The sequence below is a fragment of the Lonchura striata genome, chromosome 6 (assembly GCF_046129695.1).
Source record: "Lonchura striata isolate bLonStr1 chromosome 6, bLonStr1.mat, whole genome shotgun sequence".
Taxonomy (NCBI): domain Eukaryota; kingdom Metazoa; phylum Chordata; class Aves; order Passeriformes; family Estrildidae; genus Lonchura; species Lonchura striata.
Window position 1 is genome coordinate 17,704,611 of NC_134608.1, and position 60,948 is coordinate 17,765,558.

At 37.9% G+C, this 60,948-nt stretch overlaps 1 protein-coding gene across 1 annotated transcript; it reads right to left on the minus strand.

Annotated features, from left to right (window-relative positions):
• Positions 1 to 16,863: 16,863 nt before the first annotated feature.
• TTC8 (tetratricopeptide repeat domain 8) lies at positions 16,864 to 55,141 on the minus strand. The gene is made up of 15 exons (XM_021540971.2): positions 54,957 to 55,141; positions 47,677 to 47,706; positions 45,832 to 45,952; positions 43,246 to 43,309; positions 42,938 to 43,097; positions 42,102 to 42,191; positions 38,325 to 38,369; positions 31,828 to 31,913; positions 29,753 to 29,840; positions 26,164 to 26,274; positions 23,443 to 23,582; positions 22,038 to 22,212; positions 20,904 to 21,026; positions 19,014 to 19,097; positions 16,864 to 17,427 (listed from the first exon to the last, which is right to left on the minus strand). The coding sequence occupies exons 1-15, from the start codon at positions 55,062 to 55,064 to the stop codon at positions 17,311 to 17,313; spliced, it is 1,542 nt and encodes a 513-aa protein (XP_021396646.2). The 5' UTR covers positions 55,065 to 55,141; the 3' UTR covers positions 16,864 to 17,310.
• Positions 55,142 to 60,948: the final 5,807 nt, after the last annotated feature.

Genomic DNA, 60,948 nt, shown 5'->3' on the forward strand with positions numbered 1-60,948 from the left:
TAATTTCAGTTAAAAGGCATGAAATTTCCAAATGGACAGAACTATATTCAGCTCTGTATCACAGGCAGAGAAATTGAGGCATGCAGGATATCACTGAGACTTCAATGTCATGGGATTTGTGAACTACAGGCTGCACCCCGGTCATTACAAGGTACATAAAGTAATATTTAATTGTTTTAATCATGCAAAAATCTCAAAATGGTCTCACAAAAAGAAAGGGATCTACCTGGTGTAAAAATGTCAGAAAGCAGATATTCTTCAGGTTTAGATATTTAATAATGGCCAAGAAGACTTACCATGACTTCATCATGGTGTATCTTATATTTTACCCTAGGTATCACCATGAATGCTGCAAGCATGGGAGATCCCAGGGGGCTTTTTTGGCTGTGTGGGTGGGACACAGGTCCCTGCTCAGGAGGGTTCACCTTTAATCCCACCCAGCTGTGTTTTGCCTTGGAGACACTGTGCAGCATTGCTGGCAGGTGCTAAAGCTTGTGCTTGCACTCCAGCCCCAGCACTGCAGGTCTGCTTAGTGCTGCTCTACTTACGCCAAATACATTTCTTTCTCTCTTCTTTCATTGAGATCCCTGGTCTGATCACAAGCATTTGTACAGTGGTCCTCACTCTGGTGCCTGAGAATCATTTAAATACCCAATATCATCCTAAAACTGAAATATCTAGCACCTAAAAGTGATAACTACTGATAACACATTTACAAGCATTAGACTGTGGTACATAAGAGATTGATGTTTGCTACTAAATGCTGGAGGGTCTAGTACTGGGTACTTATAACAAATTATGGTTTTTTGTATTTGTAAATATTATTATATATTTATAAAAATGTTTGAAGTTTTCATGGAAGTGGTTCTTAAACTGGGTGCAGCCTACATCATTTCAGCAAAGGAAGCCCATAGAAATGACTGAGTGAAATTAGTTATCACCAACTTCCAGTGCTTTTTATCTGAGTCTGTATTGTATTTACTGCACTTTCAGCAACCCCAGAATTATTTTTCTAGACTTGGACAAAGTAAAGATTAAAAGATCAGTTTTCAAAGCTTGTTTCCTTCAGAGCTGATGAGGACTTGGAGTTTGTGTTTTGTCTTTTTTCCCTTCATTTTTCCATCAAATTGAGTGATCTGTAATTGAAAGAGTTTAGCACTCTACCTTCTGTTCTGTCCTGATCTGCAAAGACACCTTTTGGTGGCCATGCAGTAAGCTGTCTGCCTTTTCAAAGGGTTGGTTTTTATTTCTTTGTAATAGTACAGTGTGAATGCACTTTTGTCTACAAGGTCACCTTGTAGAAGGTGACAAAAAACCAGTCACATTAGAAAAAAATATCCTTGGGAAATAAGGTCTGTCTAGTACTGGTGCTCAGGGATCTGCTTGTTCCCTGTTTCTCTGAATTGTTTTATCCACTTAGATGACTCATGAGGACAAGGACAGTCTCATACCCAGCACAGGGAGTACCAGTCTCAGCTGAGTCAAGGGCTCTTCCATACTGAAGGCAATTGTGTGCTGATGGAGCCTGCTAGCTGTGAAACAATAATGATGAGATCAATTGAGTCGATAGCTAATCTTCCTTTTCTTCTCTTAGATACAGATAATGCAGATTCTGCCTTCCATTGCTCCTCTGGTATTAGTAGGAAGATTTATTTAATACCACAGGAAATGAAGCCAAAAATGAGACTGAAATTCTTTTCAACATAGTAAAGACTTTGATACTTCTGCAAGTCTCTTAGACTGAAGGCACAAACGGTGATATCAGTGTCGTGGGCTGGCACCTCCAGCTTGCACTGCATTTGCTTGGATGTAAGGAAGTATAAAACCAAGGGTGGGACAAAACTGGGCATTTCTGTATTGTCTCTTTACAGGAGAGGGGGATACCTTCCCAAATGCATCTTGTCTTCATCTCACCATTGCAGTCAGTGGCATCAAGCATGAAGAGAGTGTCTGGCACAGCTGGAGATGCCTCCTGGAGGTCACAGCCTGTGGGTTGCTGCAGACAGCCGAGGCCCAGCTGCCCAGTTTTGTCTTAGCATTTAAACAGGTACTGTCTTCAGTGTGGGGTGTTTCTCTCTGGACCCAAAAGCAGCTGAGAACAGTGATCCCCTTCTCATGGTACAGCAGCTACTGTGCAGCTCGCTTCCTTGCGTCATACTCTATTCCTTTCCAAAAGGATTGCAGACAGGAAGCAATTACTTAAGAAATACTGTTAGTAGGATAATCTCTGTGCTACTGACCTTCTCCCCATCTTGGGAGACTTATCAAGTCTCCTGCTCGGCCCTGCCAAACATAACATCTGCCTGCGTGACACCAATCTTGTCTAGCCAGCCTGTGATGCTCCTCAGCCATTATCACCCCTCTCCATTCCCCACCTCCACGGCCTCCCGGCTCCCGTTTCCCGCAGCAGCCCCATCTGTCTCCGCTGGCCGCTTTGCGCTCTCCTTGCCGGTGCCGCTCCCCGCTCAGGCTCAGCGGGCGCTCGGTGACCTTAGCGCCGGGTCCCCTCCACCTGCCAGCGCTGCAGCCGCAGCCTCTCGTAAACTTTTCACCCTTGCTTAGTCCTCTGCCATCCCCGGCACAACCAAGGGCAGGGTTATTCGCCTGGGTCTAGTTACCAGCATCTAGAGACTACCAGGGAGCACAGTGTAGCAGCTCTGATTACACTTAACATGGAAGAAAAATACTCTTAAGGCAACAGCTATTTTCTTTTTTCTTCTATTTACTTTTTTTTTTTTTTAATTATCATTATTTTTATTTATCATTAGGTTGCTACTCAGGAGCCAGGTATACCCCTTGACTAATACAGCATGGTGCTTCCTGAGCTGTGGAAGAAGTGCCTGTTATGGATAAAGGCAAGGAAGAGCACAGAAACAGCAAAGGTGGTTGCAGTCCTTTTGGGGGAGATGGCAGAGGCAGAAGCAGCAAGTCCATATGTCCAGCCTGGAGATTTAATGACAGAAATGATGCCTTCCCTGAGTCTAGCTGAAGAAATATCCCTCCCCAGTCAAAAACTACACAGAACACTGTCCATTGCTTTGTTCTACTAGTAAACAGATAAAAAAATACTTTTCCAGCCACTTCCAGTGCAACCTACAGTGCTTCAGTCATTGGTTTGCTTTTCCTATTTCCAGCACTGCAGTTGTGCTCTAAACAATTTATAAGCTTCAAAGCCTTGCTTAGAGCATATTTTCAAAAGCATTATCCTTTCACACAATATATTTGTAACACAATCATTTTCTTAACAACTCCTGTCACATTATTACATCAATCTCACTAAGTGATTCCTTTGAACAGCTTCTTACACCAATTTGAGTAATCTCATGAAGTTTGACTGTGCTCCTTTATCCTCCTCTCCTTGTTCCTTTTTCCTGTTTAACCAGAGCACTAATAGGGAGGCTGAAGCCCAGGTAAGGTGTCTTTCTTCTTCAAAGTCTTTGAAAGAGGATAGTGAGATACCCTTTCTGCAAACAGCAGTTTGAATATGTGTCTCCCAGTAACAGAAACCTCTTTTAGTTTCTTCTTTCTTGGACTCTGGCAGTGCTCCCCTTAAAAGCTGCAGCTTCTTAGCTATTGTGAGTGCTGCCAAACAAAAGTCATGGAGATACAAACACCCCTAGTGAGGGCATCTTCTTGAGGAAGGTTAAACCAAGAAATGGCACCCATACTTCTCCTCACCTGGATTCAAAGCCTAGGTGGCCACCAGTCCCTCCTGTGCTTGTGTCAGGAACAGCAAGCCATAGTTCCCTCAAACCCAGTGGGATCTTGGTGTTTCCCAGGGTCTGCCATTTGCCACCAATGAGAGAACAAGCTCAGATTTCACTTGAAACCAAATCTACAGGAGGTTTCTTGCTGTTACAGAAGACAGAAATCTCCAGATTACCCAGAATATCACAGATCCAAACAGCTTTCTATTTACAGTTGCTTGATTTTGGAGGCGAGGCTGACTCAGGACTTTGTGTACTTGAATTGGCAAAGCCCACCAGCTTGCACCAGCCTCAGCCTCCGAATATTTGCCTGCTTCACTTCAGACATGTATCCCTGCAATGCAGATTATAGAGAGGACACATTGTTATTTCTTTTCTCCTGGAAAAATATTTTCCTTTTGTGTAATTGAATGGTATCTAAATAAACATTTGTTGTATTTTTGTGTAATTTTGAAGGTTGATTCTGCAGAAAGAGCAGCACACAGCATTCAGTGTTTAAATTGTCTATTTTACTCCGGACTCCATAGCCTTGAAACAAATGTGCTACATGACAGCATAAACTCTCTGTGGAGAAATAAGACTAATTCTAGTTACTGGGTTGAACAAATGGTGTTTACAAATAGTTGTTTGATTCTTTTAATTTCTTGTCATATCCTGTTCCATCTAAACTTGATAATCTATTTTTTAACAGAACAGGTGCCACAACTTTAATGAGTGTGATGCAGTATCTCATTACCCTAAAAAAAAAATCAACAAAAAAGTTTGAAGCTTATTGTCAGCTTTCACGAGAGAAGTTGCAGACAGATCAGGAAAGTGCAGTCAGGTTCAGGAACCTAATGAGGAATACACAGAAATGTTAAATAAATTATTACTTATGCATTATTAAAAATAAGTCACACTTCTATAGTTCCTCTCAGATAATTAACTCAAATCCATTTATTATTCATTTCCCAACTCCATGTAGGTGAAGGAACTATGCCATGTTGGTTTTATGAGCAAAGAGCTGAGACTTTGAAATACCATGAGTTTAAAAATTATGTAATACCAGGGAATTTTCCCCAGCAGACATTCCAGCAGGTGAGGCAGGCAGGCTGGGTTGGTTTTCCAAGTTTTGCCTTCTGGAGCTGGGACTATGTGTCTGTGTGTCCTGGAGTTGGTTGGAGTCTGGTCCAGTGGGGTTTTCAGATTTGCTCAGTGGGGTACTGACCCAGCACCTCTAACTCCATGGGACTGGGCTGTTGAAATCATCATCCTGAAACTTGGAGCTGCCAAAAAGACATTTTACAGTGCAATGCTGTGACAGGATGCTGAGGATTCCTGTCACTGTTGTTGAAACCTGAAGAATCACAGTACTGCACACAAGGGCAAAAAAATGCCGTAACACAAATGCTGATTCAACTCATGGATGGGGGAGCTGAGGCTGGAAGCTGTTATGCCATGTGCTGATGGGAAGCAGAAGGATGGACTTGTCTGATCTGCTAACACGTGTTGAGGAAAGTGTTCAACTGCTGCTGCTGAATCCAATGGAAAATTAAAATCCTACCCCAAATGATTTTCTGACATGGTATATTCCCAGAAAAAGCAATGACATTTACGGTGTACTGACAATAACATGAGCCTTATGACATAACAAGTGTTCTAGCAGAGCTGAAGTCAACTGTGCAGCCCAGATTACTTCCACTTTTGTAGACTGCATTGCAGAGTGCTGTGGGAAGCAGTATTTTGGGAAGCCTAATGAGAAGATAATCTGAGCCCCGTGAATGTAGGAGAACGTGACTTGCCCTCCTTTCCCCTGAGCTGCTTGGGTTTGCAAATGGCAGATATTTCCTTTTCCCAGCTTTCAGCCTTATTTTATTACTCATGGGCAATTGAATGAAGTTGCACTGTACCTGTGGTATCCTATGACCATGTTCCTTATTGGGTAGTGGCAATCCTTCTGGGAAAAAACACATCTCAGCCTTTCCTTACATCACTGCCCTAGCCCAGAGGAAGGTACTCGGTGGTTGGTGCATTCTGCATCTGCTCACTGCATCACACCGGGAGCAGCATTGAGATCCTGAAGACAGAGAATGCTATTTTTGGTTCTGCACTTCAGCTGGGAGCCTTTTTTCCTTCTCCCAAAATTGTGTTTATTATCAGATCATGTTTCAAAGAAGCAATGAATTTCTTCATTTAAAACACTTCCCCAGAAAGTAGTGGGCTTTCTTGATAAAGAGGCAGGTAGGAAGAACCTGTTCTATTTTAAATCTCCCTGTCAAATTATGTTGCTTCCCTCTCATGTTGCTGCTATTTAAGCTGTTCCAGAGGTTTGTTCTGACTGTCTTCAGCAGGGGATGCATGGAAATTGTCTCCAGCATCGGTCTGTGAGTGTCAGGGAGAGGATGGTCATGATGAATGCCCACCTTCTCCTGGGGCCAGCAGGCTTCCTCCAGGAACTGAGATCCAGATGGTGACAACAGGTGATTTGCTATTCATGTAGCAGTAGAAAGTCTGTCAGGGCTCCAGCTGCTGATGGATTAAACTCCAGTTCTCACAAGGGGTTTTCTGACCATAAGTTATAGCTGTACTAAATAAACAGTTCCCTTCCTCAAACCACCATCCTTTTCACAGAAAATTGTTGTCAGCTCTTGTACTGCAGTTTTCTATTGACTTGAGGGTTATGTGTGCTGCAAAACCTGCCCATAAAATGGATTAGATGAGTCACAGAATCATCAAGATTGGAAGATATGTTAAAGATCATTGAGTCCAACCATCAAACCAGCACCACCATAATCACTCCTAGACCACAAACCTAAATGCCACACCCAGAGGTCTCTTGAACACTTCCAGAGATGATGACCTCACCACCTTCCTGGGCAACAATATTCCAATGCTTAACCACTTTCTGTGACAATTTTTTAAAATATCTAATCTGAACCTCCCCTGGTGTAACTTAAGGCCATTTCCTCTTGTTATTCCACTTGAAACATGACAGAAGAGACTATCCCACAACTCACTACAACCTTCTTTGAGATAGTTATAGAGAGCAATAAGGTCTCCCCTGAGCCTCCTTTTCTCCAGGCTAAATACCCCCATAAGGAATTGAGCCACTCCTCATTAAATATTTTCTAGATCCTTCACCAGCTCCAGTGCCCTTCTCTGGGCACACTCTCCAGCACCTCATTGTCTTGTTGTGCAGGGCCCAGAACTGAGCACAGCTGTCCTCACTCAGACCCCCTAATGCCAAATACAGAGGGACAATCACTGCCCTGCTGGCCACATGATTGCTGATACAGGTCAGGATGTCACTGGTCTTCTTGGCCACCTGGGCACACACACTGGCTTATGTTCAGCTGCTCTTCACCAGAAACCCCAAGGCCCCTCCTGCTGAGCAGCTTTCAAGCCACTCTTCCCCCAGTCTGTAGTGCTGCATGGGGTTGTTGTGACCCAAGTGCAGAGCCTGGCACTTTGCCTTATTGAATCCCACCAGTTATCCTCAGCCCATCAATCCAGCCTCTATAAATCCCTCTGCTGAACCTTCCTACCCTCCAGCAGATGAACACTCCTGCCCACATTGGTATCATCTGCAATTGACTGAGGGTGCACTAGATCTTCTGAGGAAAGAGTGTCAAAGGACACTCTTTACTGAAATGTCCACAGCCTTTCCCTCATCAACTGAGTGGGTCACCTTATCACAGGAGATCAGTTTGGCCAAGCAGGTCATGTCTTTTATAAATCCATACTGGCTGGACCCGATCCATTGCTTTGTGATGGCACTCAAGATGATCTGCTCCATAACCTTCCCTGGCACTGAGGTCAGGCTGACAGGCCTGTAGTTCCCCAGATCCTCCTCCCACCCTTCTTATAGATGGGCATCACATTTGCCAACTTCCAGTCAACTGGGGCTTCTCACAGTTGTTTTCTTTTTTCTGCCAGCATTGCTGGTAAATGATTGAAAGTGGCTTGGCAAGCTCTTTTGCCAGCTCCCTCATTCCTCTAGGTTGCATCCTGTCTGGGCCCATAGACCTGTGAGTCTCTAATTAGCATAGCAGGTCACCAGCCATTTCCTCCTGGATTATGGGAGCTTCCCCCAGCTCCCCATTGCTAACTTGGGGACAACTGCGTTTGTATTGAGGACTGAGGCAAGAAGGCGTTAAGTACCTCAGTATTTTCCTCATCTCCTGACACTATGCTTCCCCTGCATCCAGCAAAGAATAGAGAAGCCCCTCAGCCATTTTTTTGCTGCTGATGTATTTGGAGGAACTTTCTTTTCTTGTCTTTAACAGAAGTAGCCAAATGAAGTTCCATTTTGGCTTTGGCCCTTCTAATTTTCTCCCCAATAACCTCACAATAACCTTGTAGTCCCCCTCTTAGTAGTAGTACCTGCCTCTTCTTCCAGAGGTGATACACTCTCTGGAGCCCTCTGAGCTCCAGCCCAAATTCTCTGAAGATTTAATGAATATTCTGATATTCTCCATAATCTGATAAACAGCCAGCTCTTTTCTCTGTGTGTATGTGGAAGAGAATGAAGAGAAGTCTATGCCAAGTAATGGCCATATGAATAATTTCTTTGACACAAAACTATTTTGTTGCTTTACAAAGTCTTGTATCCCTATGAAAGCGGAAGTTACCCAGGGAGCACGTTTTCCCTCTGGGGCTTTTTTCCTATATTTGTTTCTCATTATCTAGCAACAATCTTATTTACTTTATCAGACATTTCTAATCACTTCTTAGAGGTATTCTGACTCCACCAGCAGCTATTTTGACATCCTGCACTACATATTTTCAGAGTGAACAATAGCCTCTATTTTCTGTATTTTGTAATAAAGATATGGCAAGGAAACATTTATGTTTCTAGAATAAATAGAATTGATGTAAGATCTGAACAACAGAATGATATACGGGTTTGAGATTTGATTGTAGTTTGAGCAAGTGAAACATGACATTAAGGTTAAAGGGAAATATTTGCTGAAAATAAGAAAAGGTTACCTCAACTTTTTGGAATTACTAGATGGTATTTAAAAGAGGTATTTTTATACCCACCGGGGAGCCATACAGGGTTTATGCAGATTTGACATTTTCTTCTTTCTTCTCTATTTGTATCTGGAGCCCAGGGTGAACAACCTCCTTTATGTTTGCTCTCGTTAAATATCTTTGTCTGGGCAGCTGTTGATTCAAGCCCTGTGAATAAATAAAATGAAGAGGACCTCCTGCACGATTCAAAAATAAATGCTATTTTCTGAACCCCAACTTTGCTATTTGCAGTGTTAGCATTATCTTATTAGACAAATAAATGGCCTCATTTCCCTCCTCAAGAGCACATTAGCTTTGCACTTCCAACAGCTGCAGCAAGTGAACTTTCCTGACATTAATGGGAGGTGACGGCAGGCGGGGGAAGATGTTGCCTTTGTCCAAGAGGAGGAGAAGCTCTGAGAGCCCAGTGTGCCTGCAGCATTCCAGCTCCATGCACAGATTTTATTCTCAGTGCTTGTGAGTGTTACCGAGGGAAGTCAAAGACAAAATTCTTTAAGAATTCTGTCCTGTCACCCCCTGCACACTGCTTCTCACCATTGCTTAGGGAGGATTATTCATGGGAAAACATCAGTGGTCACTGGGTGGAAGCATTGAAAAATGGGGTCTGCAGACAGAAAATGCATTCATTTCTAATAATTATAATAGCAGCAACAATTCCATTGGCCTTATTTTACATGTATGGAGATGGAGACATAGAAGAACACAATGTGCTGAAGCTGGGAGTACTAACTGGGCCTCAGAGGTCTGTCCTCCCCTTTCTAGGTCTCTTCTAATGACTAGACCAAATTTTGTGATCCCAACATGTGACTGCTCCCCGATATTCTTTATCAAATGTTAGGGAAGCCTCACACAGCTATTCAAGGTTCAGGAATCCTCACTGACTCTCAGCAATATTTGTGCTGCCTCTTGAGAAGCATCAGGCAGCTTGGATGAGCGTTCCTCTCATCCAAAGCCCTATTTCACATCCTGTTGGCATGTTTGAAGGCTACTGCACTGAACTCCACCCTGTAGCAGTGTTTTAGCTCCTGTTCCTTTCGGACTGTCCAACACTAGGGAGGAGGTTGACAAAAAAAGGATACAATCACAGCGACAGTGTGCCCAACGTAAGGAGGAATGAGCTGTCAAACAGAAAGTGGAATGGCATGGAAGAAGCCCTGTGTAAGTCATACACACCAATGAGCCCTGTGGAAAATTCTGCCCCATGGCTGTAAAGTGAACCACACACTGAACCCCAGTGCTGCTCTGGTGCGGGCTGTGGGGCTGCCTGGCTGGGCAGTGCTCTGCTGGGAACGTGCCCTGTGGAGGAGGTGGGGCTGGAAGGTGCCCAGGTAGCACGGCTCATGCTTAGCAGGGGTGATTTGACAGGGCTGCTGTGAACCCAGGGAAGATTAAGCAGTCTCTAGCCTCACCATACATTTTAGAATTTGCAGATATTTTCAGTGTTCTGGAGCTTCCAGTGTGTTAGAACAGGAGGCAGTTGAGACAGATAAAAGTAAATGCTGCTCACGTCTACAGGTGTGGTCTTCTCAACCTCCAGAACACAGGAAAAGGACATCAGATTAAATACAGGTTATCAGGCTGAAAAATGATGAAATTCTTGTTAGTCAGCAAGATCAATTAAATGAAATTTAATTTGCTTTCCTAATGTATCCACAGGACAAAACCAAAGCCTTCAGATGACAAGCCCAGGCAAAATGGACTGTTCTCATTTCTCTTCAAGTAAATGGCAAATCTGAACAACTTCCAGAGTTATTGGTAGTTGTGTTGAAAAGCTGGCTTGGCGTCGTGACGGCTCGAGCAGATAGAGATGGAAGCCTGTCTGAGGAGCACATTTCTTTGGGAAAAGCCAGGCTTATACATCCAGCAGCTAGAAGAGGAAGAGAATATTTTGGAGTCATATTGACCAAAATTGCCTGAAAACAGAACATGAAGTCACAGATAGTGCAAGTGCAACAAGGCAGGATGAACACATCCCAAGAGAAAAGATGAAACTAGGTCATAAAATCTGAGAAAAGAGGAGAAACCTCACTTATCATTTATTAGCAATTACCAGGTTACTTAGCATCTCAGATCAAGTGTCTGGTTCAAGGATGGATTTCACAGAGACCAGAACGATTCCCATTTTCAGGTCACTTTTAAAGAAAACTCAAATTTTGCGAGTATTGCTCCAGAAAGTGAAGGAATTTCTTACACTATCTGTCTATCATGAGTCAGCCTAGTGCAGCCACACAGCTGGGCTGTAACTCCAGAGGGAGGGAGCAGAGGGGGACAGCTATCTCCTTTCCTCAGTGGCAGCAGCGTGCCAGCCAAGGGAAGAGGCAGCCTCCAAGCCTTTGGGAGATATGCCAAGCATTGGGGCACCCACATCTCTTAACCACTTTATTTTAAGGGTAAGACAAGCCTTAAAACAAGGTCCTGGGCTGTCTGTTGAGGTTTATATCATGTGTACCTTTAGCTGCTTAAGGCTTAATCAAAATCTGCCTTGAAGCTTATCCATGTGAGAGAGCAGATCTGACTGCAGCTGGGAGTACCACAGGGTGGTTGAATTCTTGCCTGGTGAGATGCACTCAGCCTGAGACTGCTCGTATTTCTCAGCAGCTATGAGGGCTATTATATCTATGGTTTCTCTGCTGGAAGCAGTTTCGTCATCTAAGTAGAGATGAAAACATTAGTACAAACTCCCGAAATAAGGATTGATAAAGAAAATTGTTCTACTATACAGGTATAATCAAGTGATGGGAAGCACACCACTGACACCTGCTATGGATATACACAGGAAAGAGCATGAAAGAAGCCCTCATCTTTCTCTCATTTAACTTCTTTGCTACTGTTAAAACAGATTTGTTATATTCACCATATCTGGTGATGTGAACTCCTGAAGTGGCAGAAAAATGTTATGACCATGTCTAGCACTGACATTTAAATATCCATGGTCATGAAGACAAAGATGTCGCTGCTCCCAGGAGCATGGCACTCTGACGATCCATTAAAGACAAATAGATTTGTGGCACACCAGAAACTATTTGAAGCCTGTCAAACCACCTGCTGTGCTGCTCTGAACCTGAACTAAAGTGGGACTTCCAGAGGAGAAAGAAGAATTTATTTATAGTATGTACATCTTAGAATCCCACATAACAAGACTGTTTCTCCTCAGGGAGCTTGAACAGACCTGCAAGTTTGTCTGTTTGCACATTGTTATAAATGATAGAACCTAATCTTGACAAAGTTGGCTATGTTGCTGTGGGATAAACTCCAAGAGACCCAAAGGTGAGTTTTAGTACTACATGAAAATATTGTTTCCAATCTAAGTAGCACTTTTCCAGCTTCCTCTTACTCTGTCATTTGGGAGACTTGTGCCTGAATTACCATGTTTTCCCAGAAATGACATATATTTAGCCTGAAGGGATTTTGCTTACAACTTTTGTTACTTTACAATGTGTCATTGGCTTATGTTGCAGCACAGTAATGCTCACCAAGATAACATGGTATGAAGTTACAGGTGATGATGTGACATGAGCCATAGGCTACCCCAAGAAACAATTATTTTCCCTTCAGAATCACCTGTCATTACTTAGGCTTTTTTTCAGGAATTTTAAGTTTTGATCTAACTGAAAAAGTGTCTATTCTGGTAGTGGTGTCTTTTTCATTTTAAAGGCATTGGAGCATCTGAAGCTTCTGCTTAATTAGAGTCACTTTCTGAGATGGCTGAGTATGTCTTTTTCCCTTAAGATGATGTTGTATTCTGGTAGAAAATTGGTTTGAAAATTTGTGAACTCCACTTGTAATTGCTTAAAAGTTCATGTTTGATAAATACATACACATTGGCTAATAAAGATTATGAAGTCTGTCAAGGTGTGGCTGAAAAGTGTAAAGAATATCAGTAATTTATAAGTAGCTGCATTTTCTTTACTATTATATTAATTGTTTTTTGCTAATATACATATACCCCTGCAGAACAGGATCTCCCATTCCACCCACCCTTCCAAGTGTCCTGTTAGACTGGGGTCTAAGGTACCCTTGGAGAATTATTTCCTTCACTGTCTACAGTAACTCCCTTAAAGACACAGGCTATTAGTGGATGTCTTCCACATATGCAATAATGACAGCCATATCAATACTGACAAGATTTTTGATAAATATAGTTGTCTGCTTATTAGCCTACCTTCCCAGGATTTATACTGAATTTAAAGTCTTTCATTCATTCAAGTAGCTACCACTGAGTACCTTAATAAATTAATGCTTATAGACAGCATGTTAAGCCTATCCATCAGACATTGCAGGATTGCAGGCAGAAGTCAAGGGCCTTCAGAGTTTTTCTACTGGGCTTCCCCTGTCAGTATCTCTGGAAGAACTAACAATTACATCCTTGAAAATCAGGACAGATATGTGCATCTGTCTTCTTCTACCAATTCAAAAGAGAGTCAGTGACCATATACTTTACAACACTGTGGGCCTGAACTGTTGGTTTATGGCAATTCACATGAATAAAAATAGTCCAGGGCTGCTTTTAAATTGGCTTTTGGGTGGTTTCTCAGATAACATTAGTCCAGTCTCTTGATGGATGACCCTTGGTTATCATGATCAAAATTTATTGCTGGAAAGGATAATTAGTTAACATGTGTAATACCTTTAAAGGTGCTTGGTATTATTAAAATATATAGACTTATAAAAATATTGAACTGATAGTATTACAAAATTATACCAAAGCTAAAATGTAGAATCTTGGCAATTACTTTATGATTATGTAAACTGAATAAGCTGAAAATGCAATGAAACTATTGGGGTGGCCTAGTTGCTGGAACCAAGCTTCCTGGCCCTTAATGACTTTGCCCTTTCCATAGTGCTTAGCAAGGTTTGCATCCTGCTGTTTCTTCTTGTGTCTCATTTCTAATGGCTTCAAGACTTATCTTTGTCACACTATAATTGGTTTCACTGGAAATACCTGTCAAGAAGCAAGCAGGAAATGGAGGAAATCCCCACATTTGTATAGGCTGATATATTCTTATACACAATTAACAAAATGCACTATGTGTTGGGAAAAATTTTTTACAATGAACTCATTGCCTTGATTTTTTTACATATTTTATTCAGATTTAGTATCTAAATAGAAAACCTTTTTCAACTAAATCTTTATGCCCTTTTAGTAAACTAAACACAAGGAGAAGGCTGTGCACTAAGAAATTGCTGTAAGTAATCAACAAAATGAAAGTACATATAGTACTTGTACAGCCCCTTGTACAGCATAATTCAGGGTATGTGTACTTGATAATTTTGCAACAAAAATTGCTTTTGTGACATCCAGATTTAACCTGATTGCAGAAGCTTCTGAGTATCTACAGTTTCTGAGCACTCACTAACTCTAAAAACTCTGCTATTCAGGGAAACGAATAACACCACCTTACCAGCACAAGAATTCAAATGATACTAGAGAGTGACTGAAGATACAAGTCTGTAAATGACTTGAATATCAAATTCTCTAAGTTTTTGCTTTATTCATCTTCTAAGGCACAAAGAGAAACTTAATTTTGTTTTCATTTGCAGAGAAAGGGGCATTTTGCATTCTACCCTTGCCATGTGCTCTCCTGTTCCCTGTGACGGTGGGATAGCAGTACAGTGGCCCAATCTGAGTACCCACTGACTGAGGGTGTTTCAAGCCTGGAAAGACATGAATGAACTTGAAAGTATGCATCAGAAAGAAGATAAACATGCAGTAGGTAATGAGAGCTACTAAATACAAAATCTTTCACAAAACTTGATGATGCTCCAGCAGGTAATGGCTACTCAAGTACAAAATAAGTTAGTTAGAAGAAGCTCCTGGCTTAAAAAGCTTGACATGTCATACCAGAGATAAGACTAAATGACCCAAAAATCTCTCCCCCTCTAGTCTACAAAGAAAGGAAGCAATCAAATTTAAAATCTACTCACAGTAGCAATAACAAAATTGGATAATTATTCAGTCATGCCCTGACTGAACTGGCACCTAATGGCAAACTGTCTCTGTCCTGTACAACTTTTGAAACTTCTTTTTTCAGCCAAAATCATCCACAACCTTTAAGTGTGAATTGTGATTAATTTCAGCCACAGTTTTGTGGCTACAACAGCTGTGGCTATAACTTCTAGCAGAAGAATCAAATTCCTTTAATAATCTAACCCTAACATTATCACCTTTTAATTGGATTCATCCATTAGAAAGACCCCAGCAAGAAGGATGGTCATGAAGGATAAAACTGATGGCAACAGCCATAAACCCTTTCTTGCAGGGACAAGAAACTTCAAGACCCCCAGACATCTGCTTTGAGCTTCCTTTCAGGCAGCTTTGTTGGGGAACTATCAGCACTGTAGATTAAAAAAAATGGTGGGTCTTTTAAACTGTGTTCTATTCTCTACTCTGAAGAGGCTTTGTAAATGCTGGCCAAACATACATGGCGCTGTGCTACAGGTTGGAGGAAAAGTGGTTTCCGCGTTACAGCACTGCGGCTCGCAGGCGCTTCGGCCCGGGGCTGCCGGGGCATCTGCTTGCTGCGGCTCACCCCGAACTAACACACCATGAAATCCAAAGATTCTTCCAGCAAGAACAGCCTGCGCTGTATTGCTGTACTCATTACCACATTTGATTTCATTTGTACTGTGCTCATTGTGAAAAATACACTGTCAGACCCTTGCTTTGGGGTACGAAAGATCAACAAAGCAAATTGCTGCTGCCTTTTGGGGCAGTCAAAATACACCACCTAAGATAAATTTGGAATGGCTTGAAGATGCTGCAGAGTAGGGAGCTAAAAAGGTTTTAATCCTTGATTAGAACTTTGTACTTTTTGGGGTGGGGGGAAGGTGAAGTTTTTTTAACATCTGATTTGCACAAGCATATTGTGTGAAGGATTCCTTAACATATATAATCCTTTTCCCTTTTGATCTTCATACATTCCCCAAAAAGAATAATGAAGTTGGAGCCATATTGTAAGGGGCACTGTTTGCTTGAAGAAAAACACTTACTCAGATCATTAACCTGAGCAGTGAAAACATTCGGTGGCATCTTATAAGCACCTATGAGGAACTAACAAGCAGCCACAATGGATTAAAAACTGGAGTGGCATTACTCATTTCTGTTCCAGTTCATATAGAAATAGGCTTATTTACTATGCAGTTTGAAAATTACTTCGAGTTAATAATATGACATTCAAAAATTCCCAACAGTTGTGTTTAAACTGCTGAGACAATTTTCTTTTCTGGTACATCTCTAAGTTTAGTAATGACAGCTGGAAAGATACAAATACCACAGATCAAAGGATGGAACTTTCCTCTAAATTCTTGCATTTTAGCAGCAAGTAAAATCTTAACTATTGAGAATTACTGGCAACTAAGATTCCCTTTTAAATAGATTGGTATGAATTTCCCATAATATAAAATGGACAAAATAAAATTCCATAAAAGATGCTCTATCTACTCAGCCAATAATGTTTTTGCACTTTGCACCATGTGACAGCAATTACTGAGTGTTTCTGTCACCTACAGAATGCTCTCTGGGGGAACCTGTGGGCACAATTCTCTAAGCTCCCTAGCATCCAACTTCACCAGCTACAACCATTGAAGATGAGCATGGAGAAATAACAAATACTAAAAAAAAATACATAATATTCATAAGCATGTTTAAGGTTGCCCCTTAAGGTAAGATATTCCCCTAATATACTAGAGAAACATGAAAAGATTTCAAAAGTCTGTTTCAGGATGTGCCATTTCAGATTGCCTTAACAACCCACATTTCTTAAAGGTCTTTTAAAAAGGTCAGGTTTGGAATTCATGCAAATTTATTCCTTTTAGCTAAAACACAAAGTATTACTTCATTAGTTGTTAGTAGTACTATTCCTGTAGTTAGATTGATCCAAATATTTATTTAGCAACAGTACCTATGTGGTAGCGCATGTAATCACCCCATCAATGCCTTGTTCACAACTATTAGCTCTTAATTCTGCAAGTTTCTAAATGCCCTTCTCCCTCACTGAGATCCAGAATAAACTCCCTCCTGGGCAGAGAGCAACACGGGCATTTATGCAATTTTCTACCAGTTCTGTGGAGTCTCTCAAAATGTTAAGACTATCAACCCAGATTTTCATGGCAATAAGGATGTAATTTAACTTACATACACAAATGAGAGCATACAAATGGAATTTATTTAACTCATACAGTACAAGGAATATTTTGCTTTACATATGTATTTAAAATTCTTTATAAGTATTTTCATTTTAAAACCTAACATTCAGTAAGAAAGTTAGGAAGTATTTTTACTCTGTTTATTCACAGATTGTCACACAGGAATGTTTAAAACCAATTTCTTTTCTGCATAAAAGTCACAAAAAAAATATTTTCTGTAATCTCTTGTGTACATAGTTGCAAAGTTTTCTAGCTGCATTTGAATAAGTGTTTTCATTTAACATTGTAAGAAATTGAAACTCAATCTTTTCTTGCTACTCAAAGTAACACAAGCTTTGCCACAGGAATGCATAAAGTATAGTTCATCTACTTTGAGCTGGTGTTCTCAAAATGTGTATGGGACATTTGCTCAGGCTAGGTTCTTATGTAATAAAAAATTTGCTCATCAGAGCATAGCAAAGTGTTCCTTTAACTGTTTGATGAGCTGCTGTGTATCAACATGGCCTGGAAATGCTTCTTCAGACTTCTGAGCCACTGTGTAACTTCTCTGAAGATCTCCAACCTGTAAAAACACACAAACTAATTTTGAAAATCCAATCACTGCAGTGTTTGCATCATGTATTCTTTATATTCTGTGCAGTACATTTCTGACGCTTGCAAATTTTAAGCACTGCTGGTCCAGAGAGTGAACAGTCAGTGTAAAGACATTTGGAGGCAGGATTATATCACACATCAAGGGATGAGAAAGACAGAAATGTCATTTTAATGGATGCTTTAAGACATCAACTTAACATACTCCATTTCACCCAACTTCTTGGAGAATGGTCAAGGTACACACCATGCCCAGTGCTTGAAGTATGGAGAAATAAAAAAAAAAGGTTTTGCTTTTAAACTCCATAGAAGTGCTATTGTATAAACAAGCAAAACACAACTCATCAGGACTGTGCAAAAAAACCTAGCTGTGATTTCCTGCTTCCTCACAGAGATGCACAACAGTGTTGGAGAACTAATGGTGCTCCTCTGTTGCTTTTAGAAGAAATTGTTCCCTACTTAAAGAACTTCAATTTCTTTCCTAAAAAGCCATCATTTTTGGGAAGGATTAAAAGAAAAGCATCCCAGAAAGTGGGTCCAGTAAAAAAGAACTCAAATATTTGGGAACACATCTAGTAAGAGTGATTACTTCTGAATGGAAAAGGAGGAGCTATAGACAGCCAGGAGGTCTTTTTTGCCTGTGCATCACTCAACACAGAGCTTCAGTGTGCCAAGAATTCTCTGAAGGATAAAAAGCCAAGGCCCCAACCAGAAAAGTCATGTTTTGCAAACCATGGTCTTACACTGAATTTAAGGACTGCATTACCCCACTGCACCAATACCTGGCTGATGTGGCTGGCTGTCTTCTCCCATAAGACAGCCCTGTGCAAAATCTACGTAACAAGACATTTGCAGACTAGGATTTACTCCCCAGAGAGTAAGTAAAAAATGAAATTATTCAACACCCTCTTGTGTTTCACAATGGAGAGGATACACTTATAAATTAATGGTTTATTCTCTTCTTAATATGTGTACTTCAGCATCTGTAGGAGTGGAGCTCCCCACACAACACAGAATCATAACAGAATCATGAAGGTGTAGACACAAGCAAAGGAGCAAATTTTTTCTCGTGAAGAAACAATAAAAAAATTTTACAAGTTTCTCTTATTAACAGGCATGCTGTACACTGTTAATACAGTGTCTTAGACACTCTGGATGAAATAGATTAATACAAAAAAATCAGAGGTTGTAAAGCTGAGTAACAGATTTTCCTTTTGAGATCAGTAAGATACTATCAGTAAAGGTTATTATTATTCTGAAAAAGCTTATGACTGTAAAGACTGTAGATGGAATTGTTCATCTTCCAGGCATTTGGACAATTATAAAGCAACTTCATAGCCAGTTGGCTTCATTTTTTCTCAAAAGCAAACACTGGAGTGGCTACTTTGACACACTTCTAGGTATTAAAATGAAAACATAATTTAACGTTTTCCTTGAGTTGAATGTACTCCATATTCTTTTGACGTATCTATCTCAAATTCTTAGTAATAACAATAAAAACCCACCTGGATAACAAAGGCTCAAATTTTAGATTACAAGAACAGAACGATGCATTACCTTCTCTGAGAGTATGGCAACATTGAAATGGGGCTCATACATGTGAGGTGCTAAAGATGCAGCAGTCTGCAGCAAAGCTCTTGCCTATACAGAGAAATGATAAAGTAATATAGTGACATCTGGGAGGGAGAGTAACAAGAATCTAGTGCAATATTCATAATCCTTAAAAGAAATCATCCTATGTTTACTAAGACATTACTAACAAAGCCATTTTCAAAAAGGTTAAATCAATAGTATAGGCATAAGAGAGTCAAATAACATTGAAATGAATAAAGGTTTTGGTTGAATCAGGAAAAAAATTATTGGGACATACTAAATTAAGCAATTCAATTTTAAACCCTGAGGACAATACATCAAGTAAATTAAATAAAACCCAAAGTATCTAAAAAACACCCCACTGTATTTATTCTGTTATCTCTGACAGCTCTGTCTTAGGCATTCCTGAAACCATAAATTTTATCTGTAAATTATAGCTTTCACATTCAGACATTTAAATAAAATTAGGGGTGTTTTTCTCACTAGAAAAATAAAGGCATAAAAAGGTAAAACTAAGTATCAGAGTGTATAGCTTCATGTTGTAAATCCAATGAAGAATTAAGGTCTACTTGTGAAAGATTTTACTAAAAACAATGCAGAACTTAATGGGGGAAATTCCAAAATGTTTAAAAAAAAAAGTAACTATAAACTGTGGCTAGACTGAGCTAGGAACTTACTAATACTTCCTTCATCTGAAAAATCTGAGTACACGCAACAGTACTTATGAAACAACATTGTGAAATAAAATCCAAGATAAGTAAAATATCATCCCTGTTTTTATTCTTCTGTGCATATTTTAATTGCCAAAATGATCCAAATGTTTAATTATACATGTGATACAAGAAGAAAACTGAAAATTTTAAGATAAAAACTAAAGTAGGCAGCAAGCTAGTCTAAGGGAAAGGCTCTGCAGTGATAGTTATGAGCAATCACAACTTCCACAATTGAGGGTATGCTCCGCTAGGGAAATAAATGCCTAAAAAGTAACTGATTATGAAACTGAAACTAAACTCAAAGTTTATCTGTCACTGGAAACATCCAGTTCTAGGTTCATTTCAGTGTTTCCATGGTAATTGCTAGGTTATCTGAATAAAGTTACCTTCTGTCTAAGAGAATCTGCTCTTTAAAAAAGTACTTATAATTTGTTTTAGCTCTATGATGTATATATGAATCCATCAAATTAGCTCGCTCTCATGAGGTTTAAAACAGGCCCACAGTAGTTCTATCCAAAACTGTCCAAAAAAACAAATATTCATTTTCCCTGCATGTGTATAAAAATGGTTACATTTATTCCACCATTCATGTCAGTTATACATCTAAGCACAATACACTTAGTATACTCACATTAGGTAAGACGAACCACCAAGCTTATTGATGCAAAATTTATCAAGACCCTATTGCTTTCTGACAAAATTCTAATGCAACTGCCTTGCTAAAAAAGCCCCAATTTTCAAGAGATAATCTGATTGCTCTTTTCTGCCACCCAACAAAAGTATGTTATCTACATTTATAAACTGAATATACAGTCAAAGTTGTCTTTTAAGTGAACACTTCAAAGTCATGGGGTGTGCTTTGGTTATTGATTAAAAAAAAATCTCAACAACTGAAAAGTTATTGAAACCTTGCTGGTCTTTGATGACTCATTTGGATATGCCAAAGAATAAGCAGTTTATTGGGAGATGGCATGACAATACAAAGCTTACACTGAAACATGTATAATAGGCATCCATATTTTCTGCCTGTAACAGTAAGTTAGACATTCATATGATGCCTCCACCTCAGAGAGATGACGTGCTTGTTAAATACAAAATGCCTAAATGAAGGATTCTCCTTAGGCTGAGATTCAGCACTGACCTGTTCAATGTGACCTTTTCGCATTTCCAGCACAGCCAGGTTGTTGTAAGCTTCTGCATAGTCATTATTGTTGACTAATGTCAGCTTGAAACACTGGTAAGCCAGATTCAGGTCTCCTATGCCCTAAAAGAAACACTGTGTTTTCATTTGTGAAAAGATTGGAAACAACATGCATCTGTTTTGGTTTTTGGAGTATCTTTTCACCCATAAGTACTACAATGGAATGAAAATTACAATAAAAACATGCTTATCAGAAACATATGTGCTTCCCAGATCCTCTCATTTTTTCCTTATTCTTTCTATAGATAGAATCATTTCTCTCCAGCACAAACTTCCATGCTTCAAGTGATATTCACTTCATCTAATTTAACCTTTGGATGATTAAAGTGATTTCTAAAGATTATGCTATTTGCTACTGTCTGAGCAGGGTAAGGAAAACTGAGATGTCTCCAGAGAGGAAGTCATCTTGCTTCTCTGTCTACACATATTTAAGTTAAGGAGGAGTCACTTCTCATACGGAGCAGCTGACTACTACTACTCTAGTGTTAAGACTGACACTGACACAGCATCAGGTTAAACATCAGAAGTGACAAATGCTGAAAAGTGAAAGCACCTCAGTTCAAATTTCAATCTTTAAGGCAGTATAAATTACTGTGTTTATCCTAGCTGCAGTACAAGACAAACAGTTGTGGTCTTGAATCAATTTATTATCAGCAATTGAAGACAACTCATGTTAGAAAACTCATGTCAAAAACTTTATTCAGCAAACTTATTCTGGGCATGTAGCTAAAGAGAAATCCAACACAACTTATTGGAAAACATCTGAAAAAATGGGCAAAACTGTAAGACTTCAAGGGCTGGTATGTGTTGCAATTTTTTCAGAAAGATGGGAAGGTTAAAGACAGTGGGGAGTGAGCATCTTTTAGCAGGAGAAAGCCACATTCTGTAAAGAGTTTTTTCTCTTGCTGCTTCTTCCACACTGAAGCGCAAATAGACATTCCATCTGTACTGGACTTTATCCTGTACACTATCAGGATTCATATTTTCAAGAAGGGAAATTACTCCTTCCTAGTTATTTTTTGACATTTTTTGTAAATTTGACTTATTCAAAAAGATGGTTAATATTTTTCATACCACAGCCACGTGTCCCAAGTTGTACCACACATCTGCTGTCTCCTCCTCATTTTCAGCCAAAAACAGTGCCCGTTCAAATGAAGATAGGGTCATATCATATTGCTGGGCATAGAAGCAACAGAGGCCCAGATTGTTAAAGAGCTGGCAGTTATAAACACCCATCTGCAGGAGCCGTCTAGATTGAAAGAAAACATTTGTTTTATTTCTTTTTTAAAATTTATTTCAAGTAGGAGTTCTACTCTAAAAGAAAAAGTTCTCTTCTTCTTTCTCCCTATTCTGAGAGGGTATAAAAATCAAGTGTTTTGGTTCTAACAGTCCTTCACTTACTACTTTAACGAAGGACAGTGCAAGGTATTTTTTAGTAGAATCACAACTGTGCAAAAGTCTGTGTAAATTAGTAACTTCTGTCTTCTTGACTGGGTCACATGATCTGACTTTACTGTAAGACAGAGATGTAGCAGACTTTCTCTGTTTCTAATCCCTCGACATAATCAAGCTGTAGTTTGCTGCAGTTACTTTATATAACTCTTAAGACTTCAATTTTTTGCTTGATTCCCATCCTTCAGTACTGCTCAGTAATAGTACTGCAGTAATAGTATATTTAGATGTGAATCCATATTAATCTTACACATCAAACATAACTCAGATTTTGATTCATATTGATATTGTTCAATGTGCCTTTTAAAATGGAGATGTATTATAAAAATTCTGTTTATTCATATTTATAGGAATAAACAGAAATGCTATCAGGGCCAGGAAAAAAGAGGGCTGCTATCTGCAGCATGAATGTGAGTTTCTGAACCTAAAGCATAAAAGAGCTCAAGTTCAACAGAAATGTGATGATAGTTCTCTTGTTGACTTAATCTGCTCTTAGCGAGGGAATGTCAGGCTCCTTTGTACTCTGACTGTATTGAAATAAAAATCAAGCAGCAGTGTTTAACACTATCTTTTCACTGCTTTCAGTAAAACACACAGGAAGCCCAGCCCACATTCCAAGTCAGGGACTTTGTGGTCACAACACCTGGTCCCTGGTGGAGTAAGGGCTAGAGAGGAAGTCCTTGTGCCTTCTGTATGCAATTGAAGTTGAGGGTAAGATCCACTGTTTGCAAACTGCCTCATTCTGTGAAAGAACTTTCCTTGTGTATTGGCTGAATGACAATCTGTGTTGATACTTCTACATACTCCTCATCTAATGATTACAAGTTTGTAGTGATGTACTTATCACTGTATAAAAAGATACAGAAGTTGTTACGCTGATTTTATGGCAATATTTATCCAAATGCTCATTCATATTCCTATGCCAATCTCCTAATTCATTTTTTTCCTGCATTACAAAGATCAATTCTTTATATTACTTTCTCACATATTCTGTTCCCCCTCCCTCCATCTCCATAAGCACAGATACCTGTAAAACCGCAGAGCTATCTCAGGTTGGTCTGAATAGAAATGGTTACTGCCAATGCATGCAATGGCTTCCACATGAGTATTGTCTTGTTTCAAAACATCTTTATAGTACTCTGCAGCTGAGGAGATATTGTTCATTTCCTATACAATTGGACAAAAAGATCCAATTACTTCTACTGTTTATCACCTATTTTTAATGTGGAACTCATTAAAATGTTAATCTACTGAGTGCTTTATCTATGCCCTGTAGAGTACCTAACTGAGATTAATTTTACATATTCTTAAAGTTCTCTGATTGTACCATTCAACACCACTTCTTCACAAGAAACACACATATCCATGAGTTATAACTTTACCTGAAATTAACTCTATGCCACAGCTACAAAAATAAATTTATTTGGTTTTTATTTTTCAGAAAAAGAGACAGCCTGTTGTATTGAGTTTGGAAGTTGAAGGGGGACTACAGAGGTGGTTTCTGTGAGAAACTTCTAGAACTTCCTCCACATCCACCAGAGCCAATGCCAGCCAGCTCTATAATGGACCCACTGCTGACCTCAAGGCTGAGCTCACCAGAGAAGGTAGTTCAATCTCTGTGGTAACATATAATATGTTTAAAAGGTTAAAAGAAGTTATTGCACAATGTAATTGTGATCAGGAAGAGAGGAGTGAGAATATGTGAAAGGAACAACTCTGCAGACACCAAGGTCAGTGCAGAAGGAGGGGCAGGAGGTGCTCCAGGCACTGGAGCCAAGATTCCCCTGAAGCCCGTGGTGAAGACCATGGTGAGCAGCTGTGCCCCTGAATCCTATGGAGGTCAGCAGGGGAGCAGAGATCCACCTGGAGCCTGTGGAGAAGCTCCATGCTGGAGCAGGTCACCCTGCTCTGGGCTGTGACCCTGTGGCAAACCCATTCTGGAGCAGACTCCTGGCAGGAGCTGTGGTCCCATGAGGACAAGAGCCCACACTGGATGAGGTTCACTGACAGGACCTGTGACCCTTGTGACCTGGGGGACCCATGCTGGAGCAGCACCACATGCAAGAGACATCTGCTGCTTCCTGCACAAAGTCTTGTGATACTCAGAACTGTGCAGTCTCTAGCACAGTAACACAGAACAGACTGACTTCTCCAGATAATGGCTCAACTATTTTCAGTGTTTTTTAAATCAAGTCATTAATCACTCTGGACACAAATGAGAATATAATTGCATATGAAAATCTATTATGTGTCTTTGAAAACAGGAATCATGAATTTATCGAAACTTGTACTACCTAGGATATGACAGTTAAGAGAACTGTATTGTATATAAATACATGCTTGGAAGGGTGCTACATGGAAGATGAATTAGGGTAAACTCACTGCTACAAATGCTAGTGCACTGTTTCTGAGGGGTACAAGGCCCTGAGAATCTTATCCTATACAAGAAAGAAAAATCAAAAGATCAAACTTGCTTCTATGTTTATATAGGAATAATTTCTACCTGTGTGCTGTAGATACAATGTGCTCCCAATGTAACTAAAGAATAAGCCTTTATATAACCTCAGCAGTGTATTTAGCAACAAAAAAAAAAAAAAAAGGATTTATTGTGATTCAAGGAAATAGTAATAAAGCAGTCCCTTTGTCCCTTTAAAAATTATGCATTGTTTTTTAAACCAAAAATGCTCTACAACTCTTTGTACTGTCAAAAGTCAGTGACTGAGAAGAAAAGCTCTGATTAAGATGTCTGATACACATATTCCACTTCTGAGTCTATATAATGAAAGCAGTCCTATGCTGCAGTGCAAATCTTTGCTAATGAAGCTATAATCCTTCACTCAAGTGTCAGTGCAAAACTAGATCCTATCAAAAATATGCTGCTCTTTAATAATTCCTTAAAGGGTTATGCAATGTTATGTATGGTTCTGCAAAATAACATCTATATTAAAAACTACTCAACAATTCAGAAAGAAAAGCCTCCAGAAATTATGCAGCTGGTTTTTTCTTGCTGAAGGACAAAAGGATTTAATATGAAAATGGATTAAAGCTCAGGGTTAGATGAGAATAATGAGAACAGGATAGAATGCCAAGCAGGAATATAGACACACACACAAAAAAAAAATCATTACTTTGTTTTTAACATTTGATCTGGAATAGCACTTTACCACTTTTCAGTGCAAAAACAATCTGAAATCCACTGTTTGACATGAAAATACACAATTTTAAAATATAAAATACACGATTACCATGCTAAAGTGAAACTACTTTATAACTAATCCTACTTAATACAACATTTACTTCCTAACTAAGAAACATTCACATTCTAACTGTCCTCAGAGCATTAAGAGGATAATGGCAACACATAGTGCTAATAAAAACAACACAGACAAACTATGTTGCTGTTTAATTTTGCTGGTTGGTGACTAGAGCAGTTTTAGTATGATGAAATACATATAAACTAGCAAGGAGAATATCTGGGCAACTTGACTTAACATGGAACTTGCTTCTGTATGCCAAGGGCAAATGGGATCTCAGTAGTGTGATTAATCATTGAAACAAATAAGCCTGCAGGGCTCCCCTGACGTTACCCTGTTACCTGTGTGGAAAGTTACCTGTTTTGCATTAGTGACACTGAAAATCAGCACAGTTGGTTTTTGATGACCTTACAGTTATATTCAACTATTGACTCTTTTTTCTTGCTCAAGCAGCTACATTTGGCCCCTATAAGGATTGCATAGTGGGTGCATACCTCGTAGATTCTGGCAATTCCACAAAGAAGAGTCACTTCTCCAGGAAATCGCTCTAACCCTTGCTTGAAAAGGTTCAAAGCTGTTACAGGCTGATCCAAGCGCAAATACACCTAAGCAAATAAAAAGTGTATATAGATGTCAAATGTCTGACTTTTATACGTGTTCTGCTGTTTAACAAGGGACATAAATAAAAGGGATGACACCTGACACCTCCATTTGTGCAGGAAACCATTAGCTGAGACGATGAATAATACTGGGAAAATAATGGAGTGAAGAAATCTGTGTAATGAAGATAAAATAGGCTATTTAAGATAATTAAATTTACCTCATACAATCTATACATTATTAATTTGAATATTACTAGTTTTATGTTAGTTACTATCATATATAATATAGTTTTGACACTGAGGTGAAGGTATCACCTTGAATATTTTCCTGTTTAATGTATTTTCAAAAACTTGTGTTTGGGCTTGAAAGAACTGGATCTTCAGGTTGATAGTGCTGTAATATCAAAAGACTGCACTGCACAGAGCAGTGACACTTTCAAGCTTCCTTACTGCCCAACCAGCCCCCCCAGTCACAAACAATAAAATCCTATGGAAAGAGGGCAGTTTTGCCTCCATGAGTTTGACTTCTGTGTTGATTATGAAAATGTGCAATGTGGAGAATAGTTGTGTGAGAACTGACACCAAATATATCCAGTATTGATAGGGACCAACACCTCAGCAGCTGAATGAGAGTACAACTCAAAGGCCCTCCTGCCATGGGGTATGGTAAACACAGCTACAGCAAAGGGAAAAAGCCTGCACACATGCTTTGGGAAATTAGATGGCTAGAATGATTTATCTATCTCCCACTAAGTGGAAAACGATTTTGTTGAAAAAATAGTATATTAATCAGTGCTAATATTTGATACTACTAAAGAAGAGAAGGAACCTGTGACTGCTATCCTGATACAACCTTTTTGTGATGAAATGTAAAACAAATATCAGTCTTAGCTGAACACCTGAGAAACCTCCAATTTCTGCTTTTGCCCTTAAACTTCACGGACTTTTAACTACCAACAATTACAAGTGTACATTGTTTTTTTTCGTAATCCCATAGATATATACTGCTGTAGACATTTGCAAAGAATGCTTTCCTACAACACTCAATGACATTCTTAATTGTGAAAGAGCTAACAAATGTGTCTTCCAAGAAAGGAATAGTCATTCCAAGTTGGTCATTGGCAAAATGTTAAAATACAGACATTTTTTACACTCGTTCTCCCAATGTCACTCACATTTCCTGTATTAAGCTAAAAGACTAATGTCTTCTTGTGAAAATCTATAAAAGAGTTAGGGTTTTGGAGGGCATGGTACTTAGTAGATTAGAACTGCATTAATTACATCATTAACCGTGAATGATGCATCCAATTTAAAAAATGGACAGTGTGAAACTCCCCTAGATCTGCCCCCTTTTTATATTTTTATCTTTGTTTACGAAGTATGTTTTCTGAGCATTAATGACTTAAATCTGCTCTATTGCTTTATCTAGAGGCTGACACCAAAGATGCATTCACTACAGATGCTAAGACCACACAGCCACAGTACTCTATTATGTAATTCCCATATCCAGTGTGATAACCACACTATCCAACATCTCCATAGACAGTAGAGCTGCTCTCTAGATAAGTGGCAAAATAAATTTTTTTAAAAGTGGGGCCATTTCCATCTACTCACAGTTGCTTTTTGAAGACCTGCTCTTTAAAAGTACTACAACTATAGTAATTACGGTTTATACACTAAAAGCAGAATAGCTCCATTCTATTTTTGGTCTCTCGCTTATCTCTTGTAAAAATATCCCATTTCTAGCTCTTCTAGGTCATGAAATACTTTGTAACTTCACAGCAGGTCCATACTGCTTTAAAGATTCCTACTTTTTCTTTTTTATTTTTGTAAACTACATTTCAAGGGAGAGATCACTTCATGAAGATATTATTAAAAACCCAGATAGCTGTTGAAATAATGAATATAAACAAAACTAACTAGTGTTGTAGAATCAGTATATTTCCAAAGAACTTTATGCAATCTTATTATTTTTTAATGGCTGCTTAACTCAAGCCTGAATTTTTCAGTTCTGTTAAATAGAGCCATATCTTTGTAACTTATGCTATTGTCTGTCCACTGACAGTCACTAAATTATGCTGTGCAATGTTTTATACTGGAGTAAGCTGGTCTATAGAGTGGGAGGTGGAAGTTCAAATGCAGCTCCTGCCTAGTATTGATGTAGGGGGATGCAAATCTCCTGTAATGAATCACTGTTTGTTAATCCAATTACTCTGCCAATTAAATAATTCTGTGTAGTTCATGGAGCGAGTCCAGGGAAGGGCCAACAAGATGACTGGAGGGATGAAACACCTCTCCTGGGAGGAAAGCTGAGAGAGTTGAGTCACCTGGAGAACAGAAGGATGTGGGGTCACCTAATTGCAGCCATCCAGTACTTGACAGGACCCCACAAGAAAGCTGAAGAGGGACTTTTTACAGGGACATGTAGTGACAGGACAAGGGCGAATGGCTTTGACCTGAAAGATGGTATGTTTATATTACATAGTAAGAAGACATTTTTCACTATGGGGGTGGTGAGGCATTGGAACAGGTTGCCTAAAGAAACTACGGATGCCCCATCCCTGATAGTGTTCAAGGCCAAGCTGGATGGGGCTCTGAGCAACCTGGTCTAGTGGAAGACATCCTTATCCATGGGAGGGGAGGGATTGGAACTGGGTGATCTGTGGCATCCCTTCCAACCCAAACTATTTTGTGATCCTATGTATTTTGTAGAACAACTTGTGATAGAGACAGGAAAATTAATAAGCTTCAGTGAATTTCAAACACAGTACTGAAGACATGTCTCTAGACAGCAATGATGATCATTTAAATACAAAACTTAAATTGCTCAGGAAATGTAAAACACATATGAATATCTGAGTTTTCTACTAGCAATGATGACTTTTGGACAGGCCTGTGACAGCCAGCTTAAGGGGAACTGATAAAAAACAACTGGTTTCATCTCCTAGGACACAATGAAGAAAAATGCAATTTTAGTTTCTCACAGGCCATGCTTTATTGAATGTCTTAGAAAACATTTATAATCAAATGTGTATCTTGATAAACAAGTAGTTCTGAGACTCATCTGTGCCATTTGTTCTTATGAAGCTTTTAATGCCTTTATTTTGACAGAACATTCCCCGTTTCAAGGTCTCTGATTGCTTCCTTTAAGCTCACTTTGTTTTGATTTTGCTTGTGAAACTAGGATTCTTGAGCTTTGCTCTTTGTTTACAGATTTATTGTATTTGTTTCCTAGGAGACCATATATAGCCACATTGTTCTTCATACTGGAACTCCAATAATTTTTTAGCTACATAATCCTCACTGGAATTTAGAACAAAGAATCCAGTAACATAGAACATTCTTTAAAATCTTGTTTGTGAAATCTGGAAGCTCTAAAATAATTTTGTAAACTATTGACTTCCATTGCAACTGTTAGCATGTATTGCCTCAGGCATGGAGACCACACACTTCTAAACACAACTATGTATCTGTGACTTACTTTTGCCAAGTACAAGATTGTATCAACCATGTCCTGCTGTTTAAGGGCCGATTTAAATTGTTTTTCAGCTTCACGATATAATCCCAACCTAAAGAGACAACAGATACATATTAAAGGTACTTGTTTACTGGGTTGTTTTTTGTTTGTTTGTTTGTTTATTTTTAATAAGCTTATTAAATAAACAGTCCAAACTAAACCAAACATAAACTGCCTGAAAGCACACTTTATGACCACATATTTGTGTGCACATTAACAAAAAACGTGTTATTATTTAAAGATAACAAAACAAACATTCAAAAAAGACACATCCATGAAATTTGGCCCCCTCTTATACATGCAGCCTTCTGGAACAGCCGAATGGTGAATAATGATGTACTCATATTCATAGGAATTCCTCCTATTCTTTAAACAGACAGTAAAAAATGAGCAATTAATGTCTCAACTCTACCCAAACTGTTTCAGACCAGAATTTTCTCACCCATGGCAAAAATCACACATGAGCTCTACTGCGAATGAACATCATAGAAGTCTATTTAATCTCAAAGGCATTATTTTGCATAATTACAGTCAAATGTTTTGCACTAATCTATAAAAGCTACCTAACGACAAATTAAGAGGACTGGTGCAATTTTAACAACAGAAAATGGTACACTTTCTCATATGCAAATTGCCTTTTGCTTCCTTCAGACACAGAGCACATCCTTGGTGAAGAAATGCAAAACACAAACAGAACAAGACAGCTAAAATGCAGAAGCACAGCCAATGGGGACATAAAGTATTTTGGGTTCCTGGAAGTCCATGTACCTGCCTGGATGCATTAGTCTCTATAACACTATTAATAAAAATCCTGAAAATAATTAATGACTTCCATAAGAAGCTGACATGTCTCTGATGTGTGACAGAGCCAATGCCAGAGGGCTCCAAGATGGAATCATGGCTGGTCAAGACTGAGCCCACCCATGATAGTGGTACTGCCTCCATAATCAGCATAGGAATAATGTTAACATGCAGGGATAATGCATTTAAGAAGGAAAAAACAGTACAATAGCAGGCAGAGAGAGGAGTAAGAATTTGTGAGAAGAGCTTTGCAGACACCAAGGTCAGTGCAGAAACAGCAGGAGGAGGTGCTCCAGAAGCTCTTCTGCACCCCTTGGTGAAGACCATGGTGAAGCAGCTGTGTCCCTGCCCTGCAGTCCATGGAGGACTAACAGGATGCAGAGATCCACCTGCAGCCTGTGAAGGAACCCATGCTGGAGCAGGTGGATGCCCAAAGGGGACTGTGACCCTGTGGGATGCCCATGCTGGAACATACTCCTGGCAAGACCTGTGGCCTCCTGGAGAGATGAGCCCACACTGGAGAAGATCAACCAGCAGGACTTGTGACTTTGGGGAGGACTCATGCTGGAGCAAGGGAAGAGTGTGAGGAGTCTTTCCCCTGACAAGGAAGGAGCAGCAGAGACAAACTGCTGCAACCTCCATTCCCTGTCCCCCTGTGTTGCTGGGAAGGGAGGAGGTAGAGAAAACAGGGAGTGGAGTTGAGCCAGGAAGAAGGAAAGGGTAGGTAGTTTTTTCAAGAATTGCTAATGTTTCTCATTATCCAACTCTGATCTGATGCTTGTGTATGGGGTGCCAGCCTTAGGTCTCAGCATATTTTTAACTGGTACTTCTTGGACAATGTAATTCTGGCAGAAAGTGTCTAACATGAATATTTTATTCTGTATTATTTCACCAATCTGAAGCCCTCATTGACAGATTATTTCTCAAACTAATAATGTAATATTTATTTTATGTGGTCTGTTTTAACAATAGTTCTTTGCATTTATTGACTGACTTTTCAAATAACTACTTTAAAATCCATTAGGCAATCTAAAGGCAAAATTGCAACTAATTCAGTTACTCACTATGGATGCCTTTAGCCTTTATCTCAAGCACTGGTCTCCTTGTACATTTAATTGTAAGCACAGCACTCTCCAACAAAACACTTTCTGAGCTATTTCTCAGTGTTCTGCATTGCCCAACCCAATCAGCAGGTCCTGCACTCACACTCACCACAGAAGAAATGAACAATGGCTTACCTATAGTAGCATTTTCCAATTTGGACTTTCCACCACCAGTCCTTGAACTGTGCATACTCAGTGGCAAGGGCTGCCAAATCTAGAGCCTTCCAAAATAAACCCATCATCTTAAAATTAATGTTTACACAAAGAAAACACAGTAAATACTTTCGTAAAGAGAAAATGTTTTGTTGTGCAAAAGTCCAGTTAACTTGAGGTGAAGGCACTAATTTTTGCTTATTACTTTTACATTTCAGTGCATAAAATAGCTGAAAGGATTATTTGTCCCTGTGAAAATAAGCAATCCAAACAGTTTCTTCTAAAGCAAAGAGAAAATAGAACATTAATTTGATCAGACTCCTGCAGTGCCACTTCAGAATACACTGACTATTTGTTTAAGCACAAACACTTTTTCCAAGTTTCTCATCCTTTTCCAGTAGAAGTTGTTAAAACCAAGTAAAGAAAGTAAAGTAAAGAAATAAAAGAAGAAAATAAAATAAGTTCAGTGAGTTTGAAATACTGTAGAAATTTTAATCTCATTGCTAATATCAGGTTGCCATCACTTCTGGAAACTCTCAAGTGTGTACAATAAGAAATATTTCTTCCTTCAAAAAGCCTACAATGTAAGCAAGTATTTTATTACATGAAAAACAGAGAAATTGTCTAAGAAACAGATATCTGTTGAAGATGGTGAAGGTCTAAAATTTCTTTTGTCTGGTATACTGGAAAAGCAGATAAATTAATCAATGTTCTCTGATCAGCCACCACAGCCAGAACCTACGGCCTTTCATGTTTTAGTTATAATTTCAACACCTCTGTTAAAACAAATATATGTCTTTTCTGTACCAGAACCTACCATAGAAACAGTTGTGTTCCTTTTTTTTTTTTCTTTTTTTTTTTTTTATTTCATTTTATCTCAGAACATCAAAGCCATGTTATGTTTGTTCTATTTTCAGGATATCATCAGAAGTAGAGTAAAAAGCTTTAGCAGAGTGTTTTTATAACAAAGAACCAACCTTTCTTGTCTACTTTTTTTGGTAAACATTTTGCAGACCATAGAAATCAGGAACAAGTTACCTATTAGGAGCAATATGTAAAAGTTCTGTGCACCAGTCACTCAGTAGCAGAGAAACTAATAATTCCAGGAAAAATTAATCTGAATATTGAAATGCTGTAAGAGCCCAATTTAGTGACATCTACGCCTACACTGGATTCCTGTTCTTTCTGCTTGCAAAATGAGTCTGCAAGAAGTCAATGGGTTTAGATCTGACATAATGAAGAACAGTCAGTGGAGCTATGACAATTTAGACAAGTTGCTCTCTTTTGGCTTTGTGAGAATGAAAGAATGATTTGTTTTCTGTAGCAATTAAAGATAAGTAGTTGCATCAGTGATGTCCCTAAGAGAAAGAGATAGCTGTCATCATTCCCAGCCTCTGTGACAGGAGAGAGAAAAATCAGGTAAACCTACAACTCTGAATTCATTGTTTCTTCAAAATAGGTGGAATCCTTGAAGGCCTTCAATGGCAGCTCTTATCTTGGTTGCCCTTTGTTTTATAATGTCCTTGCAAATTACCCAGAAGGGCCTTTGGATGCCATAACTATAACGGGAATAAGCTTGCTTCAAGACAGAAATGGTCCCAATGCCCTTCTGGACAGATTCCTCCTTTAACGTGAAGGTATCTAAGCATTTTTGTCCCAGTACTGGAAAATCTGTGAAAGTAACTGATGTTAAAACATTGGTCACTTCTGTTTCATTTACAAATGTATAAACAACGTGGGCAACTGTCAAATACCACATCTGCTTCTAATGCAGCAGGAGCAGCCACTTTAGAGGAGCAAGGATCATACTGCAAACACCATGCTCCAAAGAGATTTCCTCAGAGCTCTCTGATGGCAAGGACTCAAGAAGGAGGACTAAGTTTCAGAAAATGATCCCTTCTGTAGCTAGCTACACATTCAGGTTTCTTTCTGGTACCCTAATTGCTTCTGATAACTATTTTATGCAAAGCTAACGATTTTGCCTGTGATTGGAAAATGGGAACTAAGACTGCTTCAGGCTTAGTAGACAGTAACATCAGCACTTTATTTGTTGGTACAGATCCTGAACTCTTCCTGGGGTTTTCTACTAGCATCAAGAAACACAGCATGACTTCATTTTGAAGTTAGCTTATGAAATTTAATCCTGTTTTTATATTTTCCAATTAATGAAAAAGGAAAGGAATAGGAAGATCCCATTTCTGATATTTTACAAGCAATTACAATAACTTCAATCAAAAAAATCCTACTAAAGTTACAAATACTTCTTATAGGTGTTTCCCTGAAAAGTCTTTGTGCATGCTAATAGTTAAAAACTTTTGCTGGTATTACAAAAAAGAATCTTTTGACATGGTGGCCCTTAAAATATTAGTAAATAGATTAAAATAGTCTTTTAAAAGTAAAACCTTTCAACCTGCTATATCAGTACCAACTAACTAGCATATTTAAAATTTAGTTTGCTGCAAACTTTGAGTTTTCGGTTGTATAGTTTGAGTACAAGTCAATGTTCAATCTGCACAATGTGTTAATTTAAAATCAATCTGTAAGAGCAGTACTGATATGCCAGTCCTGCACTCCTATGTATTGCTGGACATTGGTGTACTCATATTAATAACTGAAAGGGAAAAACAGGATGGATTTGGAATTGGCAGGGACTGATATGTCCTTTTAAGGATTTTTGATTGTAATATGTATATTTTGATTGTAATATGTATATAAGTTCAAAATCTACACTGCTTGTCCTGAAAGTTTTAATAAACTTTAGGATATAACTCATCATCTGGACATACTGATGAGCTGAAGTTATTACTGTCTAGAGAACTTAGCATACTCAAGAATGCAGAGCCCATTTCAACAACAGACTTAACCCTGAGAAGCTTTTCTGAACAAATTTATTTTACTCTCAGTTCTCATTTTTGTGAAAATAAAAATGTTAAAAAACCCTGGTACTTGGTAAATTTTCTGTTTCTTTTTGAATAAAATGTTTTTTAAAGAATGAAAACTAATGTAGATTCTTTAAATGTATTTAGCATGATTCTGAGTTTCTTTTTTTAAGCATTAATTTCCTTAGCTAAACTGTATTATAACTAAGACTTCCAAATTATCTACCAGCTGTAACACAGTTTAAAACAGCCTCTAGGCTTGTGGCAATTAACTATTATATTGCAAAATTAAATTGGTAAATGTACAGTTGTTTGAAACAGTAATTTTATACAGAGTATTGTATGCACCTAGAAATTAGATAGATGGAAACAATAGAGAGCATCTGGTGCTTCTTTCATGTGCTGTTGAATGGCAGTAATTTTCCCAGCAACAATTATTGACTAAAGTCTTATTTGTAGACAAATCAACACCAGATAGTCTATAAAATAGCTGAGGAAATTACATTAGCAATTTAGACAATTTATTTTGGTGAGTGTAGTCTGGATTTCTATATTTTGTACATCTAACATAATTCCATTTCAAATAGATTTCTATCAGAGAGTATAAACTACAAAGTATTGAGAAGAACTAAGGAAAAATGAGAGGTTGTGACTTCTGGCCACAAGTATATATAGTGCACAACCTTTGTGCTTCCTCAGGACAAAGTGTTTTGTCATCATTACCCACCTGTGAAATATGGCAAAATACAATGTCATGGTCTACCAAAAAAAGTAGTAGCTGAACTATTTCTGGACAAGTCCTTGAAACTGCCCTGCTCTTACAGCATTTAGGCCATAAAATGGCTTTTAGAAATAGCTCAAGGAGTACAGAAAGTCAGTTATTAAGTATATGTGCTCAAAAGGAAACAAGTCAAGAACAATAATAGATAAAGAAATAGTATTTTCTTCAGACAAGTGGTTTAATTTTTCATTACATAAGACAAAAGACTTTTGAATATATTTTCAAAGTGTTGAAAAGCTCACTGCTTCTCTGTTCTTGCAGCCCCACATTTCTGATAATTGATAGATTACAGATATATTTAGTTTTAATTGGAACCAATTTCCTCACACTATTTATCCAGTTGAATGCACACTGATTAATGGCATTTCTCAAATGAAATTGCTGAGTCTTTTTTTTTTTCTTTCTATATACTGGTTGAATATGAAACAGAAGATAAATAATAAAACTGCCTTTGTTTCTCAAATAGTAATGCAAATAAGAACAGTACAGGCTGTTCCAGTTCAGCACAGTGACAAAGGATATTGTCACTACTGCTTTGTGTTTTATTTTCAAAACTGCAGGAAGTAGTATTCTATCCACACAGAAAGCCCAAAGTATAGACTTTTCAAACTTAAGTCAATTTCCCAGGCTTTCAAGCCTGTCAAGCACTTTCATCTCATCTCAAGCAGTGTTGTGTTTTAGGAATGTCCATTATCACACAGGAGCAGGAAATACAAAAATGTGAGAGATGTCAGTGAATGTTCTAACAAGTGATCAAGCAAGAGCCAGATAAACTTTAAAAAGTTAACATATGTGCTGTTTCTTTGATGAACTCTAAGTGACCAAATTATTTTCAGAGAGATATAAGATATTGAATTTGTGAAATGCCATTGCCAGGAGAGGCAGATAAACAGTGATGCAGCCACATTTTAGCAGACGTTAAAGTGGGTTTTTTTTAATAAAAATTAATGTAGACGAGGTTCAAAAGGAAGGGAGAACAGTTTGGAGAACGGAGTTATATTGCAAATGGTGAGGAAAGCACATCAGAAAAGTCAGTGAAAGCAAATGAGAGAAAGCAAACTGAACAGCTAAAAAGTATCTCTTCAGAGATACACATTACATTATAAAGACAGCTCATTCTGTGATGTGTGAATTCAATTCACAACAATAGTTTCTTCCAAAAAGATGCAATCATTAACCAAACACTGATCCCCCTTCTATTACACAGTAATGGTGGTGATTAAGCTGACACCTGTTTGCTTGTAAGTATTTATTCAAAAGGCTCAGGTGGGTAAAAAAATATAGACAGAACTCTTCCTGCAAGACAGTGATTTGGGATTCTCAGCAAGGATGTCAAAATACATGCAGTACAGTGCAGAAACATCTTCCAATTTTTTCTGGAGCTCTTGAAAAAATTACTTGCATTATATGAATCTATGTGTAGCCTACAGATCCTGCATGTTGTTAAAGTGCAGGCCCATGCAGCATCATATTGAGTGACCCTTTTATTCTTAGTGAACTGGATTTTCAGTAACAAACATCAGTTTTTAGTTACTAGTGGGCTATACCACAGGTACCGCCTTCATATTCATATTGGATATGTAAATGTTAATTTCTATTTCTCTCTGACATTTCTGACACTTGCACTTAGTGTTTCAATGATATTTTGGATTAATAGTGCATTACAATTCAATCCTCTTGAAAGAATGCTACGCAAAAAATTGACAGTGTACAACTTTAATCATTTGATGCTAGATTAAAAAGCTTCATATAGCAGTACATTTGGAAATTATTAGGAGCTATGTCAACAACAGCAAAATATTTTTGGTGTTTGTTATTGATTTACTGGAGAGTTTAACTCCAGATCTAATTGCATACCAGCTTGCAGCATTGCAGAAAGTTCAATAACTGTTTAGTCAACTATGCATTATTAGCATAAACTTCTTTCAAAAAAAACTTGAACATTTTGATTCCATTTCAACTGGGTGCACATATCTAACACAGCAATGAAATATACTGACAATTAATTCCATAAAGTGATCATTTCCCTGGGTCAACTGACAAAATACTTCTGCAACATTTATCTCTTTCTGAAAGCTTAAACAATATGTACCCAAACTTGATCTTTCCCATTCAGTGCAGTAACATAAGAAACACAGAAGAAAAATATTGGATAGGTTAAGAAGGACACTATAATTAGGAAAATATTTGAAGACTAAATGTTACAGACAATCATATGGACAATATAATTTTTCTCTTGATATCACAAAACACCTCAGCATTACAGATTTAAATTTCTAGAAAAAGTGTCCAAAATCCTATTGACATTTTATTTTTATATAGTTTCACCAAATACATTTTCTTTCTACTCACCCAAATGCATAAGCAATCATCTCAGGAGTAAAAAATGTCAAGTGATGTTCAACAATACCTGTTTTGTCAGGTATTTTCACCTTCTTCTCTTAATGGACAGTCTTTTGTAACTTATACTCAAGCCTCAGGACTCCGAACTTTCTAGGTAGTTCAGCTACCACTTAGGCTCCAATAAATTTCATTAAAATTTATTCATTAGATTCAGGGACCCAGTTTTGAGGATTAGAATGTTTCTCAAATGCTTCTCAAAAAAGATACCAATCCAATACCAAATATCTTGGTATTTGCCAATTCTCCTTCCTGAATATCACCCCTCTACGAAAGGATTTCTCCCTCTTAAATAACTGTTAATGCTTCACTTCCGTATTTGTGATGCTCTTCCTGGATCCTTAGCTTAGCAGAATACTGACAGAAATAACTGAATCATACATAATAAAATCTGAAAAGGGAACATATGAGTTACTTACATTTTTTATGTCATTTTCATGGTGAAAGATATATTCAAACAATGCCTGCCAGAAGAATATTTAAAACACTGTCATATTTGAAGAGAAAAATTTATAATATTCCTTCAGAAGAATACAGAATCTTAATTATGCTAAGCAGAAATTAATTCTTTGGGAAAACAGCCACATTCACAGATAACAAAGACTGACATTTACATTTATTTAAGACTCCAATAGACAAAAACTATAGATGTGCTATATTGTCATCACAGGAAAGCATCTTAATTCCTAATTTGTTACAAAAGATTAACAGGATCGTTTCTTATCTTTGGTGCTTAACTTTAAAACAAAAAAGACAGCTATAACTTGAAAGTGAATATATATGTGAGAATTTGAGAATATATATTTGGTACTATTTTAATGACTTTTTAACTGTAAAGTCAACCAGTGATCTAAAAAAAGCTTTTGGCAATAGTCACACAGGTGGTTATGTTGTGGCAAACCTACTTAAATTAAACACAGGTTTATTAAGAATGCAAGCTGAGCAATTTTGCCTTCGGAGAAAAAAAAATTTAAGTTCTACAAGATTCTGGGATCTGTAAAGGAAAAAAATTATTTAAAAAAATGTTTGCAAATGATTTTAAATAAATGCTGATAATACTGTGCTTCTGAAACAAACCATCATAATAACAAAGCTTAAATCACATTCATCAGCTTTGCTGTGGTTAAATGCTTATAAGCCCACAACAATTACACAGCAAAATAACTGCAGCTGTCTTTCCTCCTATATAAAGCTAATTAACACTACCTTGTAGTTGTTCTGCACTAGAATATTAGATGAGTATATATCAGGTAATGAGGGTGGCATTTTCAGTTAATAAAATGACATTGAAAGATACTAGATAACTAAATGGATACTGGAAGCCTCTGTTCACAAAAATGTATTATGGGTGCCAGTAACTCAATGTTCAATTGAGTTGAACCTTGACCTTTTGCATCAAAATCCCAGGTCTTAATTGCTTCAAAAGAACAGAACATTTTTCTAAATTCATTTAATGTACTCTAAAAAAAACAGGAGAAAATATTGTCCCATGAGGAAAGAAATACAGAACAAGACTTCAACCTCCTAAGGGCTTCCATGACCCTTCTGCCAGATTTTCTTAGACAAAATTATTAAAATATTTACCTTCAGTAAACTAGAGAATTACTAATGAATTGTCATATCTTGTGAGGAAAATAAACCACAACCTACTTTTCTTCTAGTTTCAGTCAGAAAAGACTCTGAACAGATGATTAAAAGACATTAAAGGATTATAAATAGTAACACATTTATAAGGAGCTTAGAATAGGTAGATAAGAAAAGAATAGACAATAAAGAAGTAGTGGAACATTTTCTCATCTAGTTCAGAGAATAATAACAATAATAACAGAGAAGCATTCAGTAGAAGTGTGTAAATCTAAAGCTACAAGAAAGATGTTTTCTTGCATGGCTGACATGAGGAATTTACTGCTTTTATGCACAGACTCTGCCCTTCAAAACGATTTAAGTGACTGAACATTCACTTGGATAAAAATATCTAGAGTTATCTTAGTAAGTCTATTAAAAATCCACAAGCCAAAAAAAGATAAAACTTTCTGTTTCATACCAGAGAACAGTTACTAACTGGGATTTACCAGAGGCTTTCTCTGGTGATAAGTGATACCTTATACACCTGCTGTGGTGTTCTGAGATAGTCTTTAACATGGTTAATGTTAGTCAAAGAGAAGCCACATTTCTATATACTTTAAAACATTGGAAAACCTCAGACAGATAATCTAACTTCAAAAAAGATACAGCGAGGCTACTTTGCAAACACATAAGGAAGAAGTATGTAGGAGGTATTCATATATAAACATGAATAGACTAGCTAATTATGTGAATTCAATAGCTGCAAGGTTTATCACCTTTATGCATTGGGAGAGGTGACAGCTCCAAAAATTTGAAACTTTAATCAACTATTCTTAACAGAGTGCAGTTTGCATTCTCATCTCCTGCTTTGGTTTTAGCCTTACTGTTCTCTTGTTTAAAAAAAAAAATATATATAAATCCATGTTGTTCTGAATTTAAACTTAGTTCTTCCATTCTGTGTGAAATGTTAATGTCATAATGTATTAGCTTCATAATAATGACAAGTACACTTGCTGCCTATGGATATGTCTATGACTGTTAATTTACATTTTTTGGCTTAAGCTTCTTTTCATATGAAACTGAAGGAAGACAAATCTGCCACAGAAAATGCTAATTAAAACCCAAAATTGTTAAAAATATGTATGTTTCTCATTCCTGAGAGCCGTTGTTGAGAATATTTCCTCTGAAAGCTAACATACCTACTTAAATAGCATGTAGTTAGTAATCACAATTAAAAGCTAGCTGTCTTCAAGCAGAACTAAGCCTAGTTTTTATAAATGTGTCTTGTGCTTCTTAATCATTCCCAGGTTTCTTACATTCCCCTATTTCCCAGACTGTAATACTGTGTCTCTAGGCTGATTGCTGGCAGGGACATAACTGGACAAAAAGCATGCAGTATTTTTTTGGCACTGATAACAAACTGATTTGTAACTGCCCTAAGATGTTAGCCTGGAAGTCTTTGACTACCTGACCAGACTAGATCATACTATATTTGATACCTATTCTTCTGCCTAGTTTGGTTAAGAGACCAAGGGACAACAATGCAAGCAGTAGGTGAAAGACACAGTGCAATTACACAAGATTTATGTCCTTTGAAAACCACACTGAAAAGCAATGCCCTGCATCAGTCTAGATCAGGCTTTAAAAAGCAAAGAAATTTCCTGGTTGTTTATGGAAAACTAAAGTTAACTAAAGTTTTAGACTGGAAGAGCTACTTCCACCAGCACATTATCAGATACTATCAGTTTTGTTAACAGTGTTCACCATTAGGTTTCTCAAAATAGACTAAATTCATACTGGTTTGTCCACCTTTAGGCTGAGAGGCAAATACAGCTCCCTAGAGTGTGTTTGATACCTTGTGCTCCCTAGAGATAATTGCTTGATACGTTGTGCAAAATGAGCTGTTGGCCTCAGTTGAACAGCTGTTTTTTATGAATACACTATGCACAGAAAAACATGTTCAACCATAAAGCTAACTGGTTGTGTTGGGGAAAGATTCAACTGAAAGACAAGATAAATCTTCTCACAACTTTCAGCTCCTTGCCACTTGGAGCTGAAACCTGTAAAATGGGTGGATAACCTGCAAAAACCTGTTCTATTGTCAGACAGTTTCACTGACTGCCAATTATATGATCTTAACTGAAAATGAAGAAATATTCTGAACAAGTAAATGGTACCTTTTAACATAAAAAGTGTTAACTCATGCCATAAAAGCAAAGAAAAAAATCCAAACATTGTGAACATTTTTAGGCCAGGATTGCCATCTATTTCTACACAAAGCCACATTTCCAGACATTAAGGAAGGTTCTGCTGATTTTTTGCTCTTGGCTTATTTTTTTTTAATATTAGTTGCCCTTCATCACTCCTAGATGCACAGCTCAAGATTATTAACCAGTAGAACATTTTTTCCTATACAAATGTTTTTGCTAGGTTATACTTTCACCTCTTTGGACATAGCTTCAATTTCAAGTCTGGTAAACACTGTCAAAAGGTGAGTAACACACTATTTTTCTGAAGTTAATATCTAAACCACTGTTCACCATTGTTTTTATCCCAAATCCCACGTACATCAGAATGACACCAGGAAACAAGAAAAAGATATCACAACACTAACTAGAATTGTTACATACCTTTGCCAGTTTGGGTTTCTGAGCATATTTTGTTAAATTCAATCGAGACAGATTTATGAAAGGGCCATCTGGATTTGTTAGCAGGGAAGCCTGAGTGGGAAAAAGAAGTTTTTTAAGCGAGAAGATCCTTACATTTTTCCTGAAGATTTTCAGAATATTATTAGTATAAAAAAACCACCAAAATTCAAAAAAAAACATTTGTAGATTCACTGCTCTACTGAGCAGTGCCGACTCTTCCTTTTTCTTTTCTGTCTCTCCCCACTATATCCACGTGGTGCCTAAGCACGTAGCTTGGAAGTTGGGATACATAACCAAAAAAATCTTCAATAAATACTTAGGAAGATTAGTTTTAACCTGCAATAGTGAGAGGATGCCACATTTTGCCATTATTGTGATTTTAATATGTATTACATGCTCATGCTGGTTGCAGTTTATTAATTTTGCCAATAGAACAGGATAAATTAATATAGACTATTCTTCTTATCTTTCAAAGTGACAGACACTGAATACTTATCATTTGTAGTAGACACTTATCAAATCACAGTCTTTACATGGTCTTCCATTAATAAATACTTGTCTCAAGGAGTCTGTGAATTTGGAATTTATATGAATCTTGATGAATTTGTGAATTTACGTACATTTTTTATATAACCGGACTAGAAAATGCACAGGAAGTTATATTTTCAAACTCTATTTTGAAAAGAATTCAAAATTAAAAATATTCACCTCCTTCAAACTTGAGTTTAGATGAAGCTTTTAAATAAACTACAGTGCCAGTGTGCCAGGACCCGTGACCAAGAAATCTTGCATTCTGGGAAGAGAGGCAAGCAACTCACCGTGCCCGGCCTGACATATCCCCCAGAAGCACTGGTGATGGGACGAGCTGTGAGAGCTGTTCGAGGCGTTCTTATCGCCTGTTCCATGGTGCTCGGCCGTCCACCCTGCGTGCTGGGTCTCACAAACCCTGTAATAGGTCTTCCTGATTGAGTCACGGGCCTGAAGATGTTAAGTACATTATCCTTACGTTAGGAGGTATTTACTGATAGAGAATCTAAACAGTTATATCCAAAGCATTTCATTTTCAGAAGTTTATGATTTGTTCATTTTCAACTTGTCACATTTTAAAAAATAAACTATCACATACCTAACAGCTGGGCTGGGTCCTCCACCTTGGCTAGTTCCAGGAAGTTTCAAAGATGTTCCTGGTCCTACAAAATAAAAGCATTCCTCACTTCACTTTGAGATATTACTCCCTTGTCCAGAGGACTTGAAACATGATTGTGTTTTACAATAAACAGTAAACCAGAAATTTCTTTACTCAGACTGATGGGACAAAGAAGACAAATCCCAAATATTGTGTTCTACTACTAATAATTTGATAGACTCTTGAAAGAAACCTGAATATTGGTTTTCATTCTTTCACTGTCTCCATTCTCTTCTCTATCTCACCTGGAGGAAATGAACAAGTGCCTATGTGGATGCCTACTGGAATTGACCAAAACAATTTTCAAGAACATCTTAGAAACACCACACAGTGTTAAATGTAGAAAGTTACTGAAACAATGACACCAGGCTAACTTGAAGTGGTATATTTTCTATCTGGCACCCAGACTTGAGTAAGCAAATCTAAACCTTCACCTACAGAGTAGATGGAGAATGTTATCTGATGATACTAGACCCTGGTAAGCTCCCCACCTACAATTTAGAACACTGTCAAGTGTGATCTCATCCATATCCAAAGGCCATCAATGAAAACACTGAACCAGCTTGAGCCCAGGTGAACTGATGAAAGGTTCCCCTTTTCACATATTTCTGTTTTGACAGTGGACCGTTAAGAATTACTAGTTCCTGGTCATATGGTACAACAATGCTCAAGCAAGGACACATGAAGCCAGTTGCCCAGAACCCTGTGTAGGTGGCTTCTGGATAGGTCTAAGGAGGCAGACTCCACATTCTCTGTGGAGTCTCCTGAGTTTAAGTTTGTACCCACTGACTCTGGTCCTGTCCCTAGACACCACTGACTCTGTTGTGCTTGCGCTCTGTCCAGCGATTTCTGCGCTTACCCTTTATGCAAAAGTGTAACATTAGAACACCTCAGATGTATAAAGAAAGTAAAATCAAGGTGTAGAAGAAAAACACATTTTCTGCATGACTGTTGTCTAGTGTGCTGACTACAAAAGAGAAGTGGATAACTAGAAAGGCTTAAGAAAAAAGTTTCAAGACTCAACTCAAAAATTAAAAGATACAGCTCAGAATGAGAATATTGTTTAGCTTATCAAAGAAAAGATAACTGGATGATTTAATGACAGATTTAACTACTTACTTTGGAAATCCACCTTTGAAAATAACTTTGTATTAGGCACAAAATGTTCACAAAGAAGCAACAGGTGGAGTTATGTTGATAATTCCCACTAAAGATATGGTACACTGATAAAATCTATTAAATTTAATAATTTACAAAAGACTGCAGGGGGTTCTCTATCTTTGATAAGTTCTTACACTTTCTGAAAAATTATATACTAGCTCAGGCACACCTAGCAAATTTGAAGCACAAATAGCAAAGTCTTATCTCAATGATTCAGAAGTGCAGGCTACACTAGTGTAATAATTTTCTTTGGTTTTGAAATCTGTGACACACTGTGCAGAAAGTCATCTTTTTTTCAGTTTCAACATAGTATGAATATATTTTTCCAGAATGCCTTATTTCTAAATAGTATTAATCAAATTGTTTTTCTTGGAAGATAATCATTTTGGAAGATAATAATTTTGTGCCACAGGGGGCACAAAATCAAATTAAACTCCAGATTTTATTACAACTGGGTTTTAAGATAGATATCTATAATTAGTTGATCACAATGCATAAACACATCTCCAATACTGCTTGACTTGTGGCCAAGCATGTAATGAAAATCTTAAAAAATGTAAGAAGATAGATACACAATTGCCTATACAGACAAGAAAAGCTTTTAACACTTCAAGTATCAGTTCTGGTCTATTTCCAGTTCTTCCCTTGAATTCTTTGACATGGTATGTGGTTGAGAGCCACACTTAATAAGTTAAATAAAAATTTCCATGTGAACTGTACTAAAGAAACAGAGAAAAATAGAAATAATGCAAAAAAGTAGTAGAAGACAACTAAGTATTGTCACCTTGGAAGGGAATTGATGAAGCTGAAAAATAATTGCACAGAAGAAACAATGGCAGAGCTGAAGAACTGCTCTGTGAAGGAAGAGAAAAATGAAGCAGAGAAAAGCAGAAAGAAAATCCATTCAGATAATGTTTGCAGGACATGATGCCAAAAGGTGGTATCTGATTGTTGTCTACACTACAGGCATATGGATAAAATTCACAGTACACCGAGGGCAGATTTTTTTCTCTAGTTTCCCACAATGCCTAAAGAAGCCAGAAAGGAGCAAAAGAAATCAACATAGTGATGGAAAAAGCAAGTGACCACTTGTATGCTCACTACATTTCTTTAAATGCAGAAGAAAAGCTGACAAAACACAATTGAGCATGGTCTGAACTCTCATCTGACAGGCCTAAGAACTACATCAAGAATACATGATGGATCTCAACACTGCCATGCAACCATGAAACAATCTAAACTGCTTTTTTTACCGATACTAAATGCTGTATCAGGTCACCTCAGTTTGTACTATTCTAGATGACATAAGAGATGGCCAAAAGAGCTCTTGTTTAGTCAATGTATTTAACTGAAAGTCAATCTTACGTGCAACTTGAGCAATGGCATTTTCATCCAGAATCATCTCTGCGATTCCTTCTTGATCCATATCAATTTCATCCACATACACCATTTCTGTCAAAGCTCGTGTTTTCAGATTCCAGGCAGCCTGAATAAGGATGTCAAAAGTAAAATATCTTCAAGACACTAAGTAAATAATCTATTCAGCAATTTTATCATTTCTTTATTATTCATTTCACAGCTTTACTAGGCTTGAATAAGGTATTGATTCAAACAGCTGAGTATATCCATCTGTCTGATGGAGGCATAAAAGGGGACTAAGTCCTTTGTTCAAATCATCAGCTGTAAAACACTGTATAAATATATACCCTAGGCATTTCAGATTATGAGAGGATTGGAATCCATTTTAGTGACCCGAACTGACAAATTACTACATTGTATGTCTTGGAGGATAATCTGAGCAGTGTGGAAAGGCAAGCATAACTCTAGCCTATGTGACAAGCTTTGTGTAGACTGTGAAGACACCTAATCAGTGAGGAGAAAAAAGAAAACAGGAAAAATCAGTAGCAGCCATATAGAAATACCAACAAAGTAAGTGCAGGTCCAACCACTTTAATAATTTGATATGCTTGTAATATACTCATAGAACTGGCATGATATAGGAAGCCACAAGACCAATTCTTGATCTTCCATCAGATATTGAACAGCTAATCATAAATTTTACAGACTAAAAATCACTGCCAAAATAATTAGATTTGCTTCCTTTCTAACATGGATTACAGCAATCTGGTGGAAAAGCATATTTAATATTGGCTAAGACCTTTCAAAAGAGAAACAAACTATCTGAATAGAAATAAAGGTCAAACACATGGAAATGTTTGTTCCTTAAGTAAGAAGTATGAGAAGATCTGAAACTCAGGCTTATTTAATAATTTAAGTAATCATTTAATGAGATACTTTTCATTAACCCTGCCTTTTCCTCTAGACTTCCCTTATACTTCTATGCAAACCCGTGTCAATCAAAAAAAAAGTGCATCTAAAGATGCCAAAATATTTAACTATTCTTTTAAAATGTGCTTTCTTCCAAGCAGAAGGACTTCAGTCAGCTGATTTAAACACAATTAGAAATTTTTGTTCAAGAATGAAGAAAAGGGAATTCAGCAGGATGATCTGTATAATCTTATGGAGCTGTATTTAAAGATACCATTTTACATTGCATTTACTCTCTTCTGACTGTAGGCTGGAGCCAAAAGATGCCATCACCTGCCCAATACTATTCTTGCTATTGCAATAATTGAGAGCTAATGTGGGCAGAGGGAAAATTAATGAATTACTCTCAGTCTTCCATCACTTATGCAAATCATCATCATACACCTACAAGGCCTCCAGACTCTGCACAAGGTAGGCAGTGAGCCTGAGCTGCAAGAGCAGGAAGAGTACAGGTAAGAGCCCACCATTACATGCATTAAATAAAACATGAAAGTGAGCCCTAAGAGCACAAACATTGTTCTGTCTGTGAATACATGTCGTTTTCTTCCTAATCTCATCTGCAGATGAAGGTCATTCAGTTCAAGGTAGATTAAATTTAGCTTTTAGAAAGCACTGAACTGCTGAAAAAAGATATAGAAAAAATATGAGAGAAATAAAATTCTATCACATATAAAAGCTGCCTGTTCAAAGTATCAAAAATCTTCCCCTTATCAAAAGTAATGCCTTACCAATACAAAAAAAAAAAAAAAAAAAAAAAAAAAAAAAAAAAAAAGCAAGCTATTGAGGACTTAACTACAAAACAAGTATTATTCAGTGTATCAGAATTTCTTTCCAATTCCCAATGATTGCAACTAATAATTGTATTTATGGAAAGAACTTTACCTGAAACACAGTGTATTCAGAATCAAGCTCCTGAAAAGAGAGAAAATAAAAATTAAGGAATGGAAATGCCAAATAATAAAAACAACAACACAAGTGTATTTATACTCTGTGATGACCTCATTTTGCACATTTTCTCGCTGTACAAATTTTCATTTTATTACATTATCTCAACTTACACACATTATGAAGCTAATCAATGTTTTGCACAATGAAAGTAAATTTGCAGTAAGTGTATCTTTCTGATGCCTTTGCTTTCTTGCTTCTGCTGAATCTAGCCAAATCTTAGATTAACATGCAAGCATTCTGAAGCTGAAAAATGATAGATTAAAAGAAAATTAACTTGGAAGATGAATGCACATTTCCTAAAAATTAACCAGATTATCACACCATGGTTTTAAGAATGCCTACTTAATAAAATCCATTTTTGCACACTTTTTTTAGCTGCTGCTGGTGATCACAATGATACCACTCAAGAAGACAAAAGAAAATTTTGTCACTTTTTCATGGTACTTTTGTGACAAAAATGATGTATTCACTGCACTTGGACGGTATTATTGCAAGTGGAATAAATGTCAAATTAACAGCCTGTTGCACTACCCATAAAAACCAAAATAAAAGCTACCAGATTAAGTTTACTGTAAGTGAGAAAGCTGGAACTTGCATCTATCTGAAAACTTCTGGTAAAATTGAGTAAATACTGACAGGAAAAATGTAGGTTTATCACCCACTAATGTGTAATTATCATGGTTACATAATATTTAAACTACCCTTCACTTCCAGGGACTGGGGATGAGTTCTTCCTAATGTATTACTTTAGCTTTAGACAAGGAAGGTGGGAGACAAATGTTACTTTCTCTAAATCACTGATAGTTTTTTGTAGTGTCAGATCATTTCTGCTCCTAGAGTTAGTGAAAAATTTCTTGCATATCTGGCATTGTGTAAATCTATCACAATTAAACCAACTATCTCAGACTGAATATACAATCTTAAAGTAATTCAGACTATAAAGGGACTTCTGAAGGTCTCTAGTCCAAAGCCTGCAAAGCAAGGGCAGCTATGAGGTCAGTTGAGGTTGCTCAAAGTCTTGTCCAATTGCATCTTGAAGACTTGCAAGGATGGAGGCTGCACAGTGCCACTGGGCAACCTGCTCCACTACTGACTATCCCTAGAGAGAAATGTTTTTGTTCACACCAAGCCAAAGCCTCCTTCACTTCCCTGCATCATTGCAAATGGTCCCTGGCTCCATTTTCTTGATAACCTCCTCGTATGTATTAGAAGGCTGCTATTAGATCACACCAAAGTCTTTTCCCAGCTCAAGCACTGCCCTGCTACTGGCTTGCTTTGCAGCCAAGACACAGAGCTGGCTTCTGTTCCACCAGGAGAATGGCAATGTCAAGATCACCCCTCTGTAGTACAAGACATGGTCTACTTCCAATTTGAACCTTTTTACTCAATTTACCTTTTTACTTTTTACCTTTTACTTTCTATGACAGCAGGGACCTGGAATACAGGTGAAGAACATCTTCCTTCTGTAGTGTGGAATTGTGGCCTTTAAAGGATTGCATTTGGAGCCAAAAAGTCGTTCACTGATATTAGAATGCATAACACATCTTACACATTGAGTATTCTATGGAACTAAACATTAATTCAGGAATTTATCTCAGTTTACTGTGATGTACCTGGGCCTGACTAAGGCACTGAAACTGGTTTTGCATTTTAGTTGCATGATTAAATGAACTACTACAATTCTTTTATGTATAACAGTTTTTTTCTAAAAAAAAAAAGAAACTATTCAGCTTTCTAAGTAATAAAGGACATTGAGCTATTTCAGCTTACATTTTGTTCACCCTATTGTGTCTGAGTATTACACATATGAAGATGGTTTTAGAAACAGTAGGCGGTCTTCTATACCATATGTGCTACAGTAACTAATGAGGACAAGTTAGGAATATTATGTCAACACTAATACAAAAACACCTTGATGTTACAGATGTGTATCTTACTTTAGGCACTGTTAATTACCTTAAAAAATAACTTAAAAATCAGACAAATTTGCTTATGTAGGAGCACTTATATTACTATAAAATTCAGAAATTACATTCCTAGTGATTTTGGCAATAAAGTAGAATTGGTCAATAATACTAAAACCATTGCACTTTCATAATTGTAGGTCACAGTATGCATTGTTCATACATATTAATACATTATTTCAGTTTTTGACAAGAAATAACTTTAGATTTTAAATAACTGTCAAGCAGGTAACAGGATCCTCAGATTAAACAAAAATATGGAATAACAAAAATTACATTACAATAGTTTAACATGGGTGGATCCAGCAGTTGCTACACATGCAAGTAATCCACAGGAACTAGATTTCAAATAAAGAGTTCTTTGAGAGGATTAACAAATAGCATTGCCCTGTAAGCTTGTCTCTCAAAACAAAAGCTCAAATTTATTATTCATTTACACATATAAAGCTCCCTTGAAAGTCAAAAGATTGTAAAACCAATGAAGGCACTACTTAATCCAGATCTCTAAATCCACTGAGGGCACTTTAATATTAAAATGCAAATTCAGTTTATTTGAATACAAAAAATACTTAGAAAAATTAAGTTTTTGATGCTTGAAGCCTAGAAGAGGGAATATATTATATACCTTTTTATAATAAGGTTTCACTCTACAATTAGTTTTAGGTGAGTACAATTTAATACATGCAAAATATTAAATTAATTTTATTCTGAAAATGCTCTTCAAATTATTAAGAGCAGAAACACAGAAAAAAAAACAAACAAAAAACCCAAACCTTTACCCAGGAACAATGACTTCACTCTGTGTCACTATTTTAATGCATAAATTTACAGTCTCTTGCACCAGTAAGTGATTTCAGTTGAAGATGCTTTTCCAAATCAACTTCAATGCCCATAAAAATAACCATGATAACTTTATTATGACCATACAAAAACCAGTTTGCAAATTATAGCAGCTGGAAGTTCAACATGGGAAAAGGAAGGATGAATGAACAAAAGCAAATCCTCATAGAAGACCATTAATAAAGGAAGAACAACCACTATATGTCTATTAATTATATGAGGCAATTTTTTTTCTATTGTTAAACTAGAGCAGGCCTCTACATGGGTTCTGTTTATTGCTTTGAATCCTACATATGGAACACAAAGAGTAATCAGATTAGGTGACTAATCAGGATGATCAACAGAGACAGTCCTGGATTGTATTTCCTCTAGGTCATGCTATTACTATCAACACAGAAGACAAGGGCTGTTTGCTTACAATAGGAAATAATTAAACTGAAAACCAGTATTTTATGTATTTCTATGACCAAATGCCAGTCACACAGAATACAGTTTTTATTTATCCTGAGATAACAGAGAAGTGAATTCCACCAGTACCATTCATATTTCTAATTCTTAAATTAAGAAATGCACAGGATATTTTATAGAAAAAAATTCAATCTTCCACAAGATGTAACCCAGTAGCAGCTAATTATTCTTCTATCACAATGTTATTTTTTAAGAACTCTTCAGGAAAACTTCACTGATTTTAAAACATTTCAATTTTGTTGTTGTGCTCTTTAAGAATTCAAGATTTATAATGGCACAGTATTTGATACTACTATGTAAGAAAATATCTGATTCATGCCTAGTTAGCAAAAAGGTCAACAAATACTTTAAAAACCTCATAGGGCTTACTGCATCTGGCGACAGGGTTCAAAGAGAGTTCTGCACCAATTAAGATAGCCTTTAAATGTCTGCACGTGTGACAATTGACTGGATCATCAGTAAACTTATTTTTAAGATCTTTATATCATCTTTTGCCATGTTCTTAAAGGAGAACTTGTAATTGTATTTGTGATACAAACATATCCTGAATACTAACCTATATGTACAGGCAGTGGTAAATCAAGACATAGGTCAAGATATACTGGTTAAGAAAATTCCTTACTACAATTTTAAGTGTGGTGGCAAAAATGCAGCTACTTCTAAGGCTATTGTAAAAAGCTTGTTTCAGCAGCCCATAGCTTTAGGACAGTGCTGCAGATGCAATGGAGCAGGAGTGGTGCTATCACTTAGCAGACAAGCTGGGAAAAAATGTGCAGGCTTTCACACAGGAAGGGACATCTCTTTCCAAGCATGAAAACACTCTCCAGTTGGGCAATGTTAGTCACTTCCTTTACTTCCCTGCTGTTACACTACATGTTTTAGAAAGTAGAAGGCCAGTTCCCTGAGCATGAAGTTGTGACCTGTAAGACTCACTGTTTAACTCAACCTGTGCATGTGTTTAAAGGACATCAGCTCCTGTAGCTTAAATTATATCCTAATGCATGCTGTTCAAAGAAGTGAGTTCCTTAACAGTAACTCACTGTCAGAGGCTACTGCTCCTACAAGATCCCTCTTTCTCTGGTTGCAGAGGTTGGGAAGCACATGCTTAGCAGAATATGGGACAAGAGGATAAGAACAGATGGCACAGTGATTAAAGCCACTGAGTATTCCTCATGCTGCACAGCAGCTCACTTAATCCAAACTTTCTGCAAGTGTTGTCATTTGTCTGTCTGCTTTCCTGGTGCCCAACATGACATATCTTGGGTTTGATTTGCAGAAGTGCTACAATTAAGAATCTGACCATTAAATCTGCTAGAATTGCTATGTGGTTTTTAAGCATTAAAAAACACACTTACTGGGTTAGGTACCAAAAATTATGCATACTTCATTTTAGATAATTTGCCAGCTTATATTAAAATACTACCAATGTAATTGACACAGATGGAAAACAGCACCATTTTCTGGTAGGTGGCTGAAGATGACAGAATTAAAGTTCAATCAAAATATTTAGGTACTGATTTCATTAACATGCCATTTCAAAAGTAACAGAGATACCAGAAATCAAAATCAAACATGCTGAATTTCCATTTATTTATCATCTTTCAACTTGTTCTTTAAGAAAATCTCTAAACTGTTATTCCTTACATGAAATACTTACATAGAGTATACTTATAAAATCCACTCGGTGTCTGCAAACTTTACTTGAACATTGCTGTATGAAATCCTTTCAAATACTGAAACATCTGCCATGCATTTTTAAACATGATAGAGGAAGACTGATATTTCCCAATCACAAATAGATAGACTTTCAAATACTTCTAGAAATCATTCATTCCTGTTTAAAATGAGCTCTTAATAAGGATTCCTCAATATTATATAAGGCAAGAACCAAACTAATCTTATTTCAAATTTGCCTCTCTTCCATCTGAACTTTCTGGTAGGTTTGAAATGTGCTGCTGCTGAAGAGCACCTTTTTCACACAGAACTATGAATAGGAACACAGTTCTCAACTGAACATATCCAGTCATTTGCATGCAACTGTGGCCTGAAAGTTTCTCCAAAACTTGATATTCAGAGACTTCACGTAAGACTTCTAAGAGCTTATGATTTGATCTGGTATAGACAATGTTCACAACCCCACCCTCCATCACTTCTTAAAGGAAATTATCTTAACTGTTTTTCTTCTTTCATTCTTATAAAAGGTGACGCTTATAGGCTGGCGTGAACATTTCAAATATTAAATTAGGTGATAAATTGTTTGTCTCAACTTAGTACAGAATTTGGAAAAACTCTCATATTGCTGGTATATAAGGTCCTTGTTCTCTAAAGAAAATGTGTACCTTGTTTAATAAAACAATTTGATTTATGTACTAAAATGTTTTACCGTGTGTGATCTATATTTGGAAGAAGGAAAACCAATTAGGATCTACATCAGAGAATCCCAGAATGTGAAGGATTTGAAATAGACCTTTAAGTTCATCTAGTTCCACCCTGCCCTTGGCATTGACAGAGACACCCTCCCACCATACCAGGTTGCTCAAAGCCTTATCCAACTACATCCTGTCACTGCTGTTTTGTTAATTTCCTCCTAAGCATTTTTTCTCGGCCTCATACATCTTATATTCCTTACTAGTGCTACTAGTCCAGCAGAAGTTTGGAGGTGACAGGTACAGCAATACCATTTTATACTTGAGCTTAAGCACAGAGTAGAAATGCAGTTGTATTTACATTACCGTGTTGAGATCATAGATTGAAAAATGTTTTACTCATTAAAAACTTTATAAATTAAGACCAACAGAAACATTTTGCTCTTTACAACTTTTATGTACTGTTATCTGTGCTGTTTGAAGAGTTTCTTTCACAAATCAAATATTGTCCTTCCATATGCAAAGATCACATATATAAGACACAATAATGTAAATACATTAAAATAATACAGCACTAGCATGGAACTAATACTGAGTCCCATTTAGGGCTCAGGAATAATGTTCTTGGAATACTTTCTCCACTAAAAATGTCTCTGCTGATGGCTCCTTGGTAGTGCCTTACAGTATAAAACACTAAAAAAAGAATCTTTTAAATATCTATCCTAAATCAGCTCAAACATTTACTGTGCTTTATATTTACACTATTGTGTGACCATGCAGCTTTCTTTAAAGATTTGTCCTTTGCGATAAAAAGAACTGTGTTCAGGATTCTTAAAACATATGTCTATAGGATGCTTTGAGACTTACAAATTGACTGTACAGTGTTTAAGATGAAGTCTGTTCGATTACTGTTTTTAAAATATGGCATAAAAATGTTTACATGCTTGTAAACATTAATCCAGAAACAACTTTCCCAAATCCTTTACTCTTACAGAAGGGCAGGAAAATATGTAGGTATTGAGAAACATGTGCTACGTTTCCAGAGACCCTGCAGCTGGAAAAAGAGCAGAGAGAGGTATACAAATGCCTCCTGTTCCAAGGCAGGGCTCATAGGTGAGCTGAGCTAAAATGGGTATCTCTTAACTTTGTGATTTGGTCCATACAGCAGGTATGGTATCTACACATCAGTATAAAATCCACAAGAACATCCCTAGCAGACCTAACTTTTCATCTCAGCTTTTCTCCCTTTAACTCCGCAAAATCTTGGGCGCCTTGCAGTTCCCGTTTGAAGCGCCCGGCCCCGCAGCTGTCAGGGCAGCGCTCCGGCAGCACCGCGGCCCGTTCCCAGCCCGGGGCCGGGCCGGGGCTCCCCCGGGGCGTGTCCGAGGAGGAGCCGCAGCGCGGCCCGCCGCCGGGCCCGGGGGCGCGGCGGGCCCGGCGCTCGCTGCCTCGCTGCGGGCGGGCAGCCGGCCCGCCGGCGGCCGCAGCAGCGCGGCGGGACCCGCGGGGCTGAGGCAGCCGGGACGCGGCCGAGCCGCCCCGAGCCGCCGCCTCCCCCGCGGCCCGGCCCCGCTACCTGCTCGCCGGGCGGCCCCTCCAGCAGCTGCGAGCAGACATCCGCGCACTCCCGGAACTTCCTCCGCCTGAAGTAGCTCCAGGCCTGGAACAGCGGCTCCAGCCCCATCGCGCCGGCGGGAGCCCCGCTGGAGCTGCGGCCGGGCCCCGGCGCCTCCCGCCGCCTTACCGCCGAGCGGGGCCGCGGCGCTGCTGCCGCGCAGCCGGCGGGCCCCGCCTCGGCCGGCCGGGGCGGAGCGCCGGGGCCGCGGGGGCGGCGGCTCGGGGCGGCTCCGGGGCCCGCCGCTGCCCTGGGAACCGGCGCGGGGCCGCGGCCCCGCTCGCGGCCGAGCCCTCCCTGCCAGCGCCTCTCGGGGGCTTATCACGTTGGTGACTGAAAGCAGAGTTTGGGCTGTAGTACTGGGATCAGTAGACTTGCATTAACCCCGCTGTTCTGTTCCTGTTGTCATTTTCTGTCCTGTTATCTAGAGGAGTTAGAATAAATGCCTAAACAAGAATAATATAGTCCACTAATCCATATTTGGGTAAAATGTCCTTTAGAGACAATGAGCCCTGGTTGAGAAAAGTACAGACTGCTGTTAACAACACTTTTCAGTCTTGCAGACTCTATCAGTTCCTTTAGTTCATTAGTTTTTGCAGGGAAATAATCAGACTGAGATATTTTGAGATCTAAAAGTTAGAATACAATTGCTCCTAGGTTATATGTACTATAAAATGGTGATTGCAACCATCAACTGAAGTAAAAGAAAAAACGCCTAAGGATGCTTGCAGCAGTAACAGCATTTGTGATGTGAAAATCTTTGAGGGATGAACACTAATAATATTGCTAAAATCATATTGTTGCCATTTAAAGAGATCATTCTAGTTTTATTGCTTTTGTCGCACCTAAACTACCAATTTGTCCAAGATGCATGAAATTAATACCTAGGATAGCAAGACCAATGTCAGGTATAAAGATGGAGAAGCAGAAGTGGCAGTCCCAGGATTATCACTTATTCAAATATGGGACTAAATGGCTTGGACTGAAGTAGCAGTTACCGACAGCTTTGCTTTGGTTGTCTTGTGAACAGTGCACAGGACTATTCGGTTTGCATGGCAAGGCTTTGGGTGAGAGCCCATATGAGTGGCTTCTGTGACAAGCTGCTGGAAGCTTCCCCTATGTCCAGTTGGCCAATGATGGTAGCACCTCTGGGATAACAATTTAAAAAGAGGAGAAAAAGCCTCCACAACTGCAGGTCAAGACAGGACTGAGAATATGTGAAACAACTGAGAAGGCATCAAGGTCAGTAAAGAAGAAGGGGAAGCAGTGCTCCAGGCACCACAGCAGAGATCCTGCAGCCTGTGGGGCAGACCATGGCGAGGCAGCAGTGCCCCTGCAGCCCATGGAGGATGGCAGGGGAGCAGAGGATGCTTGAAGGAAGCAGGTGGCTGCTCAAAGCAAGCTGTGAGCCTGTGGAAAGGTCACAGCCTTCTGAAGTCACATAGGTAGATACTGCCATGTAGCTTCTCAGCAAAAAGGGGAAGATGGTTCTGCAGCAAGTTTTGTTTGTTACACTGCTGGGAAGGATATTCATTGCACTTAGTGATCAAGCTGAACTAATGTTGTGCTATAGTAGAAATTAGATCAAGATGCATCTTCAGCTTTTGCACAATGAGATTTTGCAGTGCTGCAAAATGACAGGAAAATCAATTTTCCTTCTTTCCAACCACCCCCTGCAAGGGGTTTTTGTTCTCTGTTTGGTTGCAGATAAGGAGTTTTTTTTCAATTTGTACATGATATATGAAGCCAGAAAATTTTTCTCTGGTATTGGCACACAGGTCATCCTATGCATATCATCTCTGAAGTCTTTTCCACTGGTAATACTGCTTTTCACTTCCTGTTTGGTGGAATATTCTGAGCTTTCTAATATGGGGATTCTCATTTCTATTGATCATTGAAATCCCCAAACTTGAACCTTTAACCAGTATTTTCTCCAAATATTAATCTCTGTGTGTGGCTACATTCCACTTCTCTAATTTACTAAAATCCTGGAACACAACAGAGAAAGTGTCTGTGGCTGTCTTTGTGTGCTTTGTAGAGCCCTGTATGTCGGTCCCTCTCTAGCGTAATTGCATGGAAGATAAACAGCCAGGAATTATATGCAGGTCCTTCTGGAACAGGCTGCTCCAGTGTGGGCCTCCCATGGAGTCACAAGTGAACCAGTTTCAGCATGGGCTTCTTTCTCCATGAGGCCACAGGTCCTGCAAGAAGCCTGCTCCAGCACAGGTTTGCCATGTGGCTGGAAGTGTTATCTATCACAAGATAGCTTTTCAGTGGCTTATGGGAAATCAGTGATTGTTTTTAGTACCATTGGTAGTGCTTAAATGTCAATGTTAAGGAATTATTTTTTTTTTGCATACTTGTGTGTAAAGTGTGGAAAAATAATTATTTTGAATATGCTTTATTTCTTTCCCTAAGCTCAGGGCTAAGACATTGTAGTTTACTAGAGCTATCCACTTCTTTCACCCACTTTCTCAAAATGAGGAAAATTAATTTTGTGGGAAGTTCAACAAAATTAATTTGGGGAATTACATCTGAGATGTACCTGATTTTAGGAGAAGAACGGATTGTAATTTTTCTGTTTAACACTGACAGAAAAAAAAAAAAATCAGGATTTGGTAGTAGCAGTATCCTGGGAGACATTCTCTAGGAGGAAAAAAACATTTTGCCATGCAAAATGTCCCAAGTAGTCTTTGATTTTGTGATATTATGAACGATGGAATTTGCCTGGCTTTAGTGCAATATAGGCTTGTCTGCATTTTTTTACCAAAGGTTTTATAGTCTGGTGGTTAGTCCTTTCCATTACCTTAGATAAAAATGCTTAATTGATCATAGTAGTCAAATGTTCTCCAACTGTAATGAATTCCTCCATGTTTATTGAGTCAGTGCTATATTGGGACAATGATAAGTAGGTGACATAACTACACAAATCACCAGGGTTTATTAAAGAAAAGTCATGTGCTTGTCTTGTATGAGTATGCACATTCATTGTATTAGAGGTGACCTGACCTTAGCTGGGTTGTTTTGAGTGACTATTGTCATCCTCTGTGCATGGACAGGAAATTTAATGGTGCTGCTTTATTTACAGCTTGAGTATTGTGATGGTATCACTGTCACATAGGTAATTTGAACCTCATCTTCATTTATTTGAGCCAAGAACAAAAAATTCAAAAGTGAGGGTCAGTTCCACTTCTGTCTACTATTTATTCTTAATTTGAAAATTAGTTGTCCCTGAGATAGGCTGCAATAAAAACCCTCACTATAGTTATTTATAGATAAAAATATCAGGGAGCTGTACTGAACAGAATGAATTATTTATCTTTATTCAGAAAACACATGGGTTTGTATAATTGCTTTTTTAAAAACAGGCTTTGTGACAACTATAACTGTGTACTGGATTTTAGTCATGTTTCAATTAACTGTTAAATACCTTGTCACAATTAAATGTTGCTTAGAGATATAAATCTGCTTCACATTTTCACCTTTTATTTGAATTGGTTTTTTTCCTTTTTGCTGAGAGGGACACTTTAAACTGATACTGAATACTGGCTCTGAATGGATAGATGTCTTTAATGTTTTTCATCTTTCTACACTCCTCCAGAATAAATTATTGAGATGCCCAAAATGCTTTGCATTTTCCAGATGTTTTTATAACTTTTCTTTGCCAGTCTCTTTAATATTTAAACTCTGAGTTTAAATGTGTCTCATGTATCATGAGATACATTAATTAGCTTCTTATAAAGTATGTAAAGAAGAGAGTAGGACAGGACCCATCAACATTTAATATACCTTTCATTTTAAAAACATAGGTTGACTTTGTTTCCCATGACTGTAAGTCTCCCATGGGAGTCTTCTGTGCACCAATCAATCATGCTTATTTCCTGAATAAGGAATGCTAATAGTCAGCTTTATCTCTCCTCATGAATGCACATTCTTACAGCAAAACCAGAAATAGAACCTAAAAATAGATCCTAAAATACTGTTGATATCTTAAAATTTCTTAGGCAGCTCTGAGGATAAATGTCCTATATCCCTTAGTAGCGAATGCATTTAGATGCAGGCTACTACTTCTGTCAGTTATTCATCTCTTGAGATATAAGATTTCAGGATAAAGATGTAGTTTGCAGCTCAATGCAATTAACAAGGGCTTGAAAACGAATATTGAAGTTGTGACACGTCTATCTGCAGATTGCCTCAGCTGGAAGTGTCTTGCTCACCTTTGAGCAAGAATTGGCATATTGAAGGTTGACATGCAAAAAAGATTCATTCTTCTGAATCTGATGCCTTTGGTATCTGGAGAATTGAGAACAACAGAGCATAGAGCAGGTTTTGGTTTTTGTTCTTTGAAGGAACCCAAACAGGATTACAGATCAGGCCATACCCAGGGAAGGCACACAGATGTTGCAGAAGGGCACAAAAGGGAAGTTCCCTCTATATGTGCTATTTTCAGCCAGGACTCTGACATCTGAAGCTGATTTCACATATTTGCTTGTAGAACGTATTTCTTGCTGACTGTAAAAAAAATTAGAAGATGTCAAGCAAATGAAATTGCATTAAGAGTAGAGTTTTGTTCTGATGCATGGATTCACTGTCCAGGAAAGTAATTTGTAGTAAGAGCCTGAGGTTTCATTCTGCGACCAGCCAAGACAACAACATGCATTGATAGCAATTATTGCCATCATAAATAAGAATTCTGCTGTTTCATTCTTACCATACATGATATTGTAATCATGGTCACCATGGTCTAGCTGGAAAGGGGCCAGCCAGCAGCTGACAACAGAAATGAGGCAGCAATAATGTTTAGGTCCTATACATCAACATTCCTTCATAGGACTTTATGTCTGTCCTCTGTTATTTATGCATTGACTGAACCCAGTCTTTGAAATCACACCCACACCTCCTTCAGTGTACAGGATGAATGGGATGCTTTCCAAGTGAGATTATTAACTTTCTTTTTATCTGTAGTGCTTCATATGAGGCACTATTTCTTGTTTGATGCAGATGCTCTGTATGCTGTGCTGAATATAGATTGATGTTCATAACACTAGAAGAAATCAATGCAGCTATAAAAACCCAAACAATGGCCTATGAAAAAGGCTGGCATGTTATTTTCATTGAAAGAGAGATTGCAAAAAATTGCAAAGGATCCACTGATGACTGGATGTGGAGCTTAAAGTACTTGGACTTTACTATTTTTCTTCCTTTTCAAGTTTAGAGCAGCTAGACTAACACACTTATTTGCAGTGGATCCTAAATATCAAAGTAGGAAACCTGGTAATAATACTAAGTTAGCAGTCATACCTGGAAATCTTGATATAAATAGTTTTGGCCATACATATCTGTATATATAAACTCAATGGGGAGAGAAAACAGATCTCCTGTTGCTCAGGAGATCTTTGTATTAATTACAAAGCCATTCCAGCATCATCATTTGTTACATACCTGTTAGCTCCCACAAAAAAAAAAAAAAAAATGTAGGTGCCCTACAAATCTACTTTCTTCCTTTTAGGAGTCTTAGTCTGTTTTATTATTTAACATTTTTAGAACAAAAATGTGGGGAAAAGGTCTATTTTGAGAGTGAGTGGACTTTTATGAGGAGTGGCTGTCTTATAAAGCCTTTATATAGGCTTGTGCACAATGGGTTATGCTAGAAAATTATGTCATGTAGCAATTTATGGCCCCTGTTTTCTTTTACAATTGGAAGCACTTGAAAAGAACTATTTGCTGTCCTAAAAGTAAGCTTACTTTACTTCAGTTGGCAGACTGACTGAAGTGCAGTGTGACTATTCCAGTCCTTAACTGATCTGTTCCAGAACTTAGTTAAATCTCGTAGTATGAAGTCATAAAATGAAATTAATTAATTCAAGGTCTGCATTCCACTGCTTAATAGTATTATGGTACTTTTTAAGATTTTTGCTATTACAAGTGTTAGCACTGTTACTTTATTTAACAT

What these genes read in the sequence shown, in the direction of transcription:
- TTC8 (XM_021540971.2), bottom strand. Translation starts at nt 55,064, where the DNA reads ATGGGGCTGGAGCCGCTGTTCCAGGCCTGGAGCTACTTCAGGCGGAGG. An exon ending in CTGAATACACTGTGTTTCAG is followed by an intron (nt 45,953 to 47,676) that starts GTAAAGTTCTTT and finishes ATCCTTATTCAG; the next exon opens with GCTGCCTGGAATCTGAAAAC. An exon ending in TGCCATTGCTCAAGTTGCAC is followed by an intron (nt 43,310 to 45,831) that starts GTAAGATTGACT and finishes TTTATTTTGTAG; the next exon opens with GACCAGGAACATCTTTGAAA.